Source organism: Leucoraja erinacea, chromosome 25, assembly GCF_028641065.1.
Source record: "Leucoraja erinacea ecotype New England chromosome 25, Leri_hhj_1, whole genome shotgun sequence".
Taxonomy (NCBI): Eukaryota; Metazoa; Chordata; class Chondrichthyes; order Rajiformes; family Rajidae; genus Leucoraja; species Leucoraja erinaceus.
In genome coordinates this window covers 21,843,570-21,902,725 of record NC_073401.1, presented here as the reverse complement: position 1 = coordinate 21,902,725, position 59,156 = coordinate 21,843,570, and the positions used below count along the sequence as shown (strand labels likewise).

General features: G+C 40.7%; 1 protein-coding gene across 1 annotated transcript; it reads right to left on the bottom strand.

The window, feature by feature from the left end:
• Positions 1-5,406: 5,406 nt before the first annotated feature.
• mapk1 (mitogen-activated protein kinase 1) lies at positions 5,407-57,295 on the bottom strand. Its single transcript, XM_055655151.1, has 9 exons — positions 57,102-57,295; positions 27,230-27,412; positions 24,996-25,185; positions 18,052-18,168; positions 14,730-14,844; positions 14,049-14,180; positions 12,102-12,211; positions 11,017-11,159; positions 5,407-9,331 (listed from the first exon to the last, which is right to left on the bottom strand). Exons 1-8 carry the CDS (start codon positions 57,278-57,280, stop codon positions 11,040-11,042), a joined length of 1,146 nt encoding a protein of 381 aa, XP_055511126.1. The 5' UTR covers positions 57,281-57,295; the 3' UTR covers positions 5,407-9,331; positions 11,017-11,039.
• Positions 57,296-59,156: the final 1,861 nt, after the last annotated feature.

Sequence of the window (59,156 nt, the reverse complement as noted above, 5' to 3'; positions counted from 1 at the left end):
CGGTGGAGGGAATGAGTATTTAGGTGTTACTTGCAGTGCAAGTTAAGTAGGCCATTTTGTGCTGGGGGAATGTTGAGATTAGAGTAGAAAGTGGATGTCCTGGAAAGTGTATGATTTTCCAGTGTGATTAAACTTTTTCTCATTCCCAGTTCTGATGAGGGTATTAGACCTTGCACCTTATCCCTATTTCTATGTGCCTGGTGATAGCCTCCTCAATACCCTGGAATAGGGTTTGGCAGTACGAATGAATAGTTAGATTTGGCAATAATTTCTTTCTTGGGAGTTTGCTTTGCCTTGGCATTTTACCTAATGAATACCTATTTTTTTACCTGAATGGTATCTGCTTGATTTTGTATTTAATCGTGGGTTATTTGAATTTCTGATGAGGTGCAAATGAAATTGAAGTTATCTACTGCATTCAGTGCTCCCGATGTGGCGAGATCAAATATAGATACCAGGGACAAACAACTCAGGAGTCTGGAGTAACTCAGCAGGTCAGACAGCATCTGAGGATATGAATAGGTGATGTTTTGGGTCAGGATCCTTCTTCAGTATGGGTGTGAAAGCCGGAAGATATGCAAGGGTGGGACGCCACCAGGTAACTAGATACAGGTGAGGAAAGTTTGTTTGACAGATGGTTGGACAAATTCCAGAGATGAACAACAAAAGGCTGTGAGTTACAGTTAATTTACTGTGCCCAAGCATGAATGTTTTCAATTTTTACGTAACTAAGCAAACACCTCCGTCCCCTCCTCCTCACCTGTGCCCCACATGGATGCACGCAATTTCTACCACAATCTCACCTCCCTTGCCCCATCTACCATTATCCCTTCCTCCAGCTTCCCATTTGACACTCCTCTCTCCTTATCCCTGGCCTTTGCCCAACAATCTGCCAATCAAACCCACTCACCTGTATCTATCATTTGCCCGACTTTGTCCTGCCCTCACTCACTTCTTCCAACTGTACGCCCCATGCGTCAATCAGTCTGAAGAAGGGGCGTGACCCACAATATCAGCTGTTTGTGTCTTCCAGAGATGCTGCCTGACCTTCTTGAGTTATTGCACGACTTTGTTTGTTTCTTTTGGAGACTGAACCTAGACTAAGTGACCATTTCAATAAACATTTGCACTCGACCCAACAAGGCCTGCTGAATTCTCTGGGTGCTAACCCTTCCCATACTGACCTTTCTGGTAATGGAGGTGGTCCAGGAACGAATTAAGCCACGTAGAAACTGGAGGAACAACATCTCATATTCTGCTATAGTAGCTTATAACCCAACGATGAACATTGAATTATCCAATTTTAGGCTAATAATAACCAACAAACACCCCCTCCCATTCCCTGTGCCCCTACCCGATTCACACCTATTTCCCCCACAATCCTCTTCCACATATATCCCTTCCTCTGGCTACACATTTCATGCCTCTCCTCATCCCAAAGCCTTTTGGCTTTTCATTTATGGCCTTTGTCCAACCATCTACCAACACCCACCCCCCCCTCCCCTGTATCCAGAGATCCAGCAATAGAATTAATTACAAAGACAAGTTGATGTTAATTGGCCACACCAAATCTCACCTAGTAGGTGGTGGAATCGGGGAGAGTTGGTTGGAAAATTGGCAAAATAGGTGAGAGGGCAAGTCAATGAGATGGGATTGCTCTGTTCCCCAGCATAGACTTAATGGGCTGTCCCACTTGGGCGGTCTAATTGGCAAGTTTAGAAGAGTTTGAAAAAATGACATGTTGAAGACCTCCTTCGACTATGATGACTATCTATGACTACCTTCAACTACCCTCCATTACCTACGACTAACATGTCGACCTACTACGACTAAACCTACGAGTAAAAAAAAGTAGCGATTTTTCCCATGGTGACCTTTTTTTACTCGCGGGCATTTTCTAACATTGAAAAAAAACGCGGCGACCTAGCCGAGGCCTTGAGTACGCGGAGACCACTCTCGAGCAAGAAGGAGAGTTACGAAGACCTCCTACGACCTCGTGTCGGAATGCTGCGAGTATGAGTCGAGGGCAAACTCACCAGAACTCTCGGATTAGGTCGCCCAAGTGGGACAGGCCATTTAATAGGGAAAATGCCCCCTTAATAGTACATAATTATAGAATATATACTTTCTGCAAGTAAAATAGCAAGTTGATTATTAGGTCAAGTGAATGTGTTTAGTTTAGGGTGTTTAGTCCAGTGTGGAAATAGACCTTTCGACCCACCAAGTCAACACTAACCATTGATCACTGTCTGTCCCATGTCCCACCTTTGCATCCTACCCACTAGGTGCAATTTACAGAAGCCAATTAATCTACAAACCTGCACATCTTTGGAGTGTAGGAGGAAACCAGGGCATCTGGATAAAACCCACGTGGTCATACAGAGAACGAACAAACTCCACACAGACAGCACCCGAGTTCAGGATCAAATTATCATCTTTGGCACTGAGGTAGCAGCTCAACTGCTGTGCCAACATTAATGTATTTTTCAAGGCCTACAAATTGTTGGCAATGGCAGCATTTGCCCTACTTACTCGAGAATGAGCCATCATAAAACAATGGGTTGAAGGGCATGTTTAGCTCCATTATAGACAGAACAGCACCAACAATATTTAGTCTGAAGAAGGGTTTCGGCCCGAAACGTTGCCTATTTCCTTCGCTCCATAGATGCTGCTGCACCCGCTGAGATTCTCCAGCTTTTTTTGTGTAACCAACAATATTTAGTCCAGGTCTGGTCTGCCTATTTAAGAAACAACATTCTGGAAACAGTGTGCAATGACGATTTAGCTGACCGAATCCTGATTGGGGAGAGGAAATTCTGCTGAGGAAAAACATGTAGTCTTAGTAAAATTAAAAAAAATCTTCTACTGCTCTCATGCATGGAGGACACACCAAAGATTAATAACATTGAGCAGATGCATGTTATGAAAGGAAAATCATCTTTACTAAATTGGGTGGAGTTCGTTGTGGATCTGACTAATAAAGATAAAGAGGCGGAACACTGGATGTAGTGAGTTCGATTTTCAGAGGCTTCAATAAGTTCCTATTATCGATAAGAACTAATTGATCAACAATTAGGAAATGGGAGATATATAGGGAAGTTAGTTCCGTTTACCAAAAACAAAATGCAGGACTCAAGTGGGTCAGGCAGCATCTTTGGAGAACTTGAGTAAGTGACATTTCAGGTCAGGACCCTTCTTCAGACCGATTGCAGTGGGGAGAGGGGGGCAGGAAATAAAGCTAGAAGAGAGGAGGGGCAGGAGAGAGCATGGCCAGTAATAGGTGGACGCCGATGAGGGTCATTTGATAGGCAGCTTGTTGAACAAAGGCCAGTGATGAAAAGACAGTGAGAGCCCAAGAGTTACAAATTGTGAAGTTTAAGACAGAAAAGTTGCGAGTTGTGAAGTTGGAAGGAATGTAGGTGGAGGGAAAATTCGAGGGGAAAGGCGAGCAAGTGGAGGGGAAGGGGCTTTTGTGGGTCTGTGACACCAGATGCACGAAGCTCATGTAATTAAATGTTGCCATCAAATCTAGATTTGTAAAGAAGCTCCCAACTGTTTCTGTTCTGTTCCAAGGAAGCTAAGTGCCGCGGAGTCTGTGTTTCTGTTAAACAGACGCTAAACCCAGGTCTGTGATTGGGTAAAGGATTTTGTGTTTATACATAGTATGTGTGTTGTTTTTTTTTGTATACATTGTTTGCAAGTAAGCAGAGTAAGTGCCTCTTAGCGTGATCGCATATCTGTAAGATGTGATTGGCATGTAGGGATGGTCCTCCCATTTTATTTTCGTGCCTTTGTCCCCGCCTCTGTTTAGGGGTATAGAGGTGTAGGCAATTTGTTTGGGCGTGCCTGTTGTCTCTTTCTTCTGTTCTGTTTACACGAGGCTGTGAAGACTCGAGTGAGTAGATCAGAGTCCGGCCCCGCGGTACCGTTTACAACGAAAGAAGAGTTTGGACTCCAGTGTTCGTTTCAGTGATTGACTGAACCAGACTAAGGGGATAGTATTAGATACGGAAACAACACGACCAGAGGGGGTGGGGATCACGTTGAAGGCGGGGGAAATGTCTGACGATGGCGTGTTGGATGCGGAGGCTGCTGGGGGTTAAAGGTGAGGGGCAGGGAAACTATCCTTGTGTCTAGGGGAAGGGGAAAGAGCAGAATTATGGGACAAAGAGTAGATGCGACGAGGAATCCATCTATGACAGCAGGGGGAAAACCACATTCATTAAAGACAGACATCTTGGGAGCAGATGGGGAGGAGACAGGAATTGGGAGTATCTTTGCAGCAGGCAGGGTGGGAGAAGTGTTGTAGAGTTGTTAGGTTAGTTGCAGATATTCTGGCCCCTGTGATGGAGAAAGATCAAGGAAGGTGAGAGGGGTGTCAAAGATGGTCCAAGTGAATTTGAGGACAGGGTGGAAGTTAGTGGCGAAGCTGATGGAAATCAACAACTTCGGCATGGGTGCAGGAAGCAGCCCTGATGCAAAGTCAATGCAGTGGGAAAATGCGGGAGGAGGTTGGCATTGTATATTTGGAACAAGGACTGTCCAACATAACCACAAGGCAGGCATAGCTGGGGCCCATACAAGTGTACATTTCTAACTGGGAGAAAGTGAGGAGTCAAAAGAGAAGTTATTGAAGGCGAGGTGAAGTTCCACCAGGTGGAGGAGAGTGTTAGTTGAGGGAATTGGTCTCTGTCTGAGGAAGAAACGGAGGGCCTTGAGACCTTCCTGGTGAAGTGTAGATGTATAGAGGGACTGGACATCCATGGTAAAAATGAGGCGATGTGATCCGAGAAATTGAAAGTTATTGAAGAGTTGTAGGGCGTGTGAGATTTCTCAGATATAGATTGGAAGGGACTGAAGAGGGTAGATAGGATATAATCAAGGTATGGAGTTCAGTGGGCAGAAGCAGGCAAAAACATTGGGTCTGCCAGAGCAATCCTGTTTGGGATTTTGGAGAGGAGGTAGGAGGCAGTGCAGGGCTGGGGTAATATATAGACACTGTACATAAAGGATGCAATTAAGCAGATATTTCCTGCAATCCAGGCTGTGACTAGTGGTTTAATACAGGGACTGGTGCTATGACTAGCTTATAACAATCAGCCAAATTTCCGAGAATCCTAAGATTGGTGGATGCAAGCAGCTTCATGGGGATATAAACAAATGAGTAGGACACAACATAGCAAATAGGCTACAATGTGGAAAATGTGAAGTTACCCACTCATGTACACACATAAAAATGCAGACCATTTGTTGATTAGTGAAACTGATAAGTATACATGCTCAATAGGACCTGGATGTGTTTGTACTCAAGTCATTGAAGAACGTGCTGGGGAAACATGCAATTAAGAGGGAAAATGCATTATTAGCTTTTATTACAAAATGATTGGTATACATGCCAGCTCAAAGCACTATGCAATTTTGTTTAATCTTGTGCAGTGTACAGAATTAATGAGTAGGTTCCTTACCTGGTGTCCACATGGACCAATTTATGCTAAAATCTTATGAGGAACAATTACCAAAGCAGTAGTCATACAGATCCATCACCACGGAAATTGAAAGCTGCCACATTTTTAGCCTCTTAATATATCAGGAATCATGTTAAACATCCACATAATCAACTGTTCTCAACAAGACTTCATAATGGCAAGATGATTATTTACCAATACCTTTCACAATATCTTTGTTTAATGTCGATAATTTTCTGTTTATCTACAATTATTTGCCATAATTAGCTAGTGTTTAGCATGCTTCCCTCCCAGCAATTAAAAGTCTTACTCTCTCTGCACCTAACTGGTTCACCCTTCCATCACACCAACATCCACTACCCTTCCCATGGAACCTTCCTGAGCAACCAGAGCGGCAATAACTGCCCACCGTCTAAAGGCTCAGAGTAGATGAAACTGAAATTCACTTGCACCTCTTCCAAATTGTAACTGGTGCTTGTGATGTGGGACTGCTCTACAATTTAAACAAAATCCAACCCAGATAGGGAAAACAACTTTCTAGAAGACCTCTACTCAACCTACAAGGGTGAACCAACCATTACTAATGCAAGGTCAAAGTTCATTTGATTTTACCACCACCACCCATCCCGCCAACTGCCTGACCTGAGAATTTCCAACATTTTGCTCGATTTCCATATTTCCAACAGTTCTGGTGTCTTTGCATTTTGCCCCTTGTTCAACTTCTTGACAGCGCCAGAGCTCACTTGAAGAAAGCAGTCAAGGTAAAAACAGGTCAGGCAAGCGAGTGGTCAAACACAGGGTCCACAAACGAGAAATTAGGCAAAACTATAAAGCAACTGTGCAGTGCAGATCTGTTAAACTGCATCACACCAGGGTCAAAACATGACTGTGGAAGTTATTCATAAATGTCCCTATGTCAGAGTTTTAAAAATATTGCTTTAGTTGGCAGATTTGGTTATGCTTTCAATGAGCCAGAGCTGTACATGGGCTGTGTTTGCTATCATAGCAGGGCCTTTTAATGGGGCCTGTCCTAGAGCCTCAATTGGGCGGGAGACTGTGACTTTGCTCGAGGCAAACCTGACAATAGGTCAGCCATGTGTAAAGTTTGAATTTAATAATTGCAGTCAGAATTCCCCAAGTCGCATATTGTTCATCCCTGCAAATAAAACTATGGCTTGGACTGATGAAAGCACACTTTAATGAAAAGCTGCAACAATAAAATTAACTGGGTGGCAATGCAAAACAATACTTTACACAATGAAATATGATTGCATATATCATCCTGCATTTCACTCATTTAATAAAGAATTTTGCCTTTGGTTCAGAGTTCAGATGGAACTAATAATGTCTTATTTTCCAATCTGTTCTAGAGATTGCCTGGGGGTTATGGGAGGAGAGCACAGCTTACACTCCCATTCCAATCCATCTACCCTCGTCTTCCCCTGATTCAGTTGCAGATGGGCCACGCCAAAGTGCATAATTGCATGACGTTTTCTAAAACACATGACTTGGCAATAGGTTTTATAAACAATGGCATACACATAAATGGACCTGCTGTTGTCTAATATTCAAAACAAAAAAAAAATACATTGGCTTTGCAAAGAAGAGCCCTCCAGTTGACAGAAAAGTCTTTAAATGTCAAACTCTCCCTCAACTACCATTTAAAGCATGCTCCACATAAATTGTTTGGATCACATTTGACTCTTTCCATCAATGCTCAAGCACATGGTACACACTTCGAAGGTTAGGAGTCTGCAATCATATAATGGAAATTCTGGCAACTTCTGGGTGGGCCAACAGCCTACATCAGCTCATGGTCATTACCCTGATTCCTTGAAATCAATCAGAGCAAATACTTGGCAGCTATCTTTCACTCCACTAATTGTTCACTTCCAGTTAAGTGAAAAAGGCAACAGAAGGCAATAGATCTGATGAATATATAGAACATAAGGCACAGAAATGAAGAGATTAGTCATGCACGCTGTTAGAAGTTGTGTATAGAACATACTGTATTTAAAAGATGCAGGGAGACACTGATTTAAATAATTTTACAAGAGCTGTATGTGCCGGGAACAAAAAGAACATTCATTAAAGGATTAAAATTTGTTTACATATAACATTGAAATAAACTTAAGGCAAAATAAATCTTTGTACCTACAAGTTTGTCCATATATATAATATGCTTAAATCCAATACCAGTCACAATACAATCAGGTATGTCTATGCGGTGACATCACATTTTGACACCTATTGTTGCAGGTTTTTCCATTAAAATTTAACCATAACCGCTTTTCCATTTATTATACATGTTTAGATTTCTCTGGAGGGTACACAATTTATAAAGGCAGCAGACCAACTAGAACAAAAAGCCAACTGAACGAGTTACATGATAGTGCGCTCTATACAGTTACATCACAGAGTCTGCAAAAGGCGGCTTTTTTTTTAAAAAAAGGAATAAAGCATGATTTATACAGGAAGCAAAACCAGAGAGGAAACCAATGAGGTCTATAGGACGAAGCTTGAAGCAGTAAGATTTACTCCTACTCTGGATCTGTATGTGTCTGATACGTACGTGTGCGCATGTATGTGTGTATGTGCGTGTGAGTGTGTTTTTGTGTGTGGCACTTGGACAGTCTTTGTATACAAAGCTTAACAGTCATGCTTGGACACAGTAAATTGTACAAGGCAATTGTCACCACAATAGGTTTCGAGACTAAGGATCAGGCACTGCACTTTAAATTCAAATATAGCTAAGAAAGCTCCACGTTGTACAGGCTTCATCCACAAACACTCTGCGAACACAGAAAAGGGACAGGAATCTTTTATGGCACCCTTCCTTCTCAATGCCATAAGCACACAGGGTCTTAGAATTCCAAGCTGCTCTCAAGGAGACCCACTCACCTAAGCTTCCTTTAAAACTGCTCAATCATTTTTCAAACCAAAGCATCCATTTGCACTTCCTCCGATTTAGCCAGTACAGAAAATCTTCAGAGGATGCAAGGCAGAGTTTTTTTTCCACAGACCAGGATTTTTTACCTTGGATCTGTGTTACCCAATGCAAGTTTCTGAAATGGAATAGATTGTTTTTTTTAATATATTGAATGGAATGTTGTTCAAAGGAAAACTAGAGTAAAACACAATAGTGTTGTTGATATCAGCATTGCATAATATTTCAGGGATATATGCCAGTAATTTACTTTTAAATTAATAAAAGACAGTGAGGGAGCCACCTTGACAGGCTTGAGTAAGAGTACACAATCTATACAACCATTCAACAGAGCAACACTGGTTTAAAAGAATGCAGGTTAGTCACATCTCACACTGAATATCTAAATCTCTCTCTATGCTTGGGGGATCTCACAGGAGCATGCAAGGTTTAGAAATCCCCCACAATTTAATCAAAGATTTGAAACATCTGATGTGACCAGACACAGCAACCGTAATACTGAATGATCAGTTACGTTTCGATACATCTCAAAGTGCATTAAAAAACTAAACTGAAGTGCTCAAAATGTGTCTGTTGTATGTTATGTCTATTTATTCACTAAGTTAGTCCTGCTTTCTTTCAAACACCATTGCTAAGTTACATAGGATATAGATCAATAAATGTGTGTGTGCACACTGGCTGTACAACTTTCCATTTTTTTTGCCAATACCAATACAACCAAGTGTGAATTCTCATCTCTGAGTCCACAGCAAGCAAAAAATGCCAAGGCTTCCAGTATGGACAATCTCCATGGTTACAGGTGCCACGGCAGAGTTTTTTTAAAAGAGTACAATGAATAAGCTGAGATGCACGAGACAGGATTCAGGAGGAGTTAGAAACAAACGAATTCTGAGCATGTCCAGTCCTGCAGTCCTGGCCCCTAGAAAGGCAACACATTGAAAATTAGCACAAACTGGAATGCAAGTATTTGCTCCAAAACAAAAAAAACCCTGAAATAAACAGAAAATACCAATATTGCAGATCTGTACTGTTAGCATTCAAGTATTGTTGATGTACGATTGGTCTTCATTTCACACTTTTCATTCCAATGTTTATATTTCAAATTTTAAGTCGAGTCCCATCTTAAATCTCCACTGTAGTGTTTAGTCTGCACAGAACAATGTGCAGGGAACACAATAGCATAATTGTAGTTTATGGAATGGTGAATATAATTCAATCTCAACAAATTAATTGGCTCTGCTGGTGGAACTTCTGTAGTGCATTACTCATGGTCATGGCTTACATGGTGTTCCAGACAACAGGGTCCTATTTGAGAGATTACGGTGTAATATTAAAGCAAATGGAATTGGGGTTAATATACGAGCATGGTTAAAGAACTGGTTGGAAGACATGATAATAATCATACATTATGAGCCAAGTATGCTTTGCAACATATACGAGGAATTTGTATCTGTATCTCATGATGGAGTTGGAATAAATAGGTCCTTTTAAGAGAGGCAGAGAGCAACCAGTGCAGTACAAGGTTCAGTGGAAGTATTTCAGTTACTCACACTATACACATGATTTCACTTAAAGTCTGCAAGCTTACAGATGAAAAAAGCTGGTGGGAGTGGGAGCTGCGAGGAGGTTGCAGGGATACTCAACACAAGTACAAATTGAACAGGTTGAGTGGACAAATGTACAGCTGACACAGCATAATGTGGTAAATGTGACATCATCCCCTTTGGTGGCAAAAAACAGGAAAGCAGATTATCATCAAATAACCAAGAGATTAGGGAAGGGGAAGGTGCAGTGAGATTTGCATCTTTATGCATCAATTGATAACAGGAAGCATGCTGCTGCAGGACAGTTAGCATGAAAAATGGTATGTTAATCTTTGTAGTCACAGGGTGTGTGGAGTTGATTATCCTTAACTGAGGAAAGTTGTACTTGCTATTAAGGAATTACAATAAAGCCTCACCAAACCTATCCAAGGATGTTATGGCTCGATTTGAGAGGACAGAGGACTTCACCAAAACTTAAAATCCTGTCAATTCCCAATCATGGGAATTTCAGAACTTGGGTGACAGCCTGAGGGTATTGGAGAGGCCACTTCAATAAGCATAATCTCTTCACCCAAAAAGTGGTGTACCCGTGGAATTCCCTACCAGAGAAGGCCGATGAGGCCGTATCATTAAAGAATTAGTGGTGCAGGGCAAATGGGACTACATTAGTTGGGCTTCTTGGCCAGCATAGACAAATTGGGTCAAAAAGGCCTGTTTCTAAGACGCTATGAATTGTAGTAATGGGTAAAGACATTAAATGGTAATAGCATATAGGGTGAGTTGAGTTAGATCAAACATTAACTCATTCTCAGGTGGCTAGCATGCGGATGCCAACAATGCCAAGGGTAACGCCTATTCTATTCCCTATTATTTGCATTCCTCATGGATGAATACTAAATCTTATAAAGCGTTGCGTATTAAGATATCAACCAGCAACTGAACCTCCTTCGGAAGGTCACAAAGTTGAGCAAGATAGATTTACTTTTGGTTTGCAATAGAATATTTATACAGCCCTCGGGTGTTTAATCATCTTTCTACACTCAAGCATGTTGAAGGTTACCTGTATGCAAGGGTGCTTGTAGTTTAGGAATGCTGATAATGTGGTTGAAATCTGGCCGTCTCTTCAAAAATCAGCTCCTTGAGCTTCTCCTTGGGTAGGTCATCCAACTCCATGTCAAACTTAAAGGGTGCTTCTGCAATAGGCTGAAATTACATAATAGCAAATAAAATAGCCTCATTTGCTTCAAGGTCCCACCCCTCAAAAACACCAAATTATTTAACATTGCACCTGCTGCAGATGAAATAATAATAATAATAATAATAATATTGCATTTTATTTGCTGGCGCCTTTCTGGACACCCAAGGACACCTTACAGGACATAAAATCACAATACATTTATCAATATTAAAATCTTCGGGCGCCTTTCAAAGTCTCAAGGACACCTTACAAAAATTAACAGAAGAGAAAAAAAACATAGTCGGAGAAAAATAAATAATAAGGGCAAATGCATAAATTAAAGATAGAAATCGCTCCAAAGACACAAAATCAAAAAATCAAAAAACACAATGTGTCCATAGATCAAACTGCATTGCTAAGCAATGTACCACGGACGTGTTCACCACTGTGGAGGAAACCATTCAGCTGCCTCAACCTATATCAATAAAGACCTACACCCTGGCCTGATCTCATGTTATTTCAGATTTTCATAATGTAAATTCTGTTTTTTAACCTTAATCATTAGTCATTATTATTACTAATAATACAGTAATTATTAATACTAATAATTACAGGATTACTCCTTACATTTCCTTTTTCCTCTAGTTTTCTCTGTAACATCTTGCTTCATTTTATACGACACTATACCCCACCTCCTTTTGCTGAAAAAATATTTTCTCTTTTCATTGAAGGTCATCGACTTGGTTTTGCTCTTTGGATGCTAATCTTATTTTTATCTAATAGTCACACCATTAACTTTATTAAACACGGCCTTTCAACGACCTCCTTAAACTATTCAAGTTCCAATGTACATCCCCAGACCAAGACACAATTAGTAAGACCAAATCAAATTCACTCTCCCATCTTAAGCAGTTCCTACAGCTGTTAATACATTCCCAAAATGAAAGTCAAACTGTGTCATGTCCTACCTCATCACTGGGGTCATAGTATTGTTCAAGGTAAGGGTGAGCAAGAGCTGCCTCCACTTCAATCCTCTTATGTGGGTTGAAGGTCAACATTTTATCCAATAAATCCAGAGCTGCAGTGAAAAGAAAACATTATACATCAAAATTAATGTCAGCACATTTCTTATTTGACAACTGTAACATTATGTTGCCACATTTTCCTCATCTTATTCTATTTTTAATAACGAGATTATCAGCATTAAGTCACCGTTTTCAAGTCACTGGATTTCTGTGATGTACATTATCAACTGACTCTTCTTTGCTTCTCTCCATGTCTTTGTGAAACTTGTAATGAAGGCCACAGTGTCTTGACATCTCAAATTGGTATTTACCCAGTGGCAGAGTTGAATTAGATTGCACAATGTACCTGTGCATCAGAGGAGTAAAGCTGACTTGATAAAATACTTCCAGTGTCAAGAATTCAGTCCCACATAATGAGAAACAAACTTAAAGCAAAATTGACATATTTGCATTACTTAATTTGGGGCAACATGGAGTGACAACCATACTGCCAAGGTAGTGTGTTGAGTAAAACTGGCCTTTTCTCTACAATCCCATCAATGCAGAAAGTGGAAATGATGTGTTGGGGAAGAGAAGTTTTTTTAACCAAAGACAAAGCAACCCTCAACCTTCCCAAATGCAGTATTTGAGGCTCTAAAATACAGAGCAAAATTTTGCATTTGAGATTACTCCAGCCTTTTACACCATGTCACCTGCAAGCATGCCATTTGGCCTGTTTGCCAGCGTGCCATGCATGTAGTGTGGTCCCTTATTATATAAGCCAACTGTGGTTTCAGCTTATATAATAAAGTTCCAGCCTGGAACAGTTGGGGAAAAAAAAGATTTTTTAGTAGTACACCCGATTGTCAGGAGGTTTCTCTTGCTTGTCAAAAAAATGAATGGGAGAGGTAAATCAGTGTGGAACATTTGTCAGATAGCTATCTTTTTCCACATGCACAATGCTAACTTTTAAATTTAAAAAAAGATCAAACGTTGCACATGAATATACATTACTGAAGTCCTTCTATAACTGATTGAGAAAGGAAAGAGATACCAATTCATGAATTGACTATGGAATCAAATCATTGAGCAGAGGAAGGCCCCAGAATTTAATGAATTTCAGCTGGGTCACAATAGTGTGTTGAAAATAGAAGGATGGGAAATAAGCCAATGTTGTTGCTCAAGTGGAACTAAGTATTAATTCCTTGGTGTTCTGATGAATGTTTACCAGCCTGTAATATATTTCGCAACACAATATTCCCAGCATTTTACTTTATATTTCTGTGGATTTTAAAGGTTGGTTCGCTAAATGGTCAAGTCGCTGGTACACTTGGCATGGTATGAATCTTGGAACACTACAGTGCCCTCTATAATGTTTTGGCCAAAGACCCATCGTTTATTTATTTGCCTCTGTACTCCACAATTTGAGATTTGTAATAGAAAATAAATCACATGTGGTTAAAGTGCACATTGTCAGATTTTACTGAAGGCCATTTTTATACACTTTGGTTTCACCATGTAGAAAGTACAGCAGTGTTTATACATAGTATCTCAAATTGTGGAGTACAGAGGCAAATAAATAAATGATGGATCTTTGTCCCAAACTTTATGGAGGGCACTGTTTATGCAACATAAGAGTGTAACTGTAACGCAAGTCATCAACGGTACAACGCTAACGAATTTTAGCTACTAAAATATCACCACCTGAGCACTGTATATTACATACATTTTCACCCTGGACCATATAAAATATGGCTCATACACATTTACTATTCTTCTCTGCAAAAAACTGAGTTTGGGCATACCTTTTTGCATTCTGCAACAATTTCTAAATTCTTTCAAGTCTCACTTCAAACGAGCAATGTAAGCATATTTTCACGAATCTGAATCGCCTCTTCTGCTAAATCTTACCTTTTACATCAGCTTTGGGGAACAGCCTGTTCCAGGGAACTTTGTTCTTGTGTGGCAGAGATTGCAGGTAGTTTCTGGCTTTGACATTAATTATACAGTTCAGGTCCTCTGGAGAAGGAGAGCCAAGAATACCTAAAAACAAATGCGATTTTAGGTGGACTTTTGTTACCAGGATAACAATTTTGTTAAGACAAGAAATGGAAAGGATTATTTGCACAGTTCAGTAACTAAATTTATTGTTTGATGTAGATAAAACCCACACTAAAGTACCTTGAGTCATATAGCATGGAAACAGAATGTTCGGCCCAACTCGTCCATGCTGACCAAGGTGCCCATCTGAGCTGGTCCCATCAGCCCATGAATGGCCTTTTATTCCTCCAAATCTTTCCTATCTGTGTACCTGCCCGAATGTTTTTAACACTTATTTTACCTGCCTCAACTACCTCCTCCAGTAGCTCTTCCCATATATCCATCATCTTCTGCATGAAAAACATTGCCCCTCAGGTTTCTTATTTATTCTCTTCATGATTTTACACCCCTCTAAAATCACCCCTCAGCTTTGTGCACTTCAAAGAACTTGACCAAGTTAAACACTGTAGGAGCTATCAGTTATCTTCCTTTAAAAGAAAATGAAAATCCAATGCCTTCATTTACAAATTCAAAGGTGGTACTGTTTCTTACCAAGGATATGATTGAGCTGGTCCAAATAGTGCTTGCCTGGGAAAGTAGGTCTACAGGAGAGCATCTCAGCCAGGATACAGCCGACTGACCAGATATCAATTGACTTGGTATAACCCTGCAAGATAACAGATTCATGCATTAGAATTGAATTATAAATGTAGATCAAGCAGGATTCAGATTTCCAGTAGTTTAGGAATTAACCCAATATCTTAAGCATCACTACCCCCTATTCACTTGTTATTATAACTGTTCTGTAGTTAGCTGTATTATGCAAAGCTATCCTTGCCATGCTAATTATAAAGCAGATTGGCAACAGAAGCCACAATAAAGTGCAGTGATAAAATGATGTGTATCCATAAGATAAAATTGGAACAGCTAATTGGTTGCAGAAAGCTCTAATGCTCCTATAAATTTATAAGCCTTTTAGACTTGGACATTAGTATCTGCAGAAAAACAAATTGTTCTTGTCCTTATCTATTCTGTTCTTGAACAAGCCATCTGGTTGAGATTGTCTCATGAATTGGATTTTACGACGGTGTAGTACAATGGTCTTTCTTGTAGAGAAAGCGCGATGACAGGCCCTTCATCCCACTGAGTCCGTGGCGAACTGATCACCCCACAGACTAACACTATCCTACGCACCAGGGACAATTTTACCGAAGCCAATTAACCTACAAACCTGTATGTCTTCGGAGTTTGGGAGGAAACCAGAGCACCCAAAGACCCACGTGAACACAGGTAGAAAGTACAAACTCTGTGCAGACAGCACCCGTAGTCGGGATCGAACCCGGGTCTCTGGAGGCACAGTGGCGCAGCACAAGATATCCTAGTGTACGTGGGCCTGTTTCCACGGTGTATCTCTAAAGGAGGAGTCACTGTGGTGGATGTTTATGTTAAAATGTATTTTGTGTGTATTGTTGCTTTTTATTGATATGACTATGTCTAATCAAATTATTTGTATGTTACAAAACATACCTGGCTAATAAATTGCGATTAAGATGATTAAAGTGTAAAACCAGGATAATGGCAACTTGGGTCTCACGAAATTGGTAAAATGGGTAAAAATACATTGCAATTAGTGCCCAATGTCAAAGTATACAGCGGGATACAAATCAGCTACAGAAATGGGCAGAGAAATGACAGATGGGAGTTTAATCGGAGCAAATGTTACACTTTGTGATGTTGAATTAAAGAGTAAAGTATACAGTTAATGGAAAAGGTCTGAACAGCATTGGTGTGGAGAGATCTTGGGGTCAAGTACATAGCTTCCAGAATATGACCACAAACAAACAAGTAGTAAATAAATGTATGGTATGCTTGCCACCACAGGTTAGGGCATTGAGTATCAGAATCAGGAAGCCATGTTGCAGCTGTACAGGACTTTGGTTGGGCCACTTTTGGATTGAGTATTTGTGAAGTTCGAGTCACCCCATTGTAGATCAATCATTATTAGCTTATTTGATCCATGTCTGGTTTTTACTGTTGTACACCCGATGCGTAATCCAGTTCGGGTTTCTACTACGTCATCTAGTGTACCAATTCGGCTATTCTTCAGAATCGTCTAGGAGCTTGAACCTACAACAGTTATGTGTATTCAGTCTATGTGTTCTGCTAACAAAGAATGTGTATACGAAGCTGAACGACTCAGTATTTATACATCTTCATACACCCATTACACAAAAGATGTGGAGGCTTTTGAGAGGATGCAAAAGAGGTTGACCAGAAAGCTGCCCGGAATAGAGGACATCAGCTACAAGGTGAAGTTGGACTAATTTGGATTATTTTCTCTGAAGCATCAGAGGCTTATAGATAAGTTTAACTTTGCATGGACATTGTTACACCTACACAAACTAGGTTCGAACCTCACCCCCCATGTGTCGTTTGTGTGTTCTCTGTGACACATTTCTGCCGGATGCATATCGGGTTGTTACAGTAAATTTCCAGTGTGTGGTATCAACTTAATTAATAAACATACATTCATTACCTTTCCTCCTATTTCAGCTCATATGGAAGCACCAGACCAAACTTAACATACCGTTGAATGCATTAAAGTTAAAAAAATACTGCACACCTGCAGTAGAAAGACAAACTTTTAATGGGGTTACTCACAAACATGGCACCTAAAGCACAGTCTATTCATCTCATCTCAGCTGCTGACCAGGGCATATTTTAAGCACAATTTTGATTTCTAGTGATCATACTTGAAGTTATGCATTTGCCCCCCTCTCTCTCCTCTCCTCCCCCCCCGGATCAACCACATATCAACCATATTTGCTGACTGTAATTATCTCAGTGCTTTTGGGGACCATTGGTGACCCACAGAGGGATGCTTTGCCCTGCAACAAGAACATGCCGTATATTATCCAAGCTGTAGAGGTTTTCACAAAGAAGCAGCCAGTTCACTTGAAACAAAACAAAAAGATACCCTCCGTGTTCAGAATTAATTATAGTAATTCTGAACAACCAACAAGGCACATAAATGATTAGGTTAGTCTCTCACTGACAGTTGATGAGACAAACATATAAAAGCAACATTAAAACCGTTGAGAATTGGCTTCACACAACCGTACATTTTCAAGACAATGGGGCTGCACAAGTTTATAAAGTACAGCAGAATTATTTCATCCACGGGGAAGTCACACAGTTGGACGACTGTTACGGAGAAGTAATTCAGCTGAATTTCAATGTCTTTGACTTGTGCCCAAGAGTCACTCCAACAGCCTCTGCCTGATTGCACCTAGTGTGGAAGACAAATCACTTCCAGCACCTGACATCTTCCCCATGCACCTACATAGTACAATATGGACATCCAAGAAACCCTCCTCAGCGGCAAATTCAGCATTCATAAGCTATTTATATATCGTGACAATATCTTTGTGATAGGCGGGCATTATAATGCACAAACGGTAAGGATTGGATAGCTATCAGAAATTATACCCAATGTGTATGTAAGCCTAGATAGGAATAGAGGCTGACCATGGACCAGAACATGCAGGAAGGCAGAATCCCATTTAATAGTCTACATTTTCAACTATACTTTCCCAATTTAGGCCACAGGTATTTACAGTCGATTGGAAAAATTATGTCCAATTTACAATATATTGGAGTTCACAATAGATTATTTGTAATTTGTGTCGCTGTGGAAGTGTAAAGCAACATAGTAGCTTAGAGTCCATGTTTTTTTGGTCAATGCTTGATTAAGAATGAAAAGTAAAACAAGATACACTTGAACAAAACATTCACCATGTTTGCAAAGGCTCTCACTCGTGCATAAATCTACTCTTAAGAGTTAAGATTAAAGACAAACAACCCAAAAGCTCACCTTGGAGTTGAGCATAATCTCAGGTGCCCGGTACCAACGGGTAGCAACATACTCTGTCAGGAACCCAGTGTGATCATGGTCTGGATCAGCAACACGAGCCAGTCCAAAGTCGCAGATCTGCAAATGGAGTTAAAACAAAAATATTATTCATACACTTGCACTATACCCGAGCTACAAACCTTTATGCAAGCTGGTTTGCGCTTAATGCCCGAGTCACAGTTTAAGGCTTTAGTGTGTCCAAGCACCATCTATCACAACCTCTAGAGATTTACACAAAACACATTCTCTGCACCGTCCCCATCCGACACTTCTATTAAAACTAAAGTCTTGATTGGATGGATAGTGACAAGTGAGATTCAATGCTTTACAGCTATAGGTTTCCAACACTAATTATGCCTGTTTTAATGTGCTGAGATGGAGCCAAGAAACCCAGAAGGCACACAGCTTTGTTAGCTGATACAGCTCATTCACGAATTGAAAAATCAGAGTGACTGTAAGTGGAGGTGAAGATGCCCAAAATGTAGTGACAATTACACGGAATAGGCAGCCTGGAGGCTGCACCAACATGGTTGCTACAGGCCCTCCATAATGTTTGGGACAAAGATCCATCTTTATATTTATTTGCTTATCTACTCCACAATTTGAGATTTGTAATAGGAAAGAAAAATCACATGTGGTTAAAGTGCACATTGTCAGAATTTAATAATAGCCATTTTTATACATTTTGGTTTCACCATGTAGAAATCATAGCTGTGTTTTCCATGGTCCCCCCATTTCTGGGCACCATCATGTTTCGGACACAGGGCTTCACAGGTGTTTGTCAAGTCAAGTGAGTTTATTGTCATGTGTCCCAGATAGGACAATGAAATTCTTCCTTGCTGCAGCACAGAATATTGTAAGCAAAAATACAGAACAGTTCAGTTCAATATACACATAAATAAGCAGATAAAGTGCAATAGGCTGTTACAGTTCAGTCTGTTTGTTGGCATGTTTAATAGCCTGATGGCTGAGGGGAAGAACTGTTCCTGAACCTGGATGTAACAGATTCCAGGCTTCTGTACCTTCTGCCTGATGGTAGCGGAGAGATGAGTGAGTGGCCAGGATGGTGTGGGTCCTTGATGATGTTGGCTGTCTTTTTGAGGCAGCGACTGCGATAGATCCCTTCGATGGTGGGGAGGTCAGAGCCGATGATGGATTGGGCAGTGGTTACAACTTTCTGCATCCTTTACCGCTCCTGGACGCTCAAGTTGCCGAACCAAGCCACGATGCAACCAGTCAGCGTGCTCTCTACTGTGCCCCTGTAGAAATTAGAGACAGTCCTCTTTGACATACTGACTCTCCGTAGTCTTCTCAAGAAGTAGAGGCGCTGATGTGCTTTCTTTATAATTGCATCAGTGTGCTGGAACTAGGAAAGATCTTCGGAAATGTGCACGCCCAGAAATCTGAAGTTTTTGACCCTTTCCACCATCATCCCCTTGATATAAACGGGATTGCGCGTCCCGTTTGTAATTGCTCAGATGTGTTTAAATGCTTCCTTAATGCAGGTATAAGAGAGCTCTCTGCATCTAGTCTTTCCTCCAGTCTTTCCATCACCTTTGGAAACTTTTATTGCTGTTTTATCAACATGAGGACCAAAGTTGTGCCAATGAAAGTCAAAGAAGCCATTATGAGACTGAGAAACAAGAATAAAACTGTTAAGGGCCTGTCCCACTTGGGCGTCACTTGCACGTTACGCAGATGGCGCGCGAAGATTTTGTACATCCCAAAATCCTTGGGCGCCGAGCATGACCGCGCGTCACTGCCGACATCACCATGCGCGCGTCGTGAAGCGTAAATGATGTAGCGTAAATTACGCACAAATGACGCCCAAGTCGGACAGGCCATTTAGAGACATCAGCCAAACTTTAGGCTTACCAAAATCAACTGCTTGGAACATCATTAAGAAGCAAGAGCACTGGTGAGCTTACTAATCGCAAAGGGACTGGCAGGCCAAGGAAGACTTCCTCAGATGATGACAGAAGAATTCTCTTTATATTAAAGGAAAATTTCCTAATACCTGTCCGACAGATCAGAAACACTATTCAGGAGTTTTTCAAAGTTAAAAAATGGTCAATTCTTGAGTGGCCAAGTCAATCATCCGATCTGAACCCAATTGAGCCTGCCTTTTATATGCTGAAGAGAAAACTGAAGGGGATAAACCCCCAAAACAAGCATGAGCTGAAGATGGCTGCAATACAGGCCTGGCAGAGCATCACCAGAGAAGATACCCAGCAACTGGTGATGTCCATGAATCATAGACTTCAAGCAGTCATTGCATGCAAAGGATATGCAAGAAAATACTAAACATGACTACTTTCATTTACATGACATTGCTGTGACCCAAATATTATGGTGCCCTGAAATGGGGGGGGGGGGGAACTATGTATAAACACTGCTGTCATTTCTACATAGTGAAACCAAAATGTATAAAAATGGCCATTATTAAAATCTGACAATGCGCAATTTAACCACATGTGATTTTTTTTCTATTACAAATCTCAAATTGTGGAGTACAGAGGCAAATAAATAAATTATGGGTCTTTGTCCCAAACATTATGGAAGCCACTGTAGCAGCCTGGCAACTTTCCCATTGCAGCAGCAAGAGACACCACGCAATATAGGTTCAGCACCGATTGAAGAAGAAATATCCAAACAGAATTCTGGTCCAGTGCCATGAAAAAAACAAACCAATTTATTGTTTCCAGCAAGTTCCGGTTGACTATGGTCAGCAGAGGCCTCTGCAGCCTGTCCGTGTTTTATTATTTTTTTGTCTGTGTTTTTATGTAGTTTTTGTTATTTTATGTTGGGGTGTGTGTGTATGGGGGGGTGGGGGTGGGGTGGGGGGGGGGGGAAACTTTTGAATCTCTCCCTGCACTGGAGACCCGACCTTTTCTCGTCGGGTTTCCGTTGTCGTTGGGGCCGCAACGAGGAGCGGCCTCCAACGGGAAGAAGCCGGGGACTCTGGTGCCGACTCACCGTTGCCGTCGCGGAGCTGGCCGAGACCGGAGCGGGTGGAGCGGTGGAGGAGCGCTGCTGCTGCTGCTGCTGCCGCCGCTGCTGCTGCTGCTGCTGCTGAGTCGGAGGCTGCTACTGCGGGTCTGCGGACGGCGGCACCGGGAGCCCGCGGATCCCTGGAGGGAGACCGCTTTTCGGGGCTCCTGCAACGGCGAATTCTCCCGCCCGTGTTGCGGGGTTGAAGAGCTCCTGGAGCGGGGCCTGACACCACTGCCCCGCGCGGCTGGAATGGCCGCGGGACTTTGCGAGCGCACACCGGGGGCTCCAACACCAAGACCCGGTGTGCGACCTCGCACCACCCGGCGTGGCTTCAATGGCCGCGGGACAATCGCCATCGCCAGCCGGGGGCTTTGACTTTGACTCTGACTCTGACATCGGGGGGGGGGGGGGGGAGAGTGCAGTGGAGAGATAAGTTTTTTTGGCCTTCCATCACAGCTATGTGATGGATGTTTATGTAAAATGTAATTATGTTGTGTCTGGGGTCTATTTGTGTGTAATGTATGGCTGCAGAAACGGCATTTCGTTTGGACCTCCAGGGGTCCAAATGACAATTAAATTGACTCTTGACTCTCTTGACTCTTGAAGTTTTTGCTTCTTATTGAATTATTTAAGGATTCTATTCAGTCCACGGTTGAGATACAATATACCTGAACAGTTCAGAGATTCGTCTTATGTCACTCTAGGTTGGACAAACAGTAAAACATTATAATTTTTTTATATTTTCATGTGAACCTTCAGTTTTACTGTTTAGCTGGCAACCAAGTCATAATGTACCTCCATTTTAATGCCAAATGGATAAACACATTATTTTATTCTTATATACACAAACTATTCAATTAGATGTGTTGAACTAAGCAGTCTAGTTCCTGCTCTTATGGTGATGCATATCAGTTTAAGTGCACTATATCAACAACAATATAACCATTGGGCAACATCATGTGAATCTAGCAATTAAACATTCCATAAGTGTTAGAACCAATAAGAAATCATAGGGAAGGCGATTTGCGTTGCAGCTGTATTTTGTTGCCGATTCAATAGTGGATTATATCAAGCCCAACGTGAATGTGTCATTAAACTGACGCTGCATCAGCCAAATTTTGTTTTCTAGAGTGTTGTTCCCGCACTCTAAAAACAAACTGAATTATTCACAGGATAAATCGTAGGCTCACAAGTCTCAAAACCGTCTAAAAAACTTTTTTTTTTTTTTTTTTTTTTTTTAAATTAAATCACCTGTTCATTTGGATTAGGGTTTGAATATCAATATTCACCCAAGAAATAGGATTCGCTTCAAGCATACTTTAGGGACAGAGAAAAAAAATCAAAAGCTGAATAGGTCCTTAATGGGTGTTTTGTCAAATTTCTGCTCTTAGAATTCCATTTTAGGTGGCACACCCTAGTCTGAACTATTGTCAAAGTCCACAGTGACCCACTGTAAAGAATGGCAGGTTGGTCTTTTCTGAACTTGTATAACAAACTGCATGATGAACTGTGGCAACCAACAAGTTGGAATTGCATGACTTCTAAAGAAAAGTTCAAGGATCACTAACAAAGTTACCTTTTCTTGGCCACTATCTGAAGTTGGAAGTCGTATAATGCAATCTTAACACCATTTAACCTTTTTATTGTGCTTCCAACCCAAAATGACAGATCTCCATCCATCCCCCCCCACCCCTTTCAATCCCACTGCCATTTTATCAGCCACATCATGTCTAGTTGAGCTCAACTGAAAGCTTTCATGTTCATTGCAACCTTCAACATACATTCCAATGCTCTCCCGCTAAATGTCCAGCTTCCAACTTTCATTACAGTTGTGTTATATATTTTATGTTCTCACTCTCCCTTATCAACAAAACTTCCTCCCACCTGCAAAATGGAGAATTAGTGTTTCATTAGCACCCAGCCACTACTACTCAGCCCTCAATGTCAATGATTCATTCCCATCTCTTCCTACCTCTCCAATCCACTTCTAAACTAAAACTCAATGGCTTTGCTCAAGTTATAAGTAACCTGCCCTAATGTCATCTTTGGTTCAATTACACGCCCGTGAAACAAGTCAGGACATTTAATTAAATGGCAGAACAGATTTGACGGGCTTGTTGGCCAAATTCTGCTCCAGTGTTTTATGGTCACCACTGCAGGAAAGACATGATTGCATTGAAGAGGGTACAGAAGATATTTTCTTCAGGATATTGACTGGGATAAAGTACTTCAGACACGAGGAGAGAGTGAATTGGCTGATTTAGTTTGGCATGGAAGAGGCTGACGGAGGTATACAAGATTAGGAAGGGAAAAGTGGAAAAGTGAAAGGATAGTAACTTTAATCCATTGCAGAGAAATCCAAAAGTAGAGGGCATACGTTTAGTGAAAGGCAACAGAGGTCTGGGAGGGATCAGAGGGAATTTATTTCCATCCAGCAGGTAGTTGGAACCTGGAAAGCGGTACCAAATAGTGATGGAGACAGGTACAAAAACATTTAAGTATTTAAACAAGCATTTGAATCACCAAGGCACAGAAAGCTACGGATCAAGTGCTGGTAAATACGATTAGCGTAATTAATGGTGACTGCTGAAAATATTAACAATGTGAAGCCATTCCAGAAAAAAGGCCTGGCAAAGAAACATGCTGTATTTCATTTTCCATAACTAAATTCAGCACTAATTCCTTGTGAGGAATTGGAAAAAATGTATTCCTTTCAGGATTCTCGCCCATCACCCCTTCAAATCCTTGCCATATACATTTTTATTTTCCATAACCTATGTACCGTAAAGCCCAGTCCATTATAATTGTTTAGAAATCCCAATGATTCCGCATTTGACTCATTACTTTATTATTCGTACATTCGCCTAGATCATAACGCCCATCACCAGGGCCGTTTCTCCCAACTTTAATCTCATGTCCATTGGCAAAATTAATGCACAATTTGTAACATCTTCAAACTAATTAAAATTATTTGGGGCTATTAATGGGAATAATAACCAATAGTTCAAATAAACAGCTAGTCTGACACAAAAGTCACAATGACAACAGATTCAGTTTTACTGTAGCTAGTTGTAGCTGCATTTTTCCAAACCAATTCACTATGCTCTGTGAACCCATGTACAACTGCTCCAAAATTGTCTTTGCTAACTTTACCGATTCAAATACTCAGTCACAGAGTGTGATACAGTGTGGAAACAAGCCCTTAGCCCAACTTGCCCACACCGGCCAACATGTCCCAGCTACATTAGTCAATTGTAATTGCTTCACCCCCTTTAATAATAATCACTTTTACTGCACTTTGTTGCTAAATCCAAGCAATCACCAACCAACTAATCACCACCACGCTTCTACCCCTCCAAAATCTAACCCCCCAACCCTGGTTAAACATCATAAAAAGATACATGTTGGTATTGTGTTAATCTGCCAGTCTACTCCTTCAGCCACTATTTCATTCCATTGCAGAACACACCTAGCTCTAACTCTGAAACATTTCACACTCTTCCCTCCCGACTCCATCACTGTGCCAAAATTCTGGAACTCCCCATTAAAGAGCCCTATTGTAGCCCCTTCACTATACTAACATTAGTGGTTCTAGGTGGCTCACCACCATCTCAAGAACAATTGAAGGCCTATAAATGGATGTACTGCAAGCAGTAGCCACATCCTGTGAATAAGTAAAATAAAGTTCCATCCTTTCTCACAACTAGCATCAATGATAGGTGTGAAACACTTCCTCCTACACTATTTCTTAAACATGCACAAATAATAATCTAGTTTGAGGGGACAGCCAAATAGTAGTGCAGTGCCCGTAGAATAGCCAGTGTTTCTAGCATTCCAAAATTTCACCTCATTTAATTTCTTTCAACCCAATGTAATTTGTGTTTAAAAACATCGGATGAAATGATACTAACCTTCAGGTCACAGGTAGTATTGAGCAAGAGGTTGGATGGTTTGAGATCCCGATGAAGGACATTGGCAGAGTGGATGTACTTTAACCCGCGGAGAATCTGATACAGGAAGTAACAGATGTGATCATTGCTAAGGTTCTGAGTCTTCAGCAGTTTATAGAGGTCGGTTTCCATCAGATCCTGTACAATGTACCTGGAAATAAAGTCAAGGAAGCCAGACCAACATTCTCACTGTGGAATACCTCATTGTTAAACATGTGCAACGTACTGGAAAATGAAACTCATGAATTTACTATTTTACTTGAACCTCAGGTTCAGTAACATTCTCTATTTATGCAATATCACTTTGTAAAACAAGTCTAATGGATAACATTTACATAGATACATAGAAAATAGGTGCTGGAGTAGGCCCTTCCAGCCAGCCTGCCATTCAATATGATCATGGCTGATCATACAGAATCAGTATCCTGATCCTGCTTTCCCCCATATCTTGATTTAGTTAGCTTATATCTCTCTCTCTCTTGAATACATCCTGTGAATTGGCCTCCACTGCCTTCTGTGGCAGAGAATTCCACAGGTTCACAACTATCCAGATGAATTTTCCTCAATTAGTTAAATGAATGGAATCACACAAAACCCCAATCAGTTTCCTTGTAGATCAAGGAAGATTGAAGAAATTATACATGCTTTTCACCAACACCCAAGAATTCAAAACGCTGTTTTACTTTCATGTACAGCAGGGATTCAAACATGCAGCTGAGGGTGGATGCCGGTTATCTGAAACGGGACAATTCAATCTTCATACATTGGGTTGCAGACTAGCCAAGGTTAATAAGTTATGTAATTCCTCCAGCTGCATTTGACCAAAAAGTGGCATCAGAGCAGGCCAAGGTCAGACAAGAGGTGTGGGAATGGGATTGAGAATTAAAATGGCTGACAACTGGGAGATGAGAGCTGGTACTTGGAAAGTACAGGTGCTCTGGGTATGGTTGCCGAGTGTCCTTCTGGTTGTTTGATTGATTGAAAGATACAGCATAGAAACGGGCCCTATGGCTCACTGAGCCCACTTCGACCATTGATCACCCTTTCAAACTAGTTCTATGTTATTCCACTTCCATGTCCTACACAAATACAAGGGGCAGTTTACAGAGGTAAGTTATCTTACAAGCCTGTACTTTGTTGGGAAGTTGGAGGAAAGCAGAGCACCGAGAGGAAACCAACAGGGAGAAAATTTAAACTCTACACAGACAACATCCAGGGTCAGGATCGAACCCTGGATTCTGGTGCTGAGGCAGCAGCTCCACCAGCTCGGGTCCCTGATGCTGTAAGGCAGCAACTCTACCGCTGCGCTACCGATATATCATGCCTCGTGGATAGATTGTGTTTGAAATATGATTTTGTTGCTAATGATGCTCATAGCAGCTCATGGGTGCCCAGTCCTGTAATCTTATTCTGAATCAATTAGCATGGCTGCACTACCACACAAGCGGATCTATAATGCAGAAACAGAACATTCTCCACAATAATATGTACAACTGCCTCCGCAAAATGTAGATTGGCAAGGATAAGATCAAGTCGATTTACAACTAGCACTGGTCTACACACGACCTATTATAGGTTAGCACCCATGTCCTACAGCTCTCATCTATGGACTTCATGTGCATCTATCCTACTAATGGAAGGTATCAGTATTATGACACGACGTTAGCTGTATGGTACAATTTGTGAGAATACAGCTAGATCGAGGCATGATTGGTCTGAATGACAGCTTCCCCAATCTGGAAACTACCCTCCTACAAAATGTATGGAGAATGTCCATAGGTCCACTGCGCAAATAACTATGCCACGTCCTAATCCAGTATCTTGGATTATGCCAGATAATCTTTTCAATTACATTTAAATTGAAATGTGATTCGGTTACAAACGGTCAGATTAAGCGTCATTTCAGAAAACAGTTAAAGAGCGCCCTACTCAAATGGCCAGGTCAGACGACAAGATTTCCTTCCTGGAGATCCCAACATGCATTTTTATAACAATTGGGTGATTTCACATTACCATCGAAAAATTTATGCTTTTTTGTTACAAATTCTAGATTTAACTAACTAAACTTGTACTTTCAGTACCATATAGGATTTTAATTTGTATATCTAGATTGTTATTCCAGACCCATTGTATAAATTAACCATTTCCCTCCATTATATTAGCTTTTTATATCACACATTTTATAACCAGGATACACATCTTTCATTTGGTCAATGGCGGGGGCTCGGATGATGTCATTGATGCCAATAATATTCTCATGTTTGAAGCGCAGCAGAATTTTAATCTCACGCAAGGTCCGCTGGCAGTATGTCTGGTGTTCGAAAGGGCTGATCTTTTTGATGGCCACACGAACTTTATTCACGTTGTCATGGGCTGAGCTGTAAAAAATCAAAAAAAATGTACACAGGAGGAATTGGAGTTCATTGCAAAGCAAACACTTTTTATAGACAAACAATACAGATAAATAAAGCAATTGTTTAATCAGAAAGAGGGGGGGGGGGGGGGGGGGGGGGGGGAGTCGAGACAGCAGATCAAAAGGGAGGGGCAGGAGGTGAAGGGAAGAAATTAGATCACAAAATCACCAACATGAAATAATACACTAGGTGCAATAAAAAATACACCAAATTACTTCATTATTTTCCTCTCACTTGCGTATATAATATAAATTGCAGGCAAGGACAACCATGCAGCTAACCAGTTAATTAGTGCGTCAATGTTACAATTATGAAGGTTTACAGCTGGACAAATTGCATGCTAGTCTTAGGTTCCAAATTCAAACTAAATCAAGTAAAGAAAAACAAACTCAATATAAAGAGGCACAAACTTAAACATTTTTATACTATGTAAACAATCTTCATTATAGACCTTCGACAATAGGTGCAGGAGTAGTTCATTCGGCCCTTCAATATGATAATAAATCAGTAATTAAGCTGCTAAGGAATGAGCAAAAAAAACTAAAAAATTACATTCTCAATGCCAGATTGGCCCTTCATGCTTTAGTTAAGATTTACTGCAATATTTTTTTTAAATCATTAATATATGGATACACAAGCCACAATCTATTTTGCATAGATAGTGCATATCTAGTGGGAAATTACTGCAATATTGTGCCCTTACATGGATTCCAATGTTTAATTTATTGGAGAAGTTCTGGTGTTGCACAACATGTGAACACACAAGGAAAATTGCACAGCAATCTCTAGACTGATTATGTGCAGGTGCTGTAAGCTGCTGTCCAATTTGTTCCATAATGGCGACAATGACAGACTCACCATTATGCTTGTCACAATCTGATCTGCAAATTCTAGACACGTGTAACACGGGAAACATTGAACAGGTCAATCAGCATCTGAAGACAAGCAATTATAAAATATTAAATTGTTTATCTTTCTGACATTTCTGCATTTGTAATTTCTATTAAATTTGGGGCTGGTGACTTTTTTGGCAGGAGATCCACTTACTTCACTAGACTTCAGAGATACAGCGTTGTTACAGGCCTTCAGCCCAGAGTCCACACTAACCAGCCATCAACCGGCACTTTAGCACTATCCTACACACTAGGTTCAATTTTCACAATTTTACCCAAGCCAATTAACGCCCAAACTGTATGGCATTTGAGTGGGGGAGGAAACTGGAGCACTTGGGGAAAACCAATATGGTCACAGGGAGAACATGCAAACTCTTAACAGACGACACCCTGTGGTCAGGATCGAACCTGGGTGTCTGGCGCTGTAAAGCAGCACTCTTTCGCTGTGCCATTGTAATGTCCCAATAGAGCATATCTAAAGTACAGGATTTCTAAGTAAATGACCAATGCTGTTCTGTGCAAGTCTTTGGTAACAGTTCTTAGCTTTCGATTAGTACTGAGCTTTCCTCCTCACTATATATCCCCTCTTCCTCCTCACTGTACATAATTATTCTTTAAAATAGGGCATTTGCACATAAATGCTTTGGCAGCATTTTGACAAGTCACAAATCTGCCAAGTTCGACTTCTTGTAGACAAACATATCAGTATAGTTGCACACTTTAAACAATTCAGACAGTATGAAGTCTCCACTCCAGAACATTCCGCTCCCTTGTTATTGTAATGGTGTTTTGGTATGGAGAGAAGGCAGGAACGGTCGGGATACTGAGTTGGATGATCAGCCATGATCATATTGAATGGCGGTGCAGGCTCGAAGGTCCGAATGGCCTACTCCTAATTTCTATGTTTCTATGTTTTACACAATTTCAAAAGGTGATCGTCTGCAAACTTGCCAAATGTGCATCAAGATCCTCAAAACCTTTCTGTTGTACTGGTGGCACTGCTGCTTCAGCGCCTGCATTAGTTCAACCTCCTTTGGTGAATGTTGATGCAGCAATATTATCACCATGTACAAAGCGAACAGAGGCAATTTCTAACTATTTAACCAACAAAAACATATCGTAAAAACTAAAAGCATGATTTTTTTCTTCAATATGTTTGCATCTTGTTAATTCAACTAATGAAATAAAAATTCTCACAAGTAAATAGTGTGCTATCTATACTTATGCACACTTCAATGCACAGATTGTGGACATTGAGATAATGTGCAGTATTCCTGTTGTTTACACAACTACCTATAGAGTCATAACATTTAGTACTGCCTAGTATCCATTCTACATGACATGAAAATAAAATGGAAACTAAACTATATCAGTGCTGCTCAAGCCATTAGTTATTTCAGTGTGTGTGTGTGTGTGTGTGTGTGCGCGTGCGCGCGTGCGTGTGTGTGTGTCAGACAAATTTGAGGGACTTGAGGAAATCTTGGTGACCTTGAGACCACTTCAAGACAGAATACCATTATACAACCTTAATATGCCAGCCCCATGGGACAATACCTCATCCGATAATCTACATCGACGAGACCAATCACAGGCTCGGCAATCATTTCGCTGAACACCTCCACTCAGTCCGTCTTAACCAAGCTGATCTCCTGGTGGCCCAACACTTCAACTCCCCCTCCCATTCTCAATCTGGCCTTTCTGTCCTGGGCTGCCTCCATTGTCAGAGTGTGGCCCAACGCAAATTGGAGACACAGCACCTTATATTCCGCTTGGGCAGTTTACACCCCAGCGGTATGAACACTGACTTCTAACTTCAGGTAGCCCTTGCTTCCTCTCTCCATCACCTCCCTCTTCCCCATTCTTCCACCATACTGTCTCCGCCTACATTCTTTCTTTGTCCTGCCCCTGACATCAGTCTGAAGGGTTTCAACCTGAAACATCACCCATTCCTTCTCTCCATACATTACTCCAGCATTTTGTGTCTACATCCCATAATTAGTATTCTTGCACTTTTCATTTTTTCCATAGGAGGAAAATTTACATATTTTCTACAAAAAGTAGTTTGCTGAATTATGAACGATAACGATGAAAGACCATGACAAAGTACAAAACTCAAAACATGAATTGCACAGCTTACCCTGATCAACATAAACACCTTCCTTCCAACTCCATCCAGCAACCCCCCCCCCCAATACAGGTTAAAAACTAAAATAATGTAAATTCATTGGACTGCCTTCAGCGTTCACAATGTAGAAACCAAGCTTTGCAGAACACCTCTGTTCAGTCTTCAAATGTGTCCCTCAGGGAGATCACATAACTGGGGGGGGGGGGGGGGGGGGGGGATTTGCTGAGCATCTCTGATGTTCTTTTTTCCGATTCCCAGTTACAGTTCCTATTCTTCTTTAATCCTGTTTTCATTCATCTTAGTTTTCTTCAGACATTAGGCACCTTTGAAAGTTCTTCTTGCCCTTCTCTTTTCCAGTGCTTTTACCACTTTTGTCATACATGATCTCCACCCTACTAATATAGAAGGTACACAAAAAAGCTGGAGAAACTCAGCGACTGAAGTCTGAAGAAGGGTTTCGGCCCGAAACATTGCCTATTTCCTTTGCTCCATAGATGCTGCTGCACCCGCTGAGTTTCTCCAGCTTTTTTGTGTACCTTCGATTCTCCAGCATCTGCAGTTCCTTCTTAAACACTACTAATATAGATATCCGGCTTTTTCTCGTTCTTAAGAGTCATAGAGTGATACAGTGTTCGGGCCAGCTTGCCCACACTGGCCAACATGTCCCAGCTACACCAGTCTCACCTGCCTGCGCTTGGTCCATATCCCTCCAAACTTGTCCTATCCATGTACCTGTCCAACTGTTTCTAAAACATTGGGATAGTCCCAGCCTCAACTACCTTGTCTGGCAGCTTATTCCATACACCCACCACCCGTTGTGTGAAAATGTTCCCCCTCAATTCCTATCCTCTTCTCTACACCTTGAATCAGATTTGATTTGTAACTTTTCCTTGTTCGACCAAAAGATAGTAGAGCTGGAGTAATAATTCTATTTCTCTACCTATAAAGGTTGCCTGACCTATGTAGTTCCTGAATCAGTTTTTAATGCCATCACAGCCTAGTTTAAGCACAACCTGTGTCTTTGAAAATAAGTGATATTTCTGCTTTGAATTTAAATCATCAATGCTGTACTGCCAGTCAGGGGATTTACACCTCCATGGAATGTACAGTGATTATGTTGATTGTTAAATTATATGGGCAAGTCAACTACTCATTAAAATTTAAAACTGGTAAAATATTATGCGCACCCAAATTATTATTCCACTTAAGAGTTTCTGATCTCAGCTGGATTCTCAAATGAGATGTGTCAAAACATCACAGCATTTGAAGAGCAACATTAACTCAACATTAGTCAATTCCAAAAAAAACCCTCTTGAGATCACTGGAAAATCATGCATGCTTCATGCAAGCAATTGATTACAATGACTGGGCAATAGTGCAAAAGCTCCAAGTTCAGAAACAAAATACTATGAGAAAAAAGTACTTAAAAATAAACATTGCCGTAATGTGATAATGATCTGGGCCACCAACGGTTTTTATTCGCAAAGGGTTCAATAGTTAGAGAAACATAGCCAAATGTTCAGATTTACCAAACATTATCCGAGAGTGAGAAGCTCTCCTCTCAGATTTGGACAAGTACCCATTTACACAAACGTCCAGTTGTGAACAATGTTATGTGCACCGAGACCTTTGAGAATCATCATTTATATGCAAAAGCTAAAAATTAGTCAATACAGCCAATGCAGATGATTCATTAACTATGGTTTAATATGCAGATGATCTCATGTACTCTCAATCATTAAATATTCCATTTATTCTACTGTATCCATCTCAACAACCTTGATTAATGTCGCGGTTAACTGCAGTTTCAAAGTTACCAATATTGATCTAGGGGTTTTTCAATTTTTCCTTTTAAAACACCACAATTCTCAACGAAATACTTCCCACATATTCACTCAAACATTAAGGACATATACTATATTAATGGAAGCTGCACTAAAAGGGTCCACCTTCCCTTGGCCACTTGTTGCTTACATGCTGCCCCTAGGTTCCAACAGGTAAAACTGTTTCCATATGAACATTGCCAAGATCCAGTTCTAGGACACTCTTGGTCTATTATAATTATAACTAACTATAGATATTTTCCCAGGGAGCAGAATTAAGGGAAGTTTTCCATTTACAAGAGCAACACCACAACACTTCCAGCTCTGTAAATAGCTCTTCCTAAGCTTCCCCCCCCAGTCTAGTTTCAGTCAAAAATCACTGAGTCAAGCACTTGCACAACTAATCTTTATTTTGACAAAACACAATTACAGCTCCCACTACTATGCCTAATCCTCGTATCTGCCTGGCCAAGCCCTCTTTAGCCTCGTTCAAGCAGAGACACTCCAGAAGGATACGCAGTCCTAAGCGTTCTCCCAGAAGATCGACACAGGACCTCGTGGGAGCAGCCTTTTATAGGTCACCGAACCTTGAGGGGCCGAACCACATGGGGGTGGTCTCTATAGAGTCCAATAACAGATATCGATTAACCCAGTACATGATAGTAATTTCCCTAACCCAATAATACAGTAACTAATACAATGTATTCGAATTGAGCTTCTGAAAGGAAGAAAACATAGCACCATTTCCCCAGATATTCAAGAAACCCAGACAAGGCTCAACACTTAATCCAATCAACATCTAGCAAAGTAAAGCTTTGCAACAATATGTACAATGTGTATGTCTGGTTTGCATTCAGCCAATCCATTCCATGTAATTGGCACCTAATCGTCAGGATTTGCAGATGTTTCATTCTCTTCCTGCAGCTCTTATCTGGGATCTAGACAAACTTGGACCATTCTGCAGCTTGTCCTATTTCTGCAGAAGGCACATTTAAATTGACCAAATGGCCTAACAGCCCAGAAGCCTTTACTCAATTTTAGTGTCTTGGCCTCTCCAATTGGGCCATCTGGGAAAGAGGTAAATTACAGCAGCTAATTTACCTACTTATTAGGTACATAGCTGTAAACACGTAAATAGCCTTTTTTCAGCAAAGACCTGTCACGAGGTTATTGGGCATTTGGAGCAAATAATGAATGCGACAGTGGACAAGATAAAGCATGATTCAGTCTAGTATGTCGCCAGATTTCAAATTTTGCTTGATAGCATTAAAAAAAACGTTAAAATGTATCTGTGTGTTTGGTGTTATTTAACTAGAGGTCATATTTAATCAAATTAATTTAAAGATGAACTTAGTGACATTACCAAAAAAAGTGTTTTCCACACGTCACCAGATAGCCGTCAGGAATAGATACAGCAAATACTAAATTGTCCCTTTCTAGCACAATACTACTGAAGTAACGATAAACTGAGATTAGCTAACGGTAATCAAATCCAAACTCCGATTTCTGCACTTTGCAAGCAGGCATTACTATATGGCGTAATCATAATCCCTGTGGCTGCAAATCACAATGATATGTGCAGTAATGCAATCCATTCAACTTAAAAGATGAGTTTACATGGTGTACATGAATTTACAAGGCACAATTTCAAGCTGTATCCAATTCCATAAACAAGAATGACGCAACCACATAAATCCAGGCAGGAGCTGAGGTGATGCTATTGGAGCTCTTCCACAATTTTCACCAAAATCTTATTTTAAATACCAAAGTATTTTTACATCACTGCAACCTCCACATCTAACTTAGCCTTCGGCACAAATTCAAAACACAAAAAGAAAAAATACTGCCAACAATTTCTAGATACCTCATTCTGGTTTTTACATAATACCATTGGACCAATTTTGGAATGCCCAGCGCCAATGAATTATACTTTTAAAGCAAAGCAGTCATCAAAATGGCAGTAACGTTTGTAAAGCATAATCACATTCCACTTGCTACTTGTTCTAATCACACGGTGCAAGATTTAAAAACAGACCATGAACAAAATGGAAAGAGGAAAGTCATTGCAGATATACATCATTAAGAAATGAAGATCAAGTACCAACTGAGGCAAATGCAAGATTTGAAAAGCAGCACAAGAGGATAACAGCACTCACTTTTCCAAACTTTGACAACAACTTCCAGACCACGTAGAGTTAAATGCAAAACTCTGGAAGCTACGTTCAGAATATTCCCATTGTATCAATGGGAATGTTATAGTATCTTCCAAATAACTTGGCATCCCACGCAAGAGTGCAAATTTGTGGTATTTGCTCATTACCCAGGAGAAAATTAGGTCTGATACATTCAGGGATTTTTAATAGCGTAAATTATCCAGCCACCCACCCCCAAACTCTTCTCCAAATAAATTTCCACTTGTTTAAATTATCCATTGGATATGTTAAACATCCAAAATCAAACCGAAGGTAGACAAAAATGCTGGAGAAACTCAGCGGGCGAAGCCGCATCGATGGAGCGAAGAAACAGGTGACGTTTCGGGCCAAGACCCTTTTTCAGACTGAAGGATGGTCTAGACCCGAAAAGTCACCTCTTCCTTCGCTCCATAGATGCTGCCTCACCCGCTGAGTATCTCCAGCATTTATGTCTACCTTCGATTTTTCCAGCATCTGCAGTTCTTTCTTAAAAAACAAACTGAAAATCTTCAACTTTATTGTTGAAAGGCCATTCTTTTGCTCATCTTGTTCATAAACAGACATTGCTCGAGGCTTCAGTACATTCATAACTTTTCCACGAAAGAGCACTGAAAAAGTGATGCAGAGCTGGAGTCAGAACCGACATATCTTTTGTGCAAGTACAGAAGACAACTGTAGAAAATCGATAGCAATTCACTGGGGGGCTGAAACTACACAAAATTGGACAATTCTATTTCATCGCCTAAAAATAAATGTATTTTATAGTAAATAAACCATATCACTGAAAAGGCAATGAAATAACTAAACAAATCTACCAATACAAATAGGGCATGCTTTGGCACATGCCCGACATGAACCACATTTTCTCCGAACAGATTTATATGCTATCACCACATAATTCATCCAAAATCACTGGATCCATCTGTGCATATCAGCCTGGGGAAACATTAATGACTGTCCAAACATTGACATTTCAGAAGATTCTAGGCAGGAAAAAGGTTTTCATGAATTGAATGGCAAAATATCTGCCATAAGGTACGGATCTCCAAAACAAAACAAACTCCACTTCACCGACTTGTACATTGTTTTCTTTCCACCTCAAACTTAACCTACCACAATTTAAACAATGCCAACTGCAAAATTGCTGACTTCTCTTACAGTTCAAGGTTAGAAGCTGTATCACCCTTATCACTCAATAGCAGTCACTTTCTAATATTACTGGTAATGTGCCAGATTTTTCAAATACCAGTCAGATACTGTACAAATAAACTACTAGAGGTGCAGTTTTCCACATGACTTTGCTGTCCACATCAGCCACAGAAAGAGAGGGTTGAAATATTAAACCAGAATCTTAAATAGATATCTTAAGATGCCAATTTTAACCGTAAAAACGTATTTACCCAGATTTCCCAATGTCTCTTTTTAAAAATTTATGATGAAAGCCATGAGTGTCTTTCTTAACAACTTGTCACTTTTACCTAAGTTTTCTTTTGATACCTTTGCGATTAAACATCAATGAGATGGAGAACCAAGACCAAGAACCTTGCATCATGGTGTCAGGCCAACAACCTAGCTCTTAACATCAGCAAAATGAAAAGTTGCTTGTTAATCCAAGTAGGGAGGGGGTGGGGGGGGTTGTTAACAGGACCCGACTTCAGATCTGTTGTCAAGACAGTTCACCGCTTCAAGGTTCTTGGCATACACATCACCTGCAAACAAACTTGGTCCCTTCACACAGATACAGAGGGCTAGCGCAGAGTATTTACTTTCTTAGGCATCCGAGAAGATTCATCAAGTCCGCGAGGACCCTCTCAAACTTCTACAGATGTGCTTAAGAATGTATTTTGCCAGGATGCATCTTAGCCTGGCAGGGTAGTTGACTGCCTGAACGTGAGAGTGATGAACACAACACCCTCCATTAAACTCTCAACTTTCTTACATCCAGTCCATCTTCAAGGTGCGTAATGCATATTGAAACTATCAATGATGCCTGCCACCCTGGCCATTCACTTCTGTGCTACATTCTAGAAGGTACAGGAGCTTGAAAGCCAGGACATCCAACTTAAATTCTTCCCCACATCCGACTCCTGCACCAAGCACTTCTTTCACACTCCCTTCCCAGGGATGCTGTCATTTAATGGAATAACCAGTATTTTTTGCACACTACATCAGATTGCACTAAAATGTTTGCATCATTCTGCCACTTTGCAGTTGTCGTATTTATTATTGTACTTGTTTAATTTGTCTACTCTGAGCTTACTGCAAACTAGAAATTTAATTGCACCTTAGTGACAAACTAATCTGCAAGATACTGTTCAAGGGATAAGTAAGGTAATTTTGAAAATAGTTCCTTGCAGCAGACACAATTGATATCACAACATACTTCAAGAATTACTTTGATCTAAAATACTCACACTTGAAAAAGGTTACCTCCAGAAGTGATCTCTGCTGCAATGCTTTAGCAACTGAACTCTTTCAACATCAAACATCAGCCAAGCTTTGCAGTCATCAGCTAAACTAACTACAAACAGACCGTTTAAAGTATCATTTTCATAGAGAGCCCTTTGAGTTCAGGCACATTTTATTTCAAAATAAAATATAGATTACAAAGAAATCAAAGGAAATATTCACCCACATTCACAGTTCCTAACCCCTACCTACTTCGGATGGTAGCGAAGGAGGGTGTTAAATTAAATCTAGTCATAGATTTTCTGAACAATACAGACATTGAATACTCAACAGTTTGCTAACCTTTGGCTACTTCACAAGACTGATTCCCAGATAATTAATTGACGTTGGATGATCAGCCATGATCATATCGAATGGCAGTGCAGGCTCGAAGGGCCGAATGGCCTACTCGTGCACCTATTTTCTATGTTTCTATGTGTGGCTGTCAAATCTATTTCAAAAGTAGAATGTTTTCATTTCTAATAGATGCATGTAAACTATTAAAAAATATCTACTAAATGAAGCAGATTTAACAGAAATCTTTTCTCCATAGAACTAGCTCAAACGGGAAAACAGGCATAACAGATTTACCTCACTCCAGGTCTAATTCAGAACACAATTATATATTTTACAGAACTAAAATCAAAATGTAATAATTTATTTTTCAACCAGAGTGAGCAACTTTCTTATCAAGCAAATTGAAATCAAGTAGACAATGAGGAATTGAAGTGGCCATTGCGACATAATTAACATACAAAATAAAAGCTGGTAACGTTGCTGCTAGACAACGAGAAAATACTGGAAACTCTCAGCATGTCAGGCAGTCTTCCAGTTCGGATGAAGGCTCCCACATCCTAAACAGACAGTTTCCTGCTCCATAGATGCTGTCTGATCTGCTGAGTGTTTCGATTGATGCTCTACGTCCTTTTGATCAAGATTGGGCAAAGCATGTAACCTCGTGCCCCAAGTATTTCCAGGTTGTGTCTTCCTTGGTGAAGACAGAACCAAAATACTTGTTTTAAACTGTTCTGCCATTTCCTTGTTTCCCATATAAATTCACCTGTCTCTGACTGCAAGGGGCCTACATTTGTCTTCATATACAGTATCATTACTTGATTTGTTATTGTATCATTCCTTGATTATGTGGCATATTACGGCAACCCAAGCTGATAAAATACTTGCTACAATTCTATGTACAAGATACAAAATTAATTTGACACTTGCTCAAATCAAGTACTAATTTTTGAACCCCCACTCAGTATTTTATTACCGAGGATTGAAGCATTAAAAATTGTTTTCCATGTGATTGTGTATTGACTTTCCCCCTCCTAATAGCTGGTCGGATCTGCGATTGCTGTTCAAATGTCCAACTATCAATTTACACAAACCACACCCTGTATTTCTGTCGGCAACTCCCAAATTATTTATTTTCTACTGTGCTGTTCCCAGTCACCCAATATGTATAAAGTTCTTTCAATGAGTAAGGGCAAACACAATTATAGAACATTTTGTATAGGTACAGAGGTTACAATAGTTTTTTCAAAGGGTGCTTCTGCTGCCTCTTGGATTAAATGGAGAGTTGACTTGGAATGGACCGAGGCCTCACCTGATGTATTGGAGCTCAGCATGGCAGGTCAGTGAGAGCCACTCAAGCCGTTAAAGCAGTGAGGAAAAGAAGAATCTGAGGCCAAACATTGGATCTCAGGGTTGTGCTGGTGGCCAAGGGCCATGCCAAAAGTCATTTGCAACTGGCCATGTCCTGAAGTTTACCATTCACCAAGTCCTGCCTCAACCATTTGTAATTCTGACTTACCATTACTTTCTCATTATCGTATTGAAAAATAAAGACCCAAGGGGCTGAATGGGCCAAGTTTAGAAGTAGACAATTTACAGGAATTACACAAAAAAGCTGGAGAAACTCAGCGGGTGCAGCAGCATCTATGGATGCTGCGGCACCCGCTGAGTTTCTCCAGCTTTTTTGTGTAACCTTCGATTCTCCAGCATCTGCAGTTCCCTCTTAAATACAGGAATTAATTGATTTGCAAAAAATGGTCTTGAGTTGCTTAATAGAGAATGGAGGTACAGTGCTAAGCAAAACAAAGTGGGAAATGGAGGGGAAGTTTTCAATTACCTATTCCACAAACTTGGAATGCATTGCAAAATGCCATTTATCTTATCTCAGGAGGCCTTTTGTTACATGCCATTTTCCCTGCAACTCATTCTTTCACACACAAGCCCATGAACTAGTTTTTTTTCCCAATTCGCCTATAGCAAGAGATATTTTACAGTAAGCCAACCTCCCAGTAGTTCGATGGGATTTTGAAGTGAACTGGAGTATTTGAGAGTTAACTCATGTATGCAGTTATGGAGTGAATATACAAATTCTGCACAGACAACATTTGATTCCTGGGAGCTGAAAGACAACTAATGGGCCTGTCCCACTTACGCAACTTTTTCGGCGACATCATTAGTCGTTGCAGGTCGCCAAAAATGTTCAACATGTTGAAAATCCAGCGGCGACCAGAATAAGGTACGACTCTTTGGGCGACTATTCACGACCATGCAGGCGTCACATGGCAACATGTCCATAGCTTGTACATTTTAATGTTCTTGCATCGTGATGGGTTTTTTCAATCATGCACAAACAAATCAGTATAACGATGCTTAAAGTAGGAGAAAGGAAATGGAAGATATCACGACTGCAGGTTAGAAAAGTCAGTTGTACCATATTTAGGTTATTTATACTGCAAGTGACACTACCACAGCAGTAAAAACTCTTCACGCACACTTCATTGCCAAAAACACAGTAGAGGAAGGTGTTTATTACCATAACCATTCATGTTAGATGCAGCATGCCATTTAGCTATTCCTATACCCGTTTATGTCAGGATACAGTTATTTAGCATATTGGTAACATCTACTACTGAACAAATATATTTTAATTGGAGGTGAAATACAAGGTGGCGAAATACAAGGTGGTGCTGTTCCTGGTAGTGGAGGTGGCCGAGGACAAAGAGGTTAGTGTGGGAATGTAAAGAATTGAAATGGCTAGCTTCTGCCATGGCTACCCAGATTGTCAATTTGCAAGCCATTTCAATTTCCCTCTGCATTCCCACACTAACATGACTGCCTACTGCCACGGTGAGGCCAAATGCATGCCAGAAGAAAATAATTTCATATTCCACCAGGGTAGTCTGCAACTCAACAGCATGAACATTAAATTCTCCAATTTCATGTAACCTGCTCACTTTGTTCCCTCTCTCCTGCCTTTTCTCCCCAGATCCTCCCAAATCTACTGTTCTCTCAAATAAGTACTAGGGCCTTGCTGACCCAATTTCTTTCCCACAAACTCCATCTACCTATTCTGTCATCGACTCCCTCTTCTCTCCCACCCCACCCACCCCCACAGGTGTTCCCATATGCCCATCACATTCCCCTTTTGGTTCCACACTCCAACTTCCTATCCCATCAGATTCCATCTGCAACCCCTTGTTACCTCCATCAATTAACTTTTAGCACCTTTTGCTATCTCTACCCCTCCCTTCCCCACCCAACTCCATCCAGCAATTCACCCCTCCTCACCTGGAACTACCTGTCACTTGCCAATCTTGCAGTCCCCTCCCTTCTTCTATCTCTTCTCAACTCCTTAAATCCAGATGAAGGGTCTTGACCAAAAACTTCAACTGTCAATTTCTCTTCTGCTGCCTGGCTTGTCAAGTTCCTCCAGCAGTCTCTTGGCTCCATTACTCAAATTTAAAACCCGTTTAAGATTGTGTCAGTGACTGAACACTAGCTTGAAATTTCTCAATTATTATTGTCTTGGACCACTCAATCTTTAGGATAGAAATGAGAAATTCTTCAAAGGGGAATGTCTGAAATACTCTACCATAGATGCTGTGGACTTGGTCACTGACAGCATTATGAACAAATTGCAAGATTGCTCCATCAAGGAATAAGGAGACAGAGGAGGAAAACAGTGATTCAGATGGAAGATAGGCCACAATTTTATTGAATGTCAGAACAACATTAAGGTAGCGTTGAGTTAGTTATTTTCCACTGCTCCCGCATATGACCACGTTGTTTTATGTTATGCACAGGAGAAGGCTATAATTTAATACTTGGTAACTTTGTAATTTACAATATTGGCAATCTGCTATACCCAAAGAACATGGCAAATGTGTTATATACTAGAATACAACCACACTGCATTCCTGACAACTCCATGACAAATTATCCAACAGATAAAATAATCAAGACAATCAAATAATAAACCAAGTTTTACACAATAGGAAAGGTAATGCTGATTATCTGTTGGCAGTGCAATCCAAACCAATAAAGATTCAGTTTAAACATTTGGATTAGCAATTCCCAACTACTATGGATACCTGGAATATGAGAAACAATGCAGTGACAGTTTAAAAATTCTGTAAATCCCAAGATCTTTTGCAGTATGACATACATGTATCATGGATCTGAACTTATTCTGAATGCTGTAAATTAAACGCCACTTCCATTCTTAAGTCTTTGAAACAACATCTGTGACATCTGTATAAAAAAAGTAAATTGCACAGAAGATTTGCTTAAAATAGTACAGTAACATTTAAAATGTTCTCTTAAGTATTTTGTCTCAAGCCAAAAATCTTAATTGGCAATATTTTTGTGCAGTGCATTCCAGCTGGCACAGGAAATAGCTTCCAACTTTCACTCAGCCTCTACTCAGAATAAAGTAATGATTCTATGTTGCATAATTCTCACATTGGGAGATCATCACATCAAGCCCTACAGTAAAACATTCCATATATTCTATGAAATGTCAAAACGTGCGACCAAGCGCTGGCTCAGCAATCGTTTAGCTGAACACCTCCGCTCAGTCTGCCTAAACATACCTGATCTCCTTTGCCTTCCCCCTCTCCCTCTCCATCTCTCCCCCTACCCTGACTAGGCTGACTGTCCTTGTTTACATTTAACTGTTTGCTTTGTTGTTTCCTTCTCCTAGCTAGCTCTACATTTTGTATCTTCTTGATCCTCATCCCCTTTGTCTCGTTTTCATGCCTTATATTTCCTTATCTCTGTATCTCCCTCGCCCCAATTCAGTCTGAAGGAGGGTTGCAACCCAAAATGTCACCCATTCCTTCTATCCAGAAACATTTAAGTGTTTGTCTAAACAAACAAGTCAGTGAATTCAAAAGCAGGGAGTTCAAGAAGTAAATGCTATGCTGCATTAAAGGTTTACTTGGGGGATGACATGAAATGTTAATCAATTTTTCCTCATTGATTCTCTCTTTAGAGAAATGAAATCTATATCGAAAACTTATTAAAATCAAAATTTAACAATTGGAATCTATTTTATCACCAAAGAAAAAGAGACACTTTTGTTCTCACTCCTTTCTTGTGAGGTGCATTTGGAGGGTTTTGTGGCCAATGGAAAGGATAGAAACTTGAAGAGTCTTAAAATAATTTACTAGCTACAAGTAACTACAGCTTATGACCTATGAAGGGTCTCAACCCGAAACGTCACCTATTCCTTCGCTCCAGCATTTTTGTCTACCTGCAGCTTATGACCTAATCCTTTTGAAAGCTATAGGATTCTGAACAATCTTTAATCCAGAGTATGAAACCATAAAAAAAAACCTCATAAGGTTGTTTGGCCTTGCCCTGCCATTCAATAGGATTATGGCAAATCTTGCATTTCGAGCCCTCACTCTTGTCTTATCCCCACAACTAGATTTCCTAACATCCAAGTAGTATTGCTTGGAGTTTTGAATACACACAACTGAACATCCACAGACCCCCCCCAAAGATGCCTCTGTCCTAAATGGCAGATACCTTAACTCATTACTATCTTAAGTTTCTAGCTACCATAGAAAGTCATCCCAAAAACCTGTTCAATTGCTCCAAGAGATTTTACACACCTTAAAAACTCATGCTGGTGGGTGGCATTGATGAATTAAAATTTTGCTTTTGGAATACTGAGTGACAGCAGCATTTCCCAGCAATGTTCTCAGTAGAAGAGCAAAATGTAGTTTTTTTTTTTTTAAATAGACATCATTTGAGACGTGGAAATGTCAGTAATATCCTATATTACCTTGAACTTATCTTATGGATCACAATACAAATACTGATCACATCAGCAGCAAAATCAGCAGCAGCCTGCCATTCACTCCCCAATTAACAGAAATAGAACTTCACTCTTGTACCCTTTACCACTCACTGTATGCACTACTTCATACATTCAGATTATCAAAGATGATCTCTTCAGAACAAAATCTAGACAAGATTTTGATCTACATACCCTGATGCTTGAGGGTTTTATTGCTGCAGTGAACAAGGAAGATTGCTTGCAAACATCAAAACACATCAGCAAAAAAGTACCATAATGGAATACAAAGCTAAAAGACTGAAGATAAGCAGTTATATAATTTCTACATTTATCTACCAACACTTAGGCGATCATGATATCACAGCACACATTGGCCTCTGAGAACCCTCCCGTCTACTTCCTTTCCCTCTCATTAATCTACCCCTTACATATAAACCTTTCAATTTAGAAGTTAGAGTCTACATGCAGATTAATGAACGCCTAATGTTGTTCTCAGTTGATAACAAGATTATTTAGCTAATCCAAAAACACCAAGACTACTAAATTAGTCGGATTATACAATGTAACGCAGATGGGAGGTCTATTCTGAGATACAGCTTGGTACGTTACCAAATTGGATCATTTAAGCAAGTGTGGAAAGAAAATTAATTTAATCTCTTAATGGAGACGGCGCTGAGTGTAACACTGTACTTTAATGGCTTTCAACCACTGTGATGCATAGAAACACAATCAAACATTTTATGGGGAATAATCCTATAATGTAGGCAAATTGTATAAAGAGTAATGTCAAAATGGCTTGAATTAGATAATTACATGGATATACTTTCAACTAAAATATTTGATTAATTTAAAAAAAAAGCTCCTGAAATTAAGGAATTAGCAGAAAGCATCAATATGGCAAGGATTGTGTTTCCTATTGCAACCAGAAGAAAACCGTACGTAATTATAAAAGGTTCCATTTTGATAAAATAGCTTAAGTTTAGTTACCAGTCACAGAATTACAATCACAACAACTATAATGTTCCAAGCAAATAATTTGCATCATGCTTAAAAAGCAACAGGTCAAAAATGTTTCAACAAATCCAGGACTAATCCAACTAGTACTGTTTCAGTCTTGTTTATAAAGCCTGACATTTCATTTCAAAATCCAAGGCTTAAAATCAACTCCAATGTGCCTTATCATAGATTTAGCAAGATAGTACCCTTGGACAAAATAAATTTATGAAGGTATTGCTAACTACCATCTGTACGGTTCATGTGGAGATGGCCATAAACATCAATACCTGTGATTTTGGTATTTTTCCGCTCTGAGGGGCTTGGACATGCGTGGAAATTCCAGCAAATACACATATTCAAAGAACTTCTGCATATACTGAAACTGACCATTAATTGCCATTAGTGCCCACTTTTTCTAAGATCATGCCCCCTGGTTCTGGATTCAATAGGAAACAATTCACTAATGTTTGCAATACCACAGTATAAAATAAGCCAAAATACAACTCAAAACACAATTTGCAGATCAAAGAAAACCACCAGAACCCTTGCTGATATCTTGCTGAGTGGTTGGGGACAAGGTAGTAAAACTGCCATCCCAATACTCCACCCATCTCCACTATCCCCGCCAACGTCCCAGTGACTGAAGATCTTGGCTGATGCCGTTTCCTCATCCATTCTCACCTCCATTAGAATCCAGTCTCGCATCAAAAACCGTCTATTAATGTCAACTGGTTGACTAGACATCTATGAACACATTTTGGATGATGCAAGTGGTTCTGAGAAAGGGGACCTAAATAGTCAAAGTAACACCCAATGACGAAAAGTTCAAAATTCATCCCAAAAGGAAAAAGATAACACTATTGTGCTTCCATTACTCAAAATATAAATTAACAGCAAGCAGATTAGCTGAACCAATTGTAATCGTTGACAGGATTGGTAAACTTCAAATCAGACACTTCTTTATCCAAGTGTTTTAGCTCAAAAATCAAGAGTGCCAACTGCCCTACTCCTTTCCCCATTTCCAGAGCAAAAAGAGAACAGTTTTTAACTGATATTTAGCCTTGATGGATGTTTCATACACCCACATTTTTTATGACACAGTTCAACAAATACTATCCAACAAGAGGCATGCACACTTTCATCACCTAAATACACTGCAAATAGTATATGTGCAATGTCAGCTCATCACTCATCCCTACCTACTCAGAGTCTCCTATCTTTCGCACCCCCATACACCCACCATCCCCCGTCTGGTTCTACATGTCTCTCACCACCTTTATCAGATTCCACCATTTGCATCATTGTCTTCTCCACAAACCACCTCAAGCCTTGGATACCATCTTCACCCTTTTTTCCCCTACCTTCCAATCGACCTCTCCTTGCCTGCTTCCCCCTCCCCATCACTTGCCAGCTCCACCACCTCCCCATCCCCTATTTTTTCTACAGCTATCTCCCCTCTTCGCCATCAGGCTGAAGTGCACATACCACAAAACACTTTGTCCATTTTCCTCCACAAATGCTGCCAAGTTCCTCAAGCAATCTAGTTTTGTTAAAATTATAGGATTTGCTTACACAGTGCAGTTACCATCTGCCATTACCAAGATGGTGTGAGATTTGGTCATTTGTTTTAGTCCCCAGCGCTGCAAGCCCCGCCAACCTGCCACTGGACAGATCTGTCAACCCCCCTCCCCCCGAGAGACCCCGGACCGATGGGGCACCTATGACCTGAGCATGCGCAGTTGGACCCATGACCTGAGCATGCGCAGTTGGAATACCGAACTTGCTTATTGTCCTGCAGTTACCACTAACAATTAAATAAGCAACAGAAACAAACAATTACACTCATGCCAAATAAATATGCATACCAATATTATGCATCCTCTTTATATGTATTGGAAAGCACATTTTACAACTTCAGAACATCCTAGAGCTTTACTGTAACTAAATATTTTGAAATCACTGTTGTAATATTGTTGCTTCTCACTGGAGCAAAATTCTGCTCCTGCCCCAAGCCGATAAATAAATTGGAATAGGAATCACCACCAACAAACCACTAACCCTCCGAGTTTTGTTACATCAGCAACTAATAATGTTTTAAATTCTGCACCAAATAAGCACTCCTTGAGTGCGAAATCTGTTATCAACAGAACTGCCGATGCCATCAACAGAACTGCTTTGGAGCCATTACAAAAATCAAACAGTGCAAGAGCGGAATTATTAGTAAACAGTTATTAACCCAGTGTACTTCCGTGGTCTTGTCATTTCAACTGTCAGACTTAACTCCACCCAACTACTTTCCCAATAGCCCATCACATTTTCAACATACAGAAAACAAAAGAAACTGTTAAACACAATTATTATTTCTAAAAAGAGTCCTGATGGTTTTGAAGGAGATTAAGTACTGGTTGTAGCTTTTGAATTCTAAGTTATATTTAGCCTATCAAATCAGATTTTGAAATGTCGCTGTCTGGATACTATTTGCACAGAAGGTTTGACAGCATTCACGCTTCTAACTCCTACTGTGAATCTCTGCTAAGTAAGCCCTACAAGCATTCTAGATTACAATCCTATAATCAAATCTCACTTATTGAAAATAGTGGCATATAACCCAATCATTTGGGAAAGAAATCCAGTTTCAGTTACAACATGGCAATTCTGACTGATCGCCCAATTCAGCAGGAATGCTCCTCTTAATCTGCTCACAAGAAACCACAGCTCTTCTGCATATGAAGTATCATGAGAAATGAAAATAATAGAAAGAGTCGAGCATTGTGTATTCAAAACTGAAACAATAAACCACCATACTCTATTGTGAATCATGACACAAAGCCATCTCAGTCACAAGGTAAACAAAAGCAGTAGAAACCTGCTCAGCTAATGGAGTAACTCAGCAAGTCAGGCAGCATCTCCAGAGTATATTGATAGGTGACATTTCAGGTTGAGGCCCTTCCACAGACTCAATGGAGGAACCCAAATGGGAGGGGTGAAGGATTATAATTGGTTTCAATCTTACAAGTACTATAGTCATGTACAACGTCACTCTTGAGAAGTGGTAAGACATGTGGAAAGATTAGTTTCACATGGATGACCACTATTTCAAACCTTTATTCCAAAATGTTATTTTTGTCACTTAGAGTAAAACATCAGCACTTAGCCTTCCGTTAAAGATAGGGGGATATGGGGGGAAGGCAGGAACGAGGTACTGATTGGGGATGATCAGTCATGACCACATTGAATGGCGGTGCTGCTGGCTCGAAGGTCTACCCCTGCACCTAGTTTCGATTGTCCATTGTCCAATGGCAACACATCTTGACTGCATGACAGCAAATCGGACAAGATTTATCATCACTTCAAGTAATACAGTGCACTACATAATGTTTGAGACAATCATATGACCCATCATTTATTTATTTACCTCTGTACTCCACAATTTGAGATTGGTAATAGGAAAAACAAAAATCACATATGGTTAAAGTGCATATTGCCAGATTTTAATAAAGGCCATTTTTATACATTTTGGTTTCACCAAGTTGAAATTACAGCAATGTTTATACAGTCCTGAACAATGACAAACACCCATGAAGCCATGTCCCAAACATTATGGTGCGCTGAAATTGGGGGGGGGGGGGGCTATGTAAAAACAAAGCTGTAATTTCAACATGGTGAAACCAAAATGTATAAAAATGGCCTTCAATAAAACCTGACAATGTGCACTTTAACCACATGTGACTTTTTCTAAGTAACCTTTGCTTGCCCTCTCTCCATCCCTCCCCATCCTGATTCTCAGACTAGTTTCACTGTCCTCCTGATTAGATTTACCAATTGTATGCATCATTGTCACCTTCCCCATAGCTAACATTGAACCATTCTGCATTTTCCTCGACATTGTCAACTTTGATGTGCTTTCACATCTTGCACTTCCGTATCTCTAGGTCTCCTGACTCTCAGTCGGAAGAAGGGTCTCGACCCGAAACGGCACCCATTCCTTTTCTCCAGGGATGCTGCCTGTCGTATTGAGTTACTCCAGTATATCGTGTCTATCTTTTAATTGTATTCAGAATATCTTAATCGTTTAGCCTGAACTTTGGTCAGTGAACAATCACACAAATGAATATTTGAATAGCCAAAACTCAAGGATGCGGGCAGACAGCTGGGAAATAGAATTAGATTTAATCACCTTCCTCTTGGCCACTTCCTCGAGATTGAGGACGACTTGATTCTACTCTGACTTTGTAGAGTCCGAGGTGACATACGAGGCCAATGGAGAAACTGTAGACAAGGCAGAAACTGACTATTAGAGGCAGGTAGTGAGCTCTCTCTTATCTAGGACTGTGTCCTTGAATTCTTAATATTAACCAAAACACTCCTCTACTTTGAGTGACCCTGGGCAAAAGATTCACAGGATTCAGTGGCATTGAAGCACTTTTTCAAAATAGTTTTGAGCACATTATTTAATCTTTTTCTGAGTACTTGGAATTTCCTCCATGACGGAACTCAGAAATGCACCCGTCAGAAGTCTAACAACAGGCATGTGAGCAACAAAGTCTGCTTAATGTAGCAGACAGAATAACATATTTGGGAAGGGTTGCTAACATTAATTCATTTTGAGATTTAAGACAGCGTTGGTGGTATTTTTCCAGTGGCTTGAGATGCCTCCTGTGGGTAATTATGCTCAGAATCATAAAAGGAAGGGATCTCTACCAAGTGGTAGACAGAGATTTAGACCAGGTCTGAGGTCTTTAACTTCAAATCTTTTCCTCAGTCGGTACCGGTAGATCAAAGTGATGAATTGCATCATCAGTGTCAGCCTTTGGATATCACGAATATGGGTAGATTGAACGTTCCACACCATCATCCAAATTTTTATAATTCTAGCTATAAATAAATGTACAACGTTTCACAGCATATTGTTTAAAATTGGGAGTAAATTATAGATAATTGGAGAAACAGGTCATATAAGAGCAAGCTGAAGTAAAGAACCAAGTATCAAAAGGAGAGATTAGAGCACTTTGTTATCATGGGCCAGTACATAAAATATCCTTTAAATCTAACTCGACAATACAAGGACATAGTTAATAATGATTCTCCAGATCAATCAGCAGATTAATGCACATTCAGACTGCCCACCATCAAATCATCTTTCCATATGTCTAAAAATCACAGTGCAACATTAAGTTAGCTACAGTCAACAGATCCAAAGAGAATGCTGGCAACAAGTTGCACAAAACTAAATATAACCTGGTCTTAGAACAAGACGAAGTGTAGGAAGGAATTGCAGATGCTGGTTTACATTGCAGATAGAAACAAAATGCTGTAATAACTCTGCGGGACAGGCAGCATCTCTGGATAGAAAGAATGGATGATGTTTCGGGTCGAGACCCATCTACAGACAGTTTCGGGTCGAGACCCTTGTTTGTCTGAAGCAAAATGCCAACCATGAGACCTTTCACCCACAACGAGAACCTTCTTTGTTTTGACCAGAAACGACACCCATTCCTTCTATCCAGAGATGCTGCCTGTTCCGCTGAGTTACTCTAGCATTTTGAGTCTATCTTCTGGTCTTAGGACAAAATCACTGAAAACATGGACTGAGTGGCAGATGCCAGCACATTATGATGGGATATATATAATTTTACAACAGATAGATCTGAATTTTATTCATTTGAATGCGAATTCCTAAACTGGAGATTAAAACATCTAAACCTCAATTTAATTTTAGCTGTTACTTATTTAGTACATTAATACAACATTTATTAAAAAGCAACTCCAATGGATTTTAGAAGTATCTGAAACTAGACATTTACAAACTCTGGAAAAACATCAAAGATTGACAGCAGTAAAAGTTCTACCCTCTCTATGGCCTATTGTCAAAGGCAGTCAGTTCAGGGCTCAATTGTATGCCAATTGAGGCTTAGCTGTTGCTCAAAGAATCATCACCCAATTATGGATCACAAAAGTCAGAGAATGATCCTAGCAGAAAGAAGTAAGGAGAAGATGTGACTAGTGTCACATGGTGTTGAAGCTGGCAAAACATGTTGAATAACATAAAATGCAGAAGCTAGTGGGGTGAAAAGCAAGGACCAGGAGAATTCTGTTCTGTATGGGGAAAGGGGGCACAAGACCAGAACTGCATGAGTGAGGATTCCATCCACAACTATGGAGGTGGAAGGGAGAAAATAAAAATCACATGCTGAAGAAAGAGGACATCTTAAACCCGTCCCACGGTACGAGTTCATTCCAAGAGTTCTCCCGAGTTTGCCCTGATTCGAACTCGGAGATTTACGATAAAGGCCACTCGTCGGTACTCGGGGCTCTCAGACATTTTTCATCATGTTGAAAAATCTTCACGTGTCTTCCCGTACTTCTGCCGTTAGCGGGTCTTCCCGAGTACCTACCGTTAGCACTAAGAGACGTCCCCGAGCTCCGATGTACCCGCTACGTTCATTCTCCGTGCTTACCACAAGTTTTATTTTATTTTTTTAAATTCGGGTGAGCTCTTTGAATGAACTTTCACCGTGGGATTTCCAAGACTGGAAAACCTCATCTTGAAAGTCAATATAGCAGTGTCAGAAAAACGGAGAAAAGGATGCAACATTGCAAGAGACAATGTGGGATGAGGTATAATCAGTGGGAGTCAACAGGTTAGAAGCATATGTTGTTAGACAGTCTGCTCCCTAGTCCCAAGATATGGTCAGATCAAGGAAGGGGGGGGGGGGGGGGAAAGAAGAGATGCCAGAGAAATTAACTAGGTGGTACTGCAGAGAATTATAGCAGACATTGATCAGTGGTGGAAGTGGGTAGATGAATGGCTAATTTAACTTAATTCAGCTCGGTATGTCAAACCAACATAGGACTGCCTCAGTGAATGCTATTGTCCCTGAGAATGTTGTAGGTAGACAGCTTGATAGGGGTATGAGGTGGCTTTTGGCATACTGGAATTCATTAGTCAGGGAATTGAGTATGGAAACTGGGAGGTTTTGTTATTATTGTACAAAACATTAGTGAGGCCACACGGAACAATATGTTCAGTTTTGGTCACCCTGCTATAGGAAAGATGCCACTAAGGTGGAAAGCAGTTACGAGGATGTTGCCAGGACTCGAGAGCCTGAGCTACAGGAGAGCTTAGGCAGGCTAGGACTTTATTCGTTGGAGCACAGAAAGTCAAGAAGTGATCTCATAGAGTATAAAATCATGAGTGGAATAGAGTGAATGCAGTCTTTTCTTCAGGTAGGGAAAACACGAACGAGAAAAGCGAGGAGAAAGATGTAATAGGAACCTGACGAGCAACATTTTCACAGAAGATGGTGTGTTATGGAACACACAGTGCAATGACCACAAATACCATACTCTCTATAGTTCCCTGGTTTGTTCATCTCTCCCCAAGCATTTTCCCCTTCAACTACTGTCCCTACACCACCTCCCTCACCAAACACTTGCATTCTGTCTGTGGGACAAATTGAGCTCCCGGTTGCTAACCGCTTCATTTCCTCTTCCCATACCAACCTGTCCATCCTCACCTTGAAGTAATGCCCCAATCTGAAATGTCACCTATCCATTCTCTTTTTCTCCACAGCTGCCCGACTCACTCAAGATTCCAGCATTGCAGTCTAGTATATCTCCCAAATTTGACCAACTTGTTTATCACGTTGCTCAATTATTCTCCGACATGGTGTCAAGTTTTCTCTAGCTACATTTCTACAAAACCCCTTAAATCACTTTTTATAAATGCAAGTTACGATAAAGGTTGATATCAATCTCTCACAAAGAACAGCCATAATGCAGCATTTCAGTAATCTCATTAATTATACTTGCTGCAGTTCATACGGTCAGATTACAAAAATATAAAACATCAGGGATGACAGTCCAAAACCTGCCTCACTGGAGGAGCAACCAGACAACACATACCAAGTATTCAAGTAATCTTTGAAACCACATTTTGTAGCTAAATGGTCCGTGGCCATTTATGTACACCTCAATTTACCAAATGGTAATTTAAAGAGATTTCTTCAGAGCACTATAAACACAAATGCTCAAAATATTTGAATGTGGAGATCGCAAAGAATGTGGAGATCGCAACCACATAAATTCCCAGAGTTTAAAACATATGCAATTTTTGAGATAAAGTATTTCATTTACTTCTCTAAATAGACTACATGCCAAACCCCAAAAACATTACATTGGGACCATGGATTTATTTTAGCTTTGAGAAGTGGGTAAAGAATCTGAAACTTTGCGAGATACACCACCACATGTAGATCAATTGCACAGGAATGCTTCACAGCAGCCGTAAGGTGAAGTACAATTCTGTAGAGATCACCCGTTGTTCACAAATCTCAAATTTTCTTTTTATTGCATGGGTTTATGACTATGGTTTAACTACCAGCCAAGTGCGGTTTCACGTGTTGTATTTCTTTAATGAACTCATATTCAAATTAAGAAAGGTTTCGGCAGTTTCCTGCCTTCACAATATCAACACTGGCAGAATAGCTAGGTCAAACTATGCAGATAGACAATGATTGGCAAAAGCACTGTGGCAAAAGGTGACAATGTATTTTGCTTGTTTTCTATGGTCCCAAACACAGGTGGGTCAGTTATCAGAGCACCCACATTTAAGATCATCAATAGGGTGATTTCCTGAAAGGTCACTGGGTCATAGGTCTTCACGCACGGAGCCGCAAAATCCAACTGGGGTACAAACGTCACTTCCAGTACGTTATTAATGCTAAAAACGCGTACTTTCAAACCTGTTAAAAACCGCGAAACAGTTAGTTTTTGCGCTATAAATAACTGTGCCAGTCGGGGTGACCGTGAGACGCAGTTCCAAAGATTAAGAAAAATGAAGGTAAAGAGAAGAGAGAGCTGAAGGGAAAATAACAGCGGAAGTTGTTGGCCGTGCAGATATAAAGATAGAAAATATCAGGAATTATTGCGTTTGCTCACTGCATTTCATCAAAACTAAAGCATTATTGATGTTTTGACTAACCGTTTTCTCAGTTTTTAACAGGTTTGAAAGTACGCGTTTCTAGCATTAATAACATGTACTGGAAGTGACGTTTGTACCCCAGTTAGATTTTGCGGCTCCGTGCGTGAAGACCTATGACACAGTGACCTTTCGTGAAATCACCCTATAGCACAACCAGACAAAATATGACAATTTCTTTAAACACTGGCAATTGTTATGATCCAAATTCCAATGAAAGAATCCCAATTTGATGATACTGCAAAAGTAATAAAAGATATAGTTGCAAAAGAGTTCAGGGTAAGAGCAGGCATGTGGAATTAATTGGCCAGCTCTTTCAAAGGCACAATGGACAAAATGGCTGTCCTCTGCTCCATACAAGTAATTTCATTTTAGTTCATTGACAAGTAATGCAAGCTCAAAAATTTGTTGACAATCTGTTTTGCAGCAAAACAATGAGAACTAATAAACACTGGAATCATTTATACACTACTAATAAAATTGTTTGGCAGGAACAAAGTAACTCAACTGTACTGAGCAAAAAGAAATGTAGAGGAACTCAGCGGGGCAGGCAGCATTTGTGGAGGGAATGGACTGATGATATTTCAGGTCAGGACCCTTCTCCACAGATGCCTGATCCACTGAGTGCCTCCCGCACTTTATTTTTTGCTTAAGATTACAGCATCTACAATTTCTTGTTTCGGTTATACAGAGTTTCTACAGTAGATGAACTCTGACTTTGACTCTGACATCGGGAGGAGAACGAGGAGTGCAGGGAAGAGATAAGACTTTGCCTTCCGTCACAGTGAGGAGGGGATTCACTGTGATGGATGTTTGTATCAATTGTGTTGTGTCTTGGTTCTTCTTCTTGTTTGTATGACTGCAGAAACCAAATTTCGTTTGAACCTCTGGGTTCAAATGACAACAAATAATTGTATTGTATTGTATTGTATTGAACACCAAATCCTAAAGGCTCTGTCCCACTCATGCTATTTTATTCGGCAACTCGGCACCCGTCATAGTCGCAGCAGATCGCCGAAAATTTTCAAAATGTTGAAAATCCAGCGGCGACCAGAAAAAGGTACGACTCTTTGGGCAACTACTCACGACCATAGAGGCGTCACCCCATGAAATTCTGCGACATTATAAACTCATGTGATGCTGTCAGAAAGTATATTTTCATGTAAACAATTTTAAAAATATACAATGAAACAATTCTAAATGGATGAAGTAAATATTTAGAGATTTTAACCATGCTTTCCCCATTACGTAATAGATTAAAAAAACCGTTTCATAACACAAGGACTAACGAGTCTACGTAGTAACTATATGGAGAAATATTTAAAGGTGGCGATGTTGATAAAAGTGGTTTCAAAACAAAAGTATAAATTTAGAATTAGAGGAACAGTATACAACAGTGATTATGTTGTAACTTTATAAAATCAATGGTCAGATCTCAGCTGCAGTATTAAGGATAATTCTGGTCAAGAATCATGCCTACTGAAAAGATGGTTATGAAAATATATGGAGGTGAATTATTAGGATGCTAGTAAGAACAGTGAATTTAGGTTTTCAAATTAAAGACCTGACCATCATTAGCAGGGCTAACAATTCTTAACTACTTGAGCAGCAATCGTTGCAAGCCTTGTAAAGAACAGCCAAAAATACTGCCCTTTATGGTCAATAGGTCAATAACCCGAGGTTTTTTATAAAATGTTGGCAAAACATCAACACGCGAGACAAAAATAATCAGTTTCCTCAGTTTGCAGACTTAGAAAGTCAGTGGAAGCTCTTTCCACTTAGTTTTATGTAGCTGTGCAGATACTAAAAAAAATGGCAATAGGCGGCTGTAGACAAAATGCAGGGATGTGGAAAAAAGTTATTTCATAGAGTCAGCACTGACAAAGAAAAGAACCGGCAGTTTCTTCACTGCTAGGCTGATTCTACAGCAGGAAGGCTTGTAGAACAAGGATAGCAAGAGCCTGGCTCTACAGTTATTTAAAGCACATGCACTGTATGAATACCTGTATTTAGTTCATTGAATTTATACACACGGCCTTCTGTATAGAAGTCTCTGAGGATTGCTACTAGAACTATAATATAGACAGAATTTGTATTCATTCTCTAGAAACAAATATGACACATTCATAATCAAACACTGAATTTAGGCATATGCTCTTATGTTTCACGTGAACCATTTCAACCGACCAAAAAAGTTAAACAATACTTAATGCAAGTGTACTTTGGGGAACAGAGCAATTTCGCAACAAAAAGCCCCAATTTGCCTGATAATAATGAATAAATTATTGTGCTCGGGGTGATGGCAAACTGATATAGAAAATTTGCAAATATAGTCTTCACTCCACAGAAACCAAAGAGTGTTCAAATGTGGAATATCAACTCAAAAGGCAACATTTTAATACATTTATACAACCTATTGGTGAAGGCATCCTACACAACAGGAGCCATATAATAGATGGACAATATGACACATACGTAGCTTCCCCATTTGTCGCCCATTCACATGCATGATTTCACATTTTATGACAGGGGGCAATTAATCCAACTATTAGCTTAAGATACTTCAAAACACATTTAAAGTCTAAATTTAAAACAGAAACGACAACATGTTTATCACTATAATTCATTTTCCATGGGGAGTGATAAAATCAAGTTGTGCTATGATGCCATGTTTTATTTCAGCAGTAAATCAAACTGTGGTTAGGTCATTATCTAATTGGACAAGTAGTTATGCCATCTAAAGTGTAATAGCGAGCCATTTTCACACAAAAACAATACATTACTCAAATTTATTTATCTGCATAATTAAACCAAATTAAGTGGCCAATTGAATTAAAAAGGAAATAGGCTCTGGGGTACTCTCTTCTGATAAGACACAAAAAGCTGTAGTAACTCAGCAGGACAGGCAGCATCTCTGGAAAGAATGGATGACGTTTCAGGTCGAGACTTCTGATATTCACTTAGAACCACTGCTGGAAACTGCTTGGACATCAGGCAAAAAATAAATTCGGGCAGACCTGCCACTTGTAAATCACAAATTGGCATAAATCTGCTCAGTATACAGACTCATGAAAAATGGCCACTTAGACAAAGTAATGGAAGCTGTCAATGATATATCAACAGCAAAAATCATTAGCTTACAATTCCAAAAAAACATTGAATCCCCTGACCATAGGTATCTTTCAACAAAAATTGATACAAATATTAAACTCTTAAGTAAGGGTTACACAAGGCATATCTTCAGTGCATTTGACACTATGCAAACTGCAACTGCCAGTTACACTGCAACTTACATTATATAATGTGCAACAGTACCAATTTTACAAGCTCAGGCAAGCAGCTCAATTTCTTGCCTGTTACAGCAGGCACATCATCTATAAACTTTAGCAGAAACTATCCCTAACTCCCTACACTTGAAACATTACCATTTGTTACTTTTGCTGATAATGCTGTAGAACACAGGCTCGTAAAATTACTAAATGGATCAAAATTAGTTGTCGGATGCATATTTAGATTCTCAATTTTACAGGTTATTTAGGTACATGTATGCAAAAGCATAAAATTTTAGATACCATCAACTATGTTTGTAGTACAGCTCCAAAACAGAAAGCAGACTTCAGAATGTCATCAAAACCTACTAATTTGAATTATTATATTATAACCACGCCCTTATTTTAAGATGCTTTCCATATTCCAGTTTCTCACATCATCAATACATACCTATTTCCTGCTACACCTAGGTCTTTCTTCCCAGTCACATTCCCCGGAAATAGCTCTTTCCCCTCCAAACACCTGAAATAGTCTCTTGCACTTCGCTCTTTCCCTTAATTTTGCATGCACCCAACATACCATCCGTCACCCATCCCCCAACTCCAGTTGTTCTAAACCTCGCAAATGTCCCGATTTCCTAAACACACATTATCGCCACCATCCCTCCTTTCCTCAGTTAAATTTCTCAGGGATTCCGCCTTTCTTCGTTCTGCTGTTTCTCCGCCCTCCCCAAATCTGGCCTTATCGCACAGCCCCTGCCATTCCCACTGCGGCCTCCAGGCCTTTCCCATTTGGCGCTCCCCAACACTTCAGATGTTGCACTCACCAAACCATGCCATAGGCTCCCTCGCCGATATAGCTGAGGTTGGTGTACCGAGGTCCGGTATCGAACACCTGCCCACGGATCACTTCGGGCCCGCTTACGCACTGAGACAAAGTCGGCGCGGCCGCCATCTTACTCGCAGCACCCGGAATGGCCAAGATTGGTGCCGATTGGACTGTCATGCGCACGTGACGGAAAACCAACAGGGAGCACAGCGATTGGCCCACTGCAAACCAGCTGACTTGCACCACACAACGCGCAACGCGATTGGACGGAGGTCGACCACCTGATCCTATTTGCCAACGGAGACGCTGATTGGACGGCAAAAGAGCGCCCGACCGGGCAGCAGCGATCGACGAGGGATCTGGTTGACGACACCCGGCGACCAATAGTTGATGCGTGGAGACCTCACGCACCTCCTCGACCTGGGGGTCTACCTGAGTCCCACTGAGGGGGTTTGCCCAGCAAACTCGCAGGAGCTGGAGGCGAAAGTCGTCGCCCGGTTAGGGCGTTGGTTCAGATTCAGATTCAATTTTAATTGTCATTGTCAGTGTACAGTACACTCTTGGTCAGGTCTCCTTGGTGTGCTCTCTTAGGGTGGGTGGGTGGGTTAGAGCATTGGCCATAAACCAGCTGATGGCCTCTATGTTGTGGTACCGGCTGGCCACTCTGGTCCCGTCCTCATTATTTGTCACAATACTAAAATCTTATCTATACTCCCAAGCCTTTCCTGACGTCCACTGAGCGAGGGTTATATGTATTTAAGAGGGAACTGCAGATGCTGGAGAATCGAAGGTTACACAAAAAAGCTGGAGAAACTCAGCGGGTGCAGCAGCATCTATGGAGCGAAGGAAATAGGCAACGTTTCGGGCCGAAACCGAAGGGTTTCGGCCCGAAACGTTGCCTATTTCCTTCGCTCCATAGATGCTGCTGCACCCGCTGAGTTTCTCCAGCTTTTTTGTGTAACCACCGAGGGTTATATGTATGTAGTTTGTTTGTTAATACCATTCTTATAACAAATGTAACGCACTTTGGCCAACGAGAGTTGTTTTTTAAATGTGCGATATAAATAAAAGTGACTTGACTTGACATGATCCAGAGGAGGTTGGTGAACTTCTTCTGGGGAGAGAGGAATCATTGGGTCTCTGCTGGGGCTCTCAGTCTCCCGTTGGAGGAGGGCCGTCAGGCACTGGTTTGCGTCCGTACCCAGGTGGCAGCTCTTCGTCTCGGGACCCTGCGGAGGTATACGTATTCCGAGTGTCCTCCTAGATGGCATGCGCTGGTGATGTCAGGGGCGTTGCCTCCAGGAGGGCACACGGCTCCCGGTAGCGGGCATTACTCGACACGCTAGGCGGGGGTTGCCTGGCTTTTAATGTGATCTGCTTAAAGCCAGGAATCCGGTCACCTTCAGCCAAGGCGCTGCTCCTTCAAGGGGAGGGCTGCGAGGGTGACCGGTCCTCACCCTGTCAAGGTGAGTATCGAGGAGAGGCGTGTGTGTGGAGCGATTCCAGCCAAGCATACCCCCGCTTTGTTGGAATTGCTCATAGGACCCACGGCCAGGGTCCCTTCCTGAGAGCCGGCCCCGCGCAACATGAGCCATCTTTCCGAGATGCCTAGTGTGCCTTTCCGTAAAGCTGAGAGGAGCGTACTGTACAAGCTGCTCCTGCACACTCCTACACACCTGGCGGTCCGTGTTACCACCTGATGGCGGGAGCGGTCCCCAGTGGAGGTCTCTCTATAAGGGAGTCCTGCCCCTTTACATCGGGGACCTGGGGTGGAGAGTGTTGCACCTGGCTGTGGCCTGTAACGGGTACTTGAGCCGGTTCACGGACTCGCCAGAAGCCTGTCACCTCCGTGGCAAGGAAGAGACCATGTTCCACGTCTACATGAGGTGTGAGAGGTTGCAGCGCCTTTTCAACTATCTGAAGGGACTGCTCGCCAGGTGAGTTTGGCTACATTTTAGCCCCACACACCTGATATTTGAGCACCCAGTACAGAGGGGAGTCGGTCTGCTCCTGGGCCTGGCCAAGATGCCTGGCAGGTCCAGGCAGCGGGTAG

Bases quoted from the DNA above. Each gene is read 5' to 3' on its own strand.
- mapk1 (XM_055655151.1), bottom strand. From the start codon at position 57,280: ATGACAGTCCAATCGGCACCAATCTTGGCCATTCCGGGTGCTGCGAGT. The intron at 25,186-27,229 runs GTATCCTGGTTA...CTTTATTTCCAG, and splicing joins ATTGACCAAATGAAAGATGT to GTACATTGTACAGGATCTGA. The intron at 18,169-24,995 runs GTTAGTATCATT...CTCCATTTGCAG, and splicing joins ATACTACCTGTGACCTGAAG to ATCTGCGACTTTGGACTGGC.